This window comes from Lycorma delicatula, chromosome 8, assembly GCF_047948215.1.
Source record: "Lycorma delicatula isolate Av1 chromosome 8, ASM4794821v1, whole genome shotgun sequence".
NCBI lineage: Eukaryota > Metazoa > Arthropoda > Insecta > Hemiptera > Fulgoridae > Lycorma > Lycorma delicatula.
This window is the reverse complement of record NC_134462.1, coordinates 57323576-57395664: the sequence shown is the minus strand read 5'-3', so window position 1 is coordinate 57395664 and position 72089 is coordinate 57323576. Positions and strand designations below refer to the sequence as shown.

Sequence of the window (72089 nt, the reverse complement as noted above, 5' to 3'; positions counted from 1 at the left end):
GCAGGAGAGTAAAGTAAAGTATCAAATGGTGAGCAATTATACCTTTGGAGAAACTGCAGCATGAAATAAACATCAGTGCTCAGAGAATAATTTCCATATTTTTTCCTAGCAGTGGTTATCTCTACATCACTTTTTTAAATTTTTATTTCACTTATTTGCAGTCATTAGTTTGTTATTCAGATTATAACCAATTAAGAAGTATACAGTGATAATGATTTTATCTCCATTAACAAGCGTACAAGTTTATCATCATACATTAAAATGAGTATTTTATATTCATATAAACAATTTTTGCATTTGTAAACTTAGTTATACTTTTAGTTTATTGACATGTTTTATGACAATTGTAATTTAACTAACAACTGATATGCCAGATGGAAACCTACACTGCATTATACTTACTTTGTATTGTATATTTAATTCACATCAATTGGCATTTGTGAACATTTCTGTGTAAGTCGCCTTATTGAATGATACATTACAGTGCATTGAAATGTTATGGTGTTTCTGTAGCACAGAGTTTGGAAGTAAATGTTATCCTGCAACTTAATTCTCACAGCCTGCATTTAATCAAGTGAGATTCATAAACATGTCACCACAGTTGATGTGCTAGCTCTTTCTTCTATTTGGTAATGTAAGGTTTTACTGTATTTTTTTTAGTTTTATGGAGTTATTATTTTATCCCCAGAGTCTTGGGTTTATGATAATGTGTTAATTAAATAATTTGAAGTATCAGTGAAATAAAGCCAAGCATGCTTAGCTGTTAAATTAATATGCATTACTTTCTACTATATAGTAAAGAACTATAATTTATTGTATAAAACTTCAACTTTTTCATTGAATAAGAAATATTTGTTTGAATTTGCAATTGGGAAATACTTCCGTGGTCTTTATGGATTTTTCTCTTGTTTTAAAATCTTATTAAAATTTGAAAGATGTCGCTAATCAACAATGAAGCTTTTAATTTTGTTGATTAATCTCACTGTTTTGATTGCAGTACATTTTTCACATAAATATCCAAATTTCCACTGCAGGCTTAGAAAAATATTGCATGTACAAAGCCTGTGTCTTGGCTCTTCTTTGTTTTAAATCATTCCTGTTGTATGTCATGTCAACAGCACTGGCTTGTTAAAACTTTGAGTCCGAATGTTAAATAACTTTATTATTAATGGAATAAAAATTATAATTTATTACGGTAGATGAAATAAATTTTATTAGTTACATTCTGATATGAAATAATATTTCATTATAATCACATTAATTAATATTAATTGTATACTGAATAACAATTTTATGACAATATGTATATTATTATGGTCTTTCATATTTTATAGTTATATAAATTTGAATGTATCAATTGACCAATGTAAAAAAATAATCTAGACTCAAAATTTAATATATTTAGAATAGATAAATTAAGAAAAAACCAGTATTGTTCAGCCATGTTCTGTTTTACTTTTTGTATCTTAATTCATTTCATTCATTTATATCTAATTTTGTTTACGAATATACTTAATGGATTTTTCATTAATTGTCTTTGTTACATTAAACTCTTAATTATAATATTTAGTTTAATTTTTTTTAAGCATTTTTTACCATTTTTAAATGCTGACATTTACAAACTAAAATAAAACTATATTGTAAAACAGAGACAGTAAATCTTGATTTTTTTTCAGCAACAATAATCATGAAATTTTGCTAAAATATTATATTTGGTCTTCCTTTCCTGTAAAAACGCTATTTTCAGATTTCAAAAATATGTTTTATTTTTTTTAGTTTAGAATTAGATTTATTTCCATTACAATGGTATGTAGTTTAATGTAAAACTTTCTTTGAAAAAAAATATTATTATTAAGGAAAATGTATTTATAAAATTTATTAACCTTTAAATGCACCATTCGCTTTACTGTGCAAGTTTGTATATTTAATAAATTGCACTTTGTGATAACTATATATACAAATGAATCAAAGTAAAATCATGAACAAATGTAGTAATTAAAATCTTGTTTTATTAATGTTTGCTTTTGTGTTAGAAAGAAAACTATTTCAAATTAAGTAATTATGTATGAAGATACTATAACCAAATGATTGTATGTGATCTGATACAAGATAAAAGTTACTACTTAGAGAATATAAAAAGTCCTAAGTGGAATAGTTTCCCCATTACCTTCTTCACCGACAGTACACAAACCCCATCAAAATGCAGGTGATATTCATCCCTACAAATAATACTTAAATCTGTACAGATTCTCATAGTTTGAAACAGTTTTGCATTCTGTTCATTATATTTCTCAAGCAGTAATAAGCCCTCTTCTGATTTTTCACCCAAAAGAAAGTCAATCTCGGAGACATTATTACACTCGGAGAAAAATTGTAACTACTTACAATTATACAGGCAACTACAGGTTTATGAAAATCGAACTACCTGCTACTGCGATAACCAGTAGTATATACTGTTTCAGAAATAGTTCATATTTTTATATTTAAAAATTTTAATTCTGATTGCTCTTACTATTTTTAGGTATGTCTTACTACTGTTGTATGAATCTTTATAGCTTTTACATCTTTGTTTGTCATCTTAATGGTTTTAGGTGACTTGATGCAGGTCATAAGTCACACCCAAATATGACAGCCATCCTTATGACTAACGACCATCCCATTCCAAGCTTCTAGGGAAAGTAATCAGTGAAGCGAGTTCCTAATGCCTTGTTCACTGAGCCAATGTGTGGTTAAATATTAGAATGTCAAACTTACCAAAGTGCAGGTGATGAAGCAGACACTTTCATTCTGTTAAAAACAGAAACTGGATTTATATTGTATTCATTACTCTCAGAGAAAGTAACCCTCATTGGTACCTCTTGTTCCTCAGATGTTTTATATATGTCACATACTAAAGACCGAGTCAGAGATATAGTTTCTGTAGTGAAACAATTTTATGTATAATGCTTCAGCTCAGCAAGATCGAGACAGCTATTGAACTATATTTGGGCTAAAGGTTTTTTGTGACAAAATACGAATGAAAGTATGAGAGCTGTTTTTTTTTTTAAACTTTGATCGTGCATCTAAGTAAACATGAGGTAGGTGGGAGCCATGTCCGCATGTTGTGCAACTGCGATGACCCCACCACAACCTCTGCCATTGCATGATTCTGAGTCAAGCTACAGGCAAATGAATGTGGTTGCTACAGTTGATGCTTCTATCAAGGGTGAGTTGTGAAGTGCGATATGTTTTGTGCAAGCAGAAGGGTGTAGCGCTGCTGAAATCCATCACAGAATGAGCCTAGTGTATGGTGAAAACTTTGAGTGATGGTATTGTATAGGAATGGTGTAAGAAATTTAAAGAAGGGCGAATGGAGATCCATGATGAAGGTGGGCAAGTCTGTCACTACTGTATGCCTGGTTGAGTGTTTATAATTTTGTCCACGACAAACATAGGTTACAATATGTAAACTCTCTGCAGAAATAATATACAATTGTAACATACTGGAAACTGTATGCATGTTGAGTTCCAAAAATGTTGAGTGATGGATCACAAAATGCATCAGCCTTAATGTTTCTTATGCATTTTGATAATGAGGAAGATTTTTAAGGACTACCGTTACTGGCGATGAGACTTGGATCCAGTATGACAACCAAGAAACTAAGCAGTGGATGCACACTTCTTCTCCAAACAAGTTGAAAAAGTTCAAATAGACACTGAGCCAACAGGAAAACAATGGCTACAGTTTTTTGGGATCACAAAGATATCTTGTTGGTGAACTTTATGGAGCAGAGGACAACAATAACAAAGGAAGTTTATTGTGAATCTTTATATCACTTCCACAGAGTGATCCAGAACAAATGAAGATGCATGCTCTCGTTCCATTTAGTTTTGATCCAAATCAATGCATGACCGCACTGTGCCAACATGACGCCAAGACCTTCTCAAACAATTCAAGTGGAAAGTTTTCGACCAACCATTGTATAGTCCAGACCTAGCACCTAATGATTTCCACCCTCTTTTGAGAATTAAAGACATGGTTAGGCGAACAACACTTTACCACCAATGAAGAAGTTCAAGAGGCTATCAAGAAGTACCTTGCTTAACTGGCGGCAAACTTCTTTGAAGAGGGCAGTGGAAAGCTAGTGTCACAATATGACAAATGCTTTGGCGATTATGTAGAAAAATAAATTAGATCTACTCAACTTTTAGTAATAAAATCATTTTGTTATATCAATGTGTCTTTTTTTATATCCCATTGGAGGTTGAAAAAAACAGCCCTTGTATATTTGCACATTATACCTTGGGAGAGGAGTCACAAAACAGTTTAAAGTTCAGTTTGTTATTTTCATGTGCTACATAATCTGGAGATATGTGAGGGTTTAAAATGGCTAAGTTTATACTTAGGTGGTTCTCTGATTTCTGGAGGGAAAAAAGTTTTGTTTGAGCTGGCAACTCAAGATTGTAAAGTGTTTGAAGGATGAACATCTGCTGCCTGGAGTGGCCTTGAATTTATTTTTATTACAGCCAAATTTCTTTTGAGCCAAGTTTTTTTTAATTATAAAAAATATAGCATTTATTGCATATACATTTAACACTAATAAGTATTGAGAAAAACATTCTTTTGCATTCTATGAAAATATACATTTTTGAAGAAAAATGGTTATGTTTTTGTATACATGTGTGTTTATGGTAGACATGCTATGCATCCTAAAAAATTATTTAAATTACATGCAAAAGAACATATCCTTTCTTTACACATAGGTACAATTAAATGCACAATCTTAAAAAAATAAGCTGTTCATATTGTCAATACAGTTATAGAAATTCTAGTCAAAGAATTTGTAGCTTAATTAATTTGTCATGGTGATACAAGCTTAATTATTGCACTGACATGGTTATATTTTATTTTTGTATTACTTGATTCATCTCTCATTAATGTTTAATCATTATTCTCTATTTAAAAGGCCTTTCTGAAAAATAAAAATTATGATACAACAGCCAATTGATGTTCATGTTACACTGAAAAGTAACACAATGTGATTATACCAGAAGCTGAGGAGAGTTTAATAATCTGTTATTTAAAAAATTGTGTACACATTAAGAGGCTATTTTAACTAATAAGCATGTCTATCCAGAAAGTCCTACACATTTAAACAGATTAACAAAAAGTCGTGCTTAATTTTATTACTATTTGTATGTTGATGCAGAAGTTTAATACATAAAATAATACATAAATTTACATTTAAGCAGAATTCTACAATTATTTATTTACTTTTAATGTATTATTTTATCACATGTAATAATAAAAGCCTCTGAATACAAAGTAAAATACTAAGTATGGTAATAAAGGCACAGTTGTTTTAACACATCTGCAATGTACATTCTACATAATTAGGCTACATATATAATTGAATTGTTTATCAGTACGGTATGTATGCATGTACATTTTATTCTTTACAGTAGGTATTAAATTATTATTTCTTATATTAAGAATTTAATAGTACTTCATATTAATGAATTTCAAAGACATTAATACATTACAATCACATTATAAACTGTAGTTAGTATATACAAAAAAAGTATAATAAATTTTATTCATTTATAAACATTAATATCTTTTAAAAAAGATAATTTAACTCTGAAATTAACATTTTAGGATTAAAACAAAGATTAAAAAGATTTATTTATTTTAATAGTAAAAAAAATCATTAAACATATAATTATATATACTTCCTTTTCTATTAAAAAAAATGATACATATTACATTAAGTATTATTAAATGACAAATTTCATAATACATGTAATAATAAATAAAATACGATATAGTATCTTTATTAATGGGATCTATGATTATAAAAAAGTCAAAACTGTTTACTGCAGTATTCAATCATGGAATCATATTTATTTGTAGCACTCAAAGACAGTAACTTTCTATTGATACTTTTTCATCTACAGTTTTAAAAAGACAATAGAATAGTCTGAAAATATCAGAGAAAATGAGTTGGAAGCTTAATAACTAAAGAAAAAAAACTTTGATGGCATCTAGTAAAATACCCCCATATTTATGGTCATGATATAATAATACAAAAATAAAACTAAAGTAAGAAAGAGGATGGTCTTATTTTAACATAAGATAATGATGAAACAAGACCTATGCAGATAATAAAAAAAAAAAAAAAAAAAAAAAAAAAAAAGTAAAAAATCAAGTTCAGCCAAAAACTGTTGATTTTAAACTGGTAAATAAATGTTACTTCTCATTCTTTTTTTTCTGGTAACCTATAAAAATTTATTTTATTACTGATATTTGTTTTCAAAAAATTGGAAAACTATATAAATATCACTTATCTGACTATTTAATCTTACTTGACTTTATACCTTATGAAAAGTAAAAAAAAAAAGAAATTCTAAAAGTACATCCCATCAACAACCTAATAATTAATCTTTTTACATAGTTCTTTCCTGATTTAAGTGGTTTTATATCGATGATTCTTGACTAATTGGATATTAAAATTATAAAAAATAGTTTTTTGTTTTGATGTCTCAAGTGGGCAAATTAATCAATAATTAAAAGTGTCTACTGTTATAACAATGTGAATTTTGAAATTTAAAAATTCTTTACTAATCTACATCAACCATTTTTACAATGATCGTATGATTATTATGTAATAAATAAGTGGAAGAAGTAGCTGCTGTTTGTCAACCAGTTTTCACTAACAAGGCACCTGCAAATCATTTTCTTTGAAAGCTAGACATTATAGCACAAAATATTTAACACAAATATCAGGTCATCAGTAAAGTAATAATAACTGTCATTTTTATATAAAAAAATTATTACTTGGCATATTAGACTTAACATTTAAAAATAATCATTCATGAGTGAAGTAACTGTTACTTGAAAAACAGTTAATCAGAAAACCATCGATCAAAATAAACCAGTAATGAGAGAAGATGATGACAAAAAGTTGATTATATAGTTATGCATTTTTAGAATTTTTTCTGAGTGTAAAGTCAGGTTAGATTAACAAAATAATCAAAAAAGGATTCTTTATTCATTTTCTTTTTGAAGAAAAATTTCAATACAATGAAATGACATAGGTAATAGAAAAAATATAGATGCAGCTGAAATCAACCTTGATTTTTTACTTAATTATAAAGCAAATTATTACTTTGTTACATGACTAGTATTTATTCATAAAAAAGGAAGAATTTTACAAATAAATTTTAATAATTATGATTAAATCTTTTACTCGTTCTACAAGTAAAAAAAATTTATTTCAACAGAACAAAGACTGTACGATTTGTTTAAAAACAATTCCTCATTACTTAAAGGTAATTGATTTTAAACTTTTATATGAGGATAACTGATGATATCTTACTAATAACCTAAAGTAATAAATCCCTTTTCTTAAAGAATAACAGATATTCTTCTCTTTGATATATATTACTTTAAGATATTAATCTTTGGTATGACTATAAAAATGGATATACTCGCAAAGGGAAGCCAAGGAATATAAAGTTTAAGAACTGACTTTTTTGTACTTTCTTTCAACCTGAAATTCTCATAAAGGCTTAAAAGTTTTCATTTAAACAAAACTAGTTGCAGAATTTCATCAGACTGATGACAGCTTACCATCAGTACACATTCCAAAGATCAAATAGTCATTCCATTGTACAAATTGCACTACTTGATTGTCACAAGAATGAGGTTACTTAATATATTTATTTATTATCTACACTTAATAAATTTGTTTATTAATTTCATGCTCTGTTTAATAACAAATTAACAATGACATCAAGATATTGATCTATTAATACAAAATAAATCTAAATAATTAACATTTGTTGAAAGAAAATTAAAAATGAATTATACAACCACCATATACGGGGTGATCATGTGACAAGTTACCACATTTATTATTCAACAGCTATCAGTCCCTCATATTTTTGTTTACAAGCATGTACACCATTCTCGAGGGGAACCTTTTTAAAATTATTTTCAAAGGGGTGGAACCCACCCTCTCCACTTCACCTACCCCAATTCAAAAATCTTAAATGGCAATGGTAACATTTAATTATATTAATTGACAACCTGAAAAAAATAATTAATTTTGGTGAAAAGAAAATTAAAATCTGTCCATCCCTTCACTCGGTAGGTGTGAAAAACTATTTGGGATTGTTATTTTTTTAAATTTCAGTCCAACAAAAATAACTATAAAATTGTATGATATTACTTCTTAAACCATTTGAAATAATTATAATCTGTGGATTAAAACAATGAAAATTATTTTTTAAATTACAAACACAAAATATCATCCTTAAATGCTTTCTAAATTTTCAAGGGTTGAAAACTTATTTTTTTTAAATGAGAATGTAGCTTGTGACACTCATTGAAAGTTTATTCTTTATTGAAATATTTGTTTTTCTGATGAATTCACCTTCTTTCTAAATGGCTTTGTTAATAATCATAACTGCCGATAATGGAGTGATGTAAATACTCATGTTTTCAATGTTGGAAACACGCAGCATCCTGAAAAAATAAATGTTTAAGCTGGGATTTACGGTGATAACATAATCGGTCCAGTATTTATCGATGGGAATTTGAGAGGTGAAAAGTATTTGTAGTTATTCACTCACTAATAGTCCATGCCTTAAAAAATCAGTTAAGATGACAATCAAAAGATGTTACTTAATGAAAACATGCTTCAATTTCAGTAAGATCGAGCACCTGCTCACTATTCACTTCCAGTTCAACAATAATTGGACTGAATATCTTCTGGACATTGTATATGTAAAAGAGGAACAATTGAGTGGCTGGCAAGATCTGCTGATCTTACACCACTGGATGTTTTTTTTATGAGGTCATTTAAAATCAGTAATTTATAAAGGAATCTGTGCTAACATACAAGAGTTTTGAAATTAAAATTGTAAGAGCATGTAGGGATGTAACTAAAGAAACTTTAATAAAAATAAGATAACAGGAAAATGATTTAAAAATTGATAATTTTATTTTATTGAGGTAAAAAACGTCTTTCATTTATTATTTCTTAAGGACTCTTATTGTTAAAAACCTTTATAAAAAAATTAACTAATGAATGATTTAAGCTTTATTTTTTTATTAACAATTATTCATTCATGAATTAGTTTTTATCTAATCACTAAGTTTATCTGGTAATACATTTTTCAATATGTTGCCAGCAAAGATGTACCTTATTATTGGTTTTTGATATGTTTAACTGATGTTATAATGCTGTGTTTACTGGTTCCTTTTTTCAATGCTGGAGAAAGTTAAAACCCATATTTTTAACAACAGACAATTTCAGACTAATGTTTTGGGTCAGTAACACTGTATTCCAACATAACCTAAAAAAACTACATTCTTAATTATATCTTCAATACCAGTAAATCAATTTTTATTTTATTTGTACCAAATTACTTATCATTCAAAGGACCTTTCAATGAGTGTCACAAGTTACATCATCTCATTTAAAACCCTTGAAAATTTAGAAAACATTTAGGGTGAAATTTGTGATTGTAACTTAAAAAGTAATTTTCACAGTTTTAATCTACAAATTATGATTATTTCAATTGGTTTAAGAAGTAATATCATGTAATTTTATAGTTATTTTTGTTGGACTGAAATTAAAAAAAAAAGTACTATCTCAGGTGGTTTTTCACACCTACCGAGCAAAGGGGTGGGTGGATTTTAATCTTCTTTTCACCAAAATTCATTATTTTTCTCAGGTTGTCAATTAATGTAAATTATATGTTACCACTGCCATTTAAGATTTTTGAGTTTGGGTAGTGAAGCAGACATGGTGGGTTCCACCCCTTTGAAAGTAATTTTAAAAAGTTCCCCTGAGAATGGTGTACATGCCTGCAAACAGAAATATGATGGGACTGATACCTGTTGAATAATAGATGTGTTAAGTATTCTAATGATCACCTTATATAATTAAAGAAACATTCTTCAAAAAAAATAATTCTTAAAGTCAAGTTCTGATACAAAATTAAAACCTTATAAACTTATCATTTTTATAAATTCCAAATAATCTTAATATATATACACTCATTACAAAAGTAAATAGCCCTATTCACATTTTATTAAACTAAATTTATTATTACAAAATCTTCAAAGATTAAAATAATGCCAGAATTGTAAAGATGGTTTGTAATTTTTTTTACTTTTCAATAGGTAAACTTTGTCTAGCAAAAGATTTAAATCTTAAACAGAAATAATTGCAATTAAAGAATGAGATAGAATAAGGAAATTGTTTTTTAATTCTTTATACACATTTTCTTTTGTACTGAAAGTTGTTTTTAAAAAAAAGTTATAGAATCTTTAATTTCAGGGCTGAATTTATTAGCAGATACGTTCAGCAACTTGCTAATTTAAAAGAACACTTAAAACCAATCTAATATAGAGTAGAATATGCAATGTTATAATTCACACAATAACATTTTTTAATAATAACAGTTAACAATAAATTACAATAATTCACACCATATCCAAATCACAAGAAAAATCAAATTGCAAATTTTGGATTACACATTAAAACCTTAATCGAATGAATAATTTGTGCTTCACTGTAACATATATTGACAGCAATAGCTAATAATAATTACTGACACTAAGGACAGTTAATTCAATGTTTAAAAATAATTTCACAATTTAACTGAAATTAATTGATGAACCACTTTTTTTTAACTTTTGTTAGGTGATGAATCACTTTTTTTAAGTAAATAAATATATAATGAGATCAAATATAGAAGTCAGTAATTTTTAAGAAAACTACTTCAAATTCTTTTTTTTTTGACATTTTGTAGGTTTTTATACATGATGGTTGGCAATGAAAATTGTATTAACAATTAATACAATAATAAGTTTATTAAATGATAAAATCAAATTTAATAATGTATTGTTTTTACTCATAATGTTTTCAGGTGCTTTTGAGGTCATGTTCAGTGACTGATGCTAATGTTATTTCAAGCAATTTGTTTTATATTAACTTAAAATATGTGCTCGATTAACTCAAAAAATAAAATAAAAATAGACATAAGGTTAAGAACAGCAGTACCAGTCACTGATAGTTTAAATAGTGGACGTGAGTTTTGAAAACATTTCATTAAACTGATGTGGTGTTTTAAAGTTGATAGTTCAGAAACTGATGTTTTTGTACTTCTGGTGTGCAAGAGAAAATAATTTTTCATTAAAAACTTATAAAATGACACAATTTACATTACATCTCTTCATTAAGAACTGAACAAGTTAAACTTTTATTAAATGATATATTCAAACTTGATACATAAATGAAACAAGACTGATAAAATTAAAAAGCAGCATTCTTATTATAGTAAATAGCTTCAAAAAGAATAATTAATAATCTCTGAATACTATTAAACAAACAAAAAAAATTATTAATTTGATTATTATATAATCAATTATTATTAAACCACACATGCACTGTATGTTTGATTTTGTATGTAATTAATTTTCTTTTCATCATTGAAAAAATATATAAAAAAAGGTTATAAGCAAAACAAATTTAATATTTCAATTTTTTACTGAACATTTCCTGCATTTCTACAGTGTACTTGTAAGTAAAAAGTAATTTTACTGGCCAAGTAAATCAATAAATCAACCTTTACACTTACCAAATTGTAAATCTAAAAAAAGTAAACTTATATACAATGAATTTAATTAATAAAACAAATAATTTTTATGTTTGATTGCTATTACTCACATTTTATTGAATTATCATATATGTCTTTAAGTTAATAAAATTATCAAACATACAGTAATGTTACATATTATATGGGGTAGTGTTAGTGATTACAAAATTGTTTACTAGCTCCTGTTGGTATAAATTAGAACCATCAGGATAACTGTAGTAAGAAAAAGGTACCGACCATAGTAGCAGAATAAACAGACAAAAAGAAATGATGTAACATCTTCAAGGTAGGATATTCTCCTTTGGATAATTGCTTGGTAACATTCATTGCAAATTTCTATGCTATGAATGAATTTTGTTCATAAAATTAAAAAAAAAATTGGATTTATTTTTTTAATTTCAGAAAACTCTACTAATAAAAACTATTAATAAACTGAGTCAACTGGATGATAGGAGATAAAACAACCCCCCTTAACAATTATACTTGTTTCTTTAAGCTATAGATCTAGTAGGAGTACATCTAATAAAAAGTAAAAACTCTAAATAAATTTGCAATTTGTTCCCCACATCAAGTCAGAACAGCTGGATTAACAGCACTGATAGGTTACTGGGATATTGATAATCAAATTAATCATTATTTAAAAATATGTTCCTTAACTTCTTTTAAGATAATGAACATCTGTGACCTTATCTCTTCCACACTGGAAGAGCAGACTATCTATGAGTGAATGATGGAATGAATAGACAGGGAACATGAGATAAGAGAGCATTTTAAAAATAAACAATACAGATAAACTGAACATGGACTTGTATTATAATTACATTTAAAATGTACTGTTAATCATTGTAAATTCTGGTTTTTAGCAATAAAAAAAAATATATATATATAAAAAAACTTGTAATCCTAAAATACTAGTGATGAAAAATTATACACTACATCTTTTCCAATGTCAAGAAATGTTTTTTTTTTCCATAGATTACATAACTATATGACATTAAACTACTTTGTATTTAATAGTAAGAAAATGAAAAACTACCTTTACTTGTCATTGTGGAGGTCAGAAAGTGAGAATAGATGAAACAAATCACGACCATGGTAGCACTACACCATTTAAACTCAACAAGATAAACTCTAGCAGTGTTCTATTGGTGCTGCAGTCATTTTATTTCGTTTTTTGGCCAACCTTTATGTACTTTCTATTGTTTGAGTATGTGCTTCCACTTGTGGGTCAACAAAATTTTCTGAGTGACTAACTGTTTGGTATTTATAACCTGGGAGGTTTTGAATGTCACGGTACAAAAGCCACTCATCTAAAACAATCACCGATCCCAGCCAAATAGAATATGCTATGAGAGTCAGTAATGTTTCTGCACTTTCATCCTTCACAGCAACCAGAAAACATTCTTTGGTTTCATGACAGAAACTGCTGAGGTAGCACCTGGACGACATTATGTTTACGAAATGAGAACAAGCTCTCATAGATTTCAACTATTGTGATTACTAAAGGATTGTTTATAACATTGTGAGCGTAAACCTCATGCATACAGTTGCACCAATCAACTTTTGTGTTATGGTTAATCACTAGTTAGTCCTGGGAAAACTTGGTGGTTATTAGCTTCTTCGCCCGAGTAAATGAAAAACACAATTTTGTGGTATGGTAATCTAGACCTGACAAGGGAAATTTCCTGACATAACTGTTTGTATTCTGTACAATCATCCTGGGAGCACATCCACTGATCACACACATCCATAAGCAAAATCATTTCATGATCACAATGACATATGTGTGGAATTGTGCACAATATCACATTACTAAGAATGCAACAGCATTTTTTCATTTGCAACTTCATGGGATGAATAAAATTCATCGCTACTGAATGGAAATAATGACACAACTGACAGTACATACTTATAAAATTATTAATAGCCAACATACGATCCACACTTTTGGATGTACAAAACAAAGAACATTTATAACATACACATGATATATGACTCATTGTTATGTCTTGTCCTTGTCCTATGTCTTTGTCCTAAAACATTAATATTTAACATTTAAAAGAAGAAAAGAAAACATGATGAAAAAATATAATGAAAAATAATTTCTAGACGTTTAATGGAAAAGATCTCACTTTTTTAATAATTAATAATAACTGCAATTTTTAGAAAAATTGCAGTTAATGCAATTTTAAAAGCTTTTTTAAACAGAATTAACTGCAATATTAACTGTTTGTATCATTTTTTATTTTTATTCTGAGCAATCTTTCTCTGTTTTACTTAATAACTGTTTTTTTTTTTTTTTTTATGTATATAAAGTAACTGAGAAGAAGAGGCAACTAAGTTACTTTCTCATTGAAAAATGATATTCACTATAAAATCTGTCCCTGCAGTATACAGAAAATACATCACTTTTAGCACTGAGTATTAGCTACATCCTGCTGGGATTGGTATATTGAAGTTTAATAGTTGTCATACACCAAGTAACAACAACTTTATAAACTCATTTCAGATAGCAGAAATGTGATAAAATGGTTAGACTGATTTTAGTGATCAGGCAATTATTATTTAAAGGTTTATGTTGTAAGGATGGGAAAAGTAGTTGTATAATTATGACCACTAAAATATTTTTAGAAATTCTGATTTACTGAATTGCCATTAGCATTGCTGAAACATGTGTCTGCAAGTAAACAATAAAATCTTGGTGTATGATGTTTAATTTCTATAAAATAATTACCTATCATAACAATTTTAATGGAATTGTCTTAGACAATAGTTGTAAATTTAATTCTAAGTGATGCTTTTGGATTTTAAAAAGAACGATACTTTTTATAAAAATGGAATGTATATAAGGAAATTAAGAATGAAGAAGATCTGATGTAATGATACAATATTTCTTTTACAATATAAAATTTTCAGTTAGGAATGTTTAAATCTACATAATACTGAAAAACATTTAATTTAAGAAATCTTTTTGAAGATTTATTAGTGTTATTTTCACACAGTGTTATCACAAAAATAAAGTAGTAATTTTTCAAATAAAAAAAAAAAAATTAAATAGATCTTAAACATAAAAAACACATGAATGAAAAGTAGGATTTTTAATAAATACCTGTTACTGTAAGAGAGCAGCCAACTTTACAAAGGCTTAAATTAAAATTAAGGAAAAGGTTATTTATTAAATTCCTTTCTTTAAGTGATTTATAGTAATTTTACAGCAAACCTGAGATGATAATTTTATTTATCATCATTTATAAGTTATTTGAAATATTATTACAATAAACGAGTAATAAGTGTATAAGAGTAATAATGAGTATAAGTGTTGTACTAAAAGGTCACTGAAATAAGACAGCAAAGAGAAACATTCAAAAATCATTGTTATAAAATTAAATTTTATAACCAGATGTATATTTTGATTAAAAAAGGTTGTAGTAGGCAATAAAAAAACCCACACATAAATAAAAACAAAAACGTTAATTAACCGCTTTTCTTATTTAACTTTAAACTTTTATTCTTTCTAATTTTTTTTAACTTTTATTACCCACAGCTAAACTGTAAACACATATATTGTGTTCCCTGTAAAATAAGGACTAAATTATCTCTATATTTTACTAGGGAATGTATTTCTAAGACAACAAATATTTTTTATAGAAAAATTAAATTTTATGGAAACACATAGGAAAAAATATGATTCAACTGAAAATGCTTAAAACATTATCCAGTTACACAAGAAGAAAATATTGAAAGAATAAATAATTACTGACTTGTGATCTGCAAGTACAGATAAATAATTTTTATCAGTTACGATTTGGAAAAATAGATTTAATACAAACTCTTACATCACGTGAGTGGATATTGACAATAATGAATCATGTCAAGTAAAAACTGATGAAGAAATAATAGAGAATGTGATTCATGAAAATAAGGACGAGTTATTAGTGATGATAAAGATGAATACAACAGAAAGCAAACTATGCTCCTTCAGTCCAAGAAATGTTTGGTAGAACAGAAATCATGTAGTTTGAAACACAGAAGAAATATAAATTTGATCAAAATGTTAGACTTGATTCGATCAAATCATATTTTAAAAGTAAACTACGTAAAAAAAACTACACAAATAAAATTTTATCAAAACTAACTGATGTTACTGGATTTTAAAAGAAAGTACAGGAATTCCCTAATTTGTGCTCAACAAAAAATTTGAGGCCATTTCTTGAAATATGAGGTACCAAATTTGATTAGTGCACATCAAGTGAGAATCTTTTTTCTGAAACGTCTGTCGCTAAATCGAATTTTAGGAAATGTAATGTCTACATGATTACAGTACTGCAATAAATTTATTTATATATTTTTTAATTCTGTTATTATGACATCATCTACTTGTTATACGAGATGCGACAATAAAGTAATGAGACTGATTTTTCTTTGCAAGATGTGGCAACCCTGCAGCTTGCGTCTTCGACCTTTGTCTATAAGCTACTTCTAGTCCAAGTGGCACATTGATGCAACTGCTCAGTCGTGAGTTGTGCTGTAATAAGTGAACACGTGTTTGTGTCTCTCGTCACAGAAATGAAACCGCAAAATATTGTGCAACGGTATGCCATTTCTTTTTGCGTTAAATTGGGTGAAAACACAACGACAACTTATGGTAAGCTTCAGAAGGCTTTTGGAGAGGAGATTAAGTCAAGAGCTCAAGTTTTTCAGTGGCATAAAATTTTCAGTGAAGGCAGAACGAATGTTGAAGATGAAGACCACAGTGGACGACCATCAACCTCACGGACAGATGTCAACTTGACCAGGGTGCGTGAAATCGTACGATCTGATCGAAGATTATCCGTGAAAATGATTGCAGAAGAACTCAACATCAATCGAGAAACGGTTCGTCTAATATTAACTGAAGATCTTGGTATGAGAAAGATTTGGGCAAAAATGGTCCCTAAAAATCTCACACAACAACAGCGAGAAAAATGTGGCAGCCGATCTGTTAGAGCAAATGGAAATCAATCCAGATTTGTTGAGCCGTGTTATCACTGGTCTGAAGGTTGGTTTTTTCAATACGATCCAGAGACAAAACGCAAAAGTTCGCAATGGTGCTCAAAGGGATTATATTTGGACCTTTTTTCTTCACTTAAAGAAAATAATAATCAAGGGAATACTATAACATTTAACACTTTGAGATGCAAGGTGGTAATCATGAAATATCGGTCAATTTTAAACTATTACGCATAGTGAGGATACTCATGTTATACTACTTACTAATGACTTTTTTCACCGGTACATGGAAGTATGGCTCTTACTGGCTTGCACAATTTTAGTTCATTTGAACTAATCAGAGCCAAACCGACCATCCTATCAGCTGATATAAGACTACAATGCCATTCTTAAGATCTAACTTGTTGAGGATAAAATGTAGTGTTCGACTAAGTTTATTTCTTTTTTTTATGAGTGTTTTTGTTGCAGCTTTTGAAAAGAAGACTTCAATAAATGTAAGTATAAGTCTGAATTATTTTTATTCATACTATATTTTGAAATAATTAAATTTAAATATGAAGGTACTCTAAGAATACCAGTGTACTGTAGTGGAAGTTTGTCCTTACCTACACAAAATATACTTAGTCATAAAAAAATGTTTTATAATTTCTCTTAACTTTGTACAATATTTATCTTGGATTTTGTTATTATATAAATAACTAAAACTTTTTATTTTTATGTTTCAGATTTGAAAAATGAGTTTCTTGCAGCCTGATGAGATTAGCATCTTGCTAGGAAGAAATAGCATCTGACTTAGAGTTGGAAGATGGTCTTGAATCAGAATAAGAGGACAATAGTGGGGAATAACATAAAGAAATAACAGTATTTAATATTGGTGAAAATGTAATTGATTATACTTTCCAGATCCTCTTGATTGTGGTCCAGCAGTGGAGAATTTTGATGCTATTGAACTTGACTCAGTTTTGGAGATTATTAATGACCCTGTAGTTGAAGAACCTCAAAATGCTCCAGATCATCTGGTTGGTGAACTGAATGAACCAGTTTGAATTGATGATTTTGTGATAACAACAATTGTCAAGATATTGAAAATCCAACCCCTATTGAGATTTTTCAAAAATTATTCTCAAATGATCTAGTTGGTCATATTGTTTTTCAAATGACCTGTGTGCTACCCAGATTGGTAAACCACATAAGCCTACAGACTCAAGTGAAATTAAACTATTCATTGATATGAATATTATTACAGGATCAAGAAAGCATCAGCACATCATGATTATTGGTCTAGTTTCCCTGATTTGCATGACTCATAACTACTATGATGTCAGTGAATTGTTTTGGTTGATTACTTAATCACATGCACTTGAACAATAATGCTGTGCAACCAATTAGTGGAAATGAAAATTATGACAAAGTATAAAAAATAAGGCCAGTTGTAAATACTTTTATCAGAAACATTTAAAACCTGTTGTAACAATAACAAATGCTTGTATCAATAATAAAATTTAAAGCAGGAACTTACTAAAGCAGGTCAATAAAGATAAACAATAAAACGAGGTTATAAAGTGTGGATGCTTTATTTCGACAATGATTATAACTATAAATTTGATGTATACACTGGAAAGAAAGACAATGTTATAAGAAACTAGGTGCCGGTGTTGTGAAAAAGATGATGGAAGATCTTCATGGCAAACATCATGTATATTTTGACAATTACTTTTATAGTTATGAGCTTCAAATTATCTATATGAAAAACAAATATATTTATTTGGTACTATCCAGTTAAACAGGATGTTCCTGCCATTTTAAAAAAAGGATCGGGAATTACAAAAAGATGCACTTGATTATAGGTCAGTGATACTGGTGTGATGTTTATGAAATCAAGTTATAACAGAAGTGTCCTTATGTTGTCAAATTTCATAATGCTGACTGAACACTTGTAAGAAGAAAGAAACATCTGGAAATGGAAGAATGGTTGAAGTGCCTTGTCCTTTCGCTATCCAAGACTATAATAAGCATATGAATAACACTGATCTTTTCAATCAGTTGAAAAATATTAGGCGATTAACAGATGAAGTAAGAGGTGGTACCTATGTAGATTCTAGCACCTGAGTGATGCTTGCGTAATAAATGCCTCTTTAATGTGGAAAAAACTGAATATAGAAAAATTTACATTAAAAAATTTCAGGTGAAAATTTCATCAGATCTGGTATCACCTGGAGTACTACACTGGGCCACCTAGTCCACTCAATCACCAACAGCACCAGGAGTTACTAAAAAACATAAACCAACAGTTCCAGTTCAAATAAGAGTTCAAAGTGCAGCTCAGCTCATCAGCCTCAGAGAGGTACATATAAATGATTTCCAATGTGTAGCAGTAAAAGAAAGCAAGTCAGAGCTATGTGGATGTGTACAAATTTTAAGTCTTTGTTAGAAGTAACAGACAGCTGCATGAAAGCAGCTGCCAAAATGTTTTATCTGTATGTGCCAGTGATTTTTTCAAACTATTTCGTTGTTTGTTGTTTAGTTATTTTGTTGTTTGTTGGTAGTTTCAGTATTCCAGTCTGTGACATAATTGATGAAATTGTTACATTAGGAAGAGATCTTGGCTTTGAAGAAGTAGATTAGCAAAATGTTAGAGAATTATTGGAATTGAATTCAAAAGAAATAACCAACGATGATCTTGAAATTGAGTATCATCAGGCATATGAGGAATATGATGAAAAGGAAGCAGAAGAAACAGAAACCACACCGAAAGAAATATCAGTTAAAAAACTTGAATTGTTCAAAACAATTGAGATGCAAAAGAACCCATTTTAGATATTCATCCAAATGAAAGGAGAAGCACAAGTGTTTGCTGAGGGTTGTAAAAGCAAATTGATTATCACGATATCATGGAGGAGAGGAAAAATACTATCACTGTTCAATCAACTGAACAGCAGTAGCAAGTTCATTTTTAGCCAAGATAAGTTTTTTGTTAAAGAATAAATTCTTAATTTTTGTGTAATTTAAGTTTTTTTGTAAAAAACAAATATTTTATTTTTTTAAAAAAAGCAATTTTGTAAAAAAAAATAACTTTTTTGTGAAAAATAATTTTTAATTCTTACTGTACATTTTAAAATACCTACACACAAGGGTATTTCAATAATTAAACAGACAAACATTTTTAGTGAAGGAAATGTTTAATGCAGGTAACTGAAACTTTTGTTAACTATTAGTTGGTAACCTTGTGAAGAGTGTTAGTCAGCTGTTTGATTATATGTATGTAAACATATCCTCTAAAGTTACAGTTACGATGGTGTGTCCGCTCAAAGAAAATACTTTTGAAGAACAGTGTTTTGTGATCTGATTTTTACTTTTGGAAAGTGTACAACCATCAGAAATATTCTCTTGGATGAACAAACAATACAGCAGTAGTTGCTTGAACTGTGCAAAATTTTATGCATGGAAGAAAAAGATTAAAGTGGCCAGAAAAACGTGACCGACGAGCAGTGCTTCAGGCGTCCAGTAAAAGTATCAACCTAAGCGTTAGATTTCGTATTGATTCACTTATCCAAGAAGACTAATGACTTACAGTTGAACAAATTGCTGAATATTGTCAAGTAAGTGTTGACACGACTCATTCCAAAATTCAAAACAAACTAAGTGTTATAAGATTTGTGCAAGGTGGGTTCCCAGAGAGCTTACAATTCATCACAAAGTTGATAGAGATTCTGCATTTGCATCGAACTCAAAGATCGTTTCAATAACGGTGATGCATTTTTGGACAGGATTTTAACCTGTGAGGGAACTTTGATACATTATTTTGAGCCGGATTCCAAGTGTCAAAGCATGCAACAGAAACATCCCGCATTGCCTGTCTGAAAGAAATTCAAAATGCAACCATCGGCTGATAAGGTCATGTTAACCATCTTTTGCAGTGCCCAAGGTCTGATTTTTTGTGATTATTTGGAAGAGTAATGTACTATCAACAGTCTATACAAATCAGTCATGATTGAGAGCAAAGTCAAGCCCGCATTGAAGAGAAATGTCTGGGGTGGCAGAGGAAAGGCGTGCTTCTTCTTCAAGACAAAGCTCGATTTCATATGATGCAATTGACACTGGAAACTATTGGCAAAGTGGGTTGGGAGCTTCTACCTCATCCTCCTTTCAGCCCTGACCTTGCCCCTTCTGATTTTTATCTGTTTGGTCTGATGAAAAAGAAGCTTTGTATGGCATCAAGTTCACCTACAACGAAGAGGTAAAGAAAAAAGTACAGAACTTGCTTCAATATCAAGGTAAAGAATTCTTTACTGAGGGGGTAAGACTTTTAAAAAGATGGGGCAAGTGCAGAGAAGTAGGTGGGGATTACATGAAAAAATAAACAAAAAATTTGTATTTATTTAATAAACCATTTTTGCTGTAAAGCTATCTGATTGTTTAATTATTGGATGACCCTCATATACATATTCCTTAATGATTTAAAGTACCTGTAATGCAATGTAGATAACTTTGAGAAAGAAAAAAAAATGTGTTTATAATTTTGATATTTTCCAGGGTTCATTATATGTAATCCAATTGGTTTTTTTAGTTTGATTAATGTGGTTTTGATATATGCAGTATATATATGGTTTTGATATATGATACATTGTGAGGATTTATTAACCGCACTAATCAAGGATTCCTGTACATCTTTTACCCAATTTAAAATTTCATCTTGTCTTTGCTAGATTTATAAAACAAAACATGCCTTTTTTATACTAATCAGTTTATTATTGTTATTAATGAAATGCAATTCCAGTGTAGACTTTTAAAAAGAATATCGAATTCACATTGATCTAGTATAGTAAGAGGATGATCAAGTCTTATAACCCATTATTGTAAAAACTTTCAGTAAAAAAACATTTACAAGAAATTTATTCGTATAAAAGATAGTCTGTATTCATTACAAAATGAGAATGAATTTATACATCAGGCAAGACTACATTCAGTTATATGCTTGTAATACAGATCTTACAATCATACACCTTGTGCAATATAAATTGGGAGCACTGTAAATGTATTTTTATCTTTAATTCTTTTGTTTTATTGCATAAATATAGATAGAATCTTTTTTTAGTGTTTTGTAAATATTAATAACTTTTATTGATTTTTTCTGTTTTATTCTAATATTTTACTTTAGTTTTTATAACTTACAATGATTATTTAACAATTGAAATATACATTTAGTAATACATTTTCAGTTTTTATGAATGGTACTTAAGCTTTTCTCTTTGCTATTTTATAGTTATATTGTATGAACTTAATTTTTATTATAAGCTAAAGTTAATGATACAGAAAAAACCTTTACCAAGTATTTTATTATAAAATAAAATTTCTTATCAGATCCTTACTTACATCTGATCGAAACAAAGACCGGCAGAAAAAAATTGTTCCTAGATGAATATACATTAAATTATATATAATGAAAAATACTGTTAACCTAATATAGTCTAGTTCATGATGAGATTTGTACAACAACCAGTGTAAAGTACTGTTTTATACACTTTCAACATTATCATAAATAAAAAATACTTACATTTTACAACCATTGACTGTCATATTTGCATATATAAATATAAATTACACAAATATAAAGATAATTAAATACAGTATATGTTAATAATGAGTAACAATACAAATCTAGAAATAAAACTAATAGGTTGATAAAAAAATTTTTAAATATTAAAACAAAATAAGCGTTCAATTATATTTTATGAAAGTCATGTACTAAATTTTAATGTCAGCAGAACATATATATAATCATATATATACAATCTAATTTGAAACAAAAAATATGGTACAAAATCTGTTGTAATTTTTTTCACAAAACAAATAAATTATTTCACACCTTACAATCATATAACCAGTAGCTCATATGAAGTTTAATTTAAGTGCTCTGATAATTAACATTTGCTATCAATGTATATGCATAATTATATATATATAATTTACATAATTACATATATACATAATAAATCATACAAAACAAATGTTAAATTATTTCTTTTAAACATTTTTATGTACATATCACTTATTCAATGAAAGAAAATTAAAAAAATATATATTAAGATTAAATTCTCAGTAACAATTATGTACATAATTGCACCATCATAAAACACTGGTGAAGTTTTCTAATTGACAAACACAGTATAGTTACAGTACAATCAAGTATTGCATATATAGCAGACTCCCTGTTGGCTAACATCTATTCAACTGACCAGACCCTTATAAAATGGATTACCATTATATTATAATTATATAAACAAAATAAAGTTTTTTTTTTATTTCATAAATTATACAATTTGAATGGTATCACTGCTAGCTGTAATACGATCATGTATATCATTATAAAATTTAAAATCAACAAAATTTTGTTATAGTATTTTCTAATTTTTTATTTTAAAAGCTCTTTTTATAATAGATAATTTTATTTTTATAATAGCATTTTCAGTGCAATTACAGAACCCAATAATGTATCATTATTCATTAACTCTAGTTTTAGATAATTTAAAATTTTTTCTTAGTGATTTTCATTAAATAAAATAAATTAAGGTGAATTAACTTAAAGCTTTAACTTAAGGTAAATTTGAAACAACAACAAATATCGAAAAGAGAATTAATAAAAGAGTAGTGAAGGTAATTAATCATTAAGTTATCCTAACTTAGAGTCAAGATATAAAAAAAAACCTTGATTTAGAAATTTTAGAAGAGGCATTGTAGATATGCTTCTGTCACAACAAACAATAAGAAATTTTTATCTGTGAATCAATATTAAAGAAAGTTATAATTTCACTAGGAAAAAAGGCAAGAATAGTAATAGTTATAGTGAATACACTTAAGCAAGATGAGAAAGCAGCACTTCACTTCAAAAACAAAGAACAGGATAGAGATAATACATGATTTCATTTAGATGCTGAAGCTGAAAAGAATTATTCAGGTAAGAAGAAGCTAGGAACTGCATAGTGATCTAAGGGATGGGCAGGGAGTTGATTTATTAGATATGCATGATGAATATCAGAGTGGGTATGTAATTATAAGCTGTTAGAAAATTAAGTTATGGATGATGAAATAACTATTGGAAGCTGCAGTTAAATCAGAAGAGTAGAGAAAAGGTGGAACTAAAACAACATTTAGAGGCAAAATTGTTTTTAAAATCATGTTACGTGTAACAGCAGACTAAATGAACAAGCTATGGTATCCTGCAATAAAAAATTGAGAATACTTAATTAAAAAGGAGAATATTTCAGTGACAAATCAAACAACTAATAATTAAAAAAAAATTTTTTATATGTTTTCTGCTGTCAATTTTTCATTACATCGGCATACAATTAGGACAAGTGTAAGTTTAAGTTAATAATAAGTAATGAGAGCAACACATTACTGCTGTGGAAGTAGGTTGAGGAAGACTGTTACATGAGAAATAGGTTTGCAGTAAAACTGTTACTGACTTGTTTTTAACCTTGTAAGAGAAATTTGTACTACATACCATAACCATGCTTATCTCTGTGTTTAAAGAAGTGTAAATACAGCTGTCATATAGGCTGTTTAACACTCATATCTCAAGTGTATTTTACTACACCAGTACTCTCTCTGATCAATGTTTTCACAATTTTTCAGACCTTCCCACTTCTTTCAAATATTCTTTCTCATGTATATGCAGAACCCCAGTGCAGGAAAATTATTCTAAATAGTCAGTTATTTGGTTACTAGCGTGTTAGTTATTTTAAATGCAACTGGCTATATAAACAACTAATGTATAGTATTATTGTTATTATTTTTTTTAATTATTACAACTCAAGGATGGACAGCTGTAAAATTTAACTTATCTATGCACAGAATTAATTTACTAGAACTGAATTAAAATTTTCCCAGATTTTTTAAAATGCAGTTTAAATTAATTAATAATGTTAGACTATTGCAGTCATTTGATTAATTTCCTGAATACTAATTATTACAGTTATTCCAAAGAATAGGGTTTACTGGAGTGTCATAGTGGAATGTATCAAAGATAGTGTCATAGTGGAAATGATGAAAGCAAAGGATGAATTGGGTTTATGACTATGCACCAGATCTGTAAATATGTATGGTTAAACAGTAAAATGTGGGTCTACAGAAGAATGCTACATTGACGAATGAAGAATGTGTTACATTGACGAAATAAGGGTGAACAACTCTATTATAAACAAGCTGAATATACAGAGAAGATTGTAGTATGCTTCCAACCCATCTTACCTTTTTCAGCCATATAATGTGTACACCCAGTGAAAATCTTGAATAGCTAGGTGTACAGGGAAAAATCAAGGGCAGCAGGTCATGTTGTTTCAGCATCAAAAAGATGGCTGGACCAAATTGAATATGCAACTGGAAAAATGTTAGGCACATTGATTTGAATGGCAGAGAGCTGTGGCAGGAAATTGTCAGCAGATATGAATTAGATCACCAGCTCTAAGGCATGAGAAGAAGGATAACTGATGATGATGAACATAGTCTACTGTATATTCATTTCATCATACTATAATATCATACAAATTTTAATTTACACTGATCATCTGCTAACACAAATTACTGATATTTGATCATGAAGACTTTAATTATTTTATTTTTTAATCTAAAATTAATTAATGAGGTAAAGATTTTTTCAAACTCACCAAGTGGATATCAAATCAAGGAGATTAAAAAAAATTTTCCAAAACATTTTTCATGAAATAAATACATAATGTTATTTTCCAAAACAATGCTATATGCTAAGAACATTTATAAAACTTAACATTTGAAATATTTAATGAATAAGAAAATTATACATCAAAACCTAATTTAAAGTACCATTTTGTGGCAGACAGTAGCATCTCAGCCTTTCATCCAGAAGATCCCAGGTTCAAATGCTGGTCAATTTTAAATTTGTTATACTATAAAAATTTTAAATTCCTATACTGAAGCTTTAAGCTAATGTCATAAATTAGTCAAAAAAAAGTTTTATTATTTAAAAAAAATATATATTAATTTGAAACCAGGACTATAAAAGAAGAAAACCATACATAAAAAAAAGAAAAAAAACTGAGATATGAGCGACAATGGATTTACGCAATTTTTTTTCTTAATGTGTATATGCAATCTGTTCAACTAATGAACAAAAAGCAAACCCTCCCCCCCATGGTCCAATAAGATGAATCAGACCGACCATTCCTGAGACATGTAGTTAATTTGAACCCCACCGGTAAGTACACCGGTATCCACTGTTTATTATTCAAATCCATATAAAAGCAACTAGCTTTTACTAGGAATTGAACCTCAGAACCTTTGACTTTGAAAATCAGCAGTTAAACATCTGATTTGTGATGACAATTGACCACAAGACCAGCATGGAGGGCTAATATGCAAATTAGAAAAAAAAAAATTATGTAACATTTGTGTATTCCCTACAATTATTATATCCAAAAATAATACAGTTTTCATTCTCTTCTTCTTTCAAAATAAAAATATTTATCTTTTCAACTGATATATTGAAACAATTTCTTTAATACTGACCGAAGATGTGGAGGGCTATCTTTTTCTTAATTTGAACATCTTACTTGTTTTCTTTTGCAGCACTGTCAAAACTATAAAATATACAGGTGAATAAAGTAAAATCTAAATAAACTAACAAAAAAATAACAATAAAAATCTTAACTCAAAATTCAAAACAATTTAAAATAAATGAATAATAAATACACAATAAAGAAAATAACATAAAATAAATCTACTCATGGAAAAAACAGAATGTTTTTATATTATAATATAAAATAAATACATTCTTTAAACAATAAAAAAAAAAAAATAACGATAATAAAAATTCAATAAATATTCTAATTAAAATATGTACTTATATTAAAAAGTGACTTCAAAATTAGATCACAGTCTCAAATTTATAATTACAACAAAAATTAGGGTAACTTACCAATCTACCTGTCATTTATAGATTAATATTACAAGTAGAATAAATAAATTATAAATTTAATTATTATAAATTATTTCATTAATTATAAATAGCTAAGTTATTTTTCTAAATCCTAATTAGTCTGACATGGTAGAAACTGTCATATGTTTTTAATTTTTTAAACATGTTAAAACAAATATTCTTACTAAAAATAATTAGCAGACAAAATAATTAAAAATAATAAAACAATTATTCTACAGGTTATTTAATTAGATAAAATAAAAAAACAATAAAAACATTAAAAAACAATAAAAAACATTAGTTTGAATAAAATCTCAATAAATAATGAAAATAATTGGTAACATTCAGTTATCATTAATCCTGTAGTTTTGAGGAGAAAAGATCTTCCATAAAGAGATTATGATAATCTATTATGATATCATCTATAGTAGTAAAGGAAAATATCTCTTAAAAGAAACTTGTAATGAAGAGAAACAATTTAGTTTTTACCAAATTTGCTACCTAAACAGAAATATTTTATAATAAATAAAAATGAAATATTTGACAACTATCGCACATTTATTTTTTTAATACACTGAGTGAAATTAAATGACTGAATAATCTAAAAATGAAGTAACTATTATGAAATAATAAACAATGTATGTAGTATTAGGATAGTTAATAACCCTTAAAGGAAAGATTACACTCTTGTACAATTAAGTACTAGTTAAAAAATCAACAAGCACTTTCAAATAGATTTATATTGAATGAAAAAAAAAATTCTTTGTCCCATAATAAATGCAACAGTTTATTGGTAAAACTGGGAAAATGACACAAATATAAGGAATGAAAGTAAAACACTGCCATATACAGATCACGCACTAGATTGATAAATAAGAAATATGGTAAACAGGGATCATTTAAAAATTAAAAAACTAATTAAATCACTTATATTTTATACTAAAGCAATGAAACTAATAAATTATTTTCAATGTGTAGTTTGTAATCTGAACTGATTATGCACTTATTTTTACTAGTAATGAGATATTTTTCTGTAAATCATTTCTAATAAAAGACAGAAAATTAGTATACATTCATTTGCTTTAATAAAGTAATATAATTAAAATGTATATTTAAGCTTGAAAATAAATAAATAAATCTCAATATGATAAAACCATCTGATTTTTACAGTAAAGGAAATTTAAAACTGTGAAAGATTTTGTTGAAAAGCCAATAAATGTTTATATCAGCAGGAAAATATTACTAGCATGAAACTGAAATCATAAAAGCTGTGTAGCTCCAGTATGTGATGGTAAATCATTTGGGAAGTTTAGTGAATCCACTACTGAATAATGAACACTAAAATGTTGAATCCTTTTTGATGATCTCAAAGTGCTTCAATGTTTCAATTTATTTTACAAAATAAGTTTGAAACAAACTAAAATGTCAAATAATCAAATAAATGTAGGGTTATTATTAATCAAAATACTATCCAAATGTTTAGCAGTATTACATCTACCTGTAAAGCACAGTGCAATGTTTTGTTCGCACTTAACTATAATAAATTTATTAAAACATATATGTTTATGTGTATTTGAATACATTTATGTATACTTCCAGTTATACCTCGCTATTGAAATTCTTAAAAATTTGTTTTCATTAATTATTATTATTTGTGGTTGATTAGTAAAAAAGTTAGTTGCAAACATAAAAATACTACAATCTTTGTGAAATAATAGTGTTAAAAAGAAAGTTTAATATCATGACAGTTTAGTAATTAAACAGTATTCAATGGCCAAATATTAGTCATTTTAACAGCTGTTACATATTAAGGCTATTTAACTACAACACATATAATTTTAATTTTCATATGTATTAATTAATATATTTTTTATAATAGATTTATTTAATGCGATGAAACATTTGCTTATATTAAATGACTTTTTTTCATTAAATATTATTAAATGTCATAATTTACATTCTTTGAAATTTTTTTTATTCTTTACATATTTTGGGGTAAGGCTAATTCACATTTTTCATGATTTATGTATATCACAATGTTCTGAAGAACGCATCAAGATGATAAAAACGAGATATCACTAAACATGTACCAGAATACTCTGGGTAAGTAAAGACCATTTAGCTTTAAAAAATTAAGAATACATTTTATTTGTTCAATTTTATATATTTTTTTAACATATATATCTCAATCTATTTTTCCACATAACTTCTTTCTACATTTAAGCATTTATCAAATCTGTTCAAGGATATTAAAATCATGCTGTAGTAGTTATCCACTGCCAGTCCATTTAAACGAACACTGACTACAAAGAATAAGAGACATTTGGAAAAATAATAAGAGACTTGTTAAGAATTGCTCGACTGTGTTACAAGATTTTGTTGTTAACTTCCTGCTTCCAGCACTCTCGGACAAGTGATGGCATTCCCAGTCGATCCTTGTCGTGGATGTCTTTTTAATTCATTATTAAATTTTCCACACCCCTTTCTCACATCCCTATACTTACTAACATATACCTATACATCTGCTTTAATCGATCAACAATATTAGTAGGCCTCATTTTCTGAGCAATAAGAATTGAATAAAAATCTGTACTTCATATTTGGCAAGATTTCATGCTGTTGATTGATTTTAACAATATATAAGATTCACAAAAATACATATTAAGGCACATGATCCTTGGAACACTAGGAAAATAGATTAGGAGGACAGACAAGATTAAAATTGAGAAAAAAAGAATTAACTGAGGAGCAACTAAATATAAATGGTCTTTGCTTGCTGGATTAATCTTTTATATTTACTGTGTTACAAGAAAAAATGTAAACTGTAAAAATGTATGTTAAACTGTACGTATGTATATTTATACAGTATGGTATGTATAAATATGTATGGAATATGTGTATACAAAACATAGTGTTATCCCTCATAGTTTCCCTCAATCACAGAAAATAACCTTAATGTAGACAGTGATCAATTTAAAAATACATTATGTTATTATATGAATTTGTTTTCATGATTTAAACTAAGATGAACATTGAACTTGAATGAAAAAAGTTTTGTGTGAGGATTGGTATATGTATGGAAAAATTGTTAGCTGAGATCTCATCCCACTCAAGTGGTTCAACAAAATTCAACAAGCACCACGTCGTGTTTAAACAATTTAATGTAGTACTATCATAAATAGTACAAAAAATCTTTTCATCAAGTAGTATTTCACTCCAATCTCTTTTATTCAATACACAAATAAATTTTCTGAAAAATTCTCCATGGTAGCACCAAAAAAAAAGGTATTTAGAAACTGGTGAAACGGTTTTCACAATATGAATTGATTTTATAATTAAAGATTAAAAACCGATCAGAAAATTATAAATTTTAACAGAAACATATTCTTGCTAACAGATTAATTTTAGATAAGTTTTTTTATTCTGAAGCGATTCAGTTCACCTTGATGAATATGCAACAGCAAAAAAATTCAGAATGGTTGAAAAAAAAGTAGGTATATATGTTGTGGTAGAAACTTGGACTGATATTTATTGAGTAAACTAAATTCTGAAATCCTACAAAGAAATCTGGTATGCAATTCATTTTTCTGTACAAGATGAGAAGGGACTCTAGTTAGAACAAGGTAATGCCATCTGCCATATACTCCTTGACGGTTTGATTTCCTTCATGAGCATTTCAGAAACATGCTAATTTTTAGGGGTCTGTGGACACCATGGTCTTCTAACCTACAGAGTATGAATTTATTTTTATGGGAGCTTTTTAAAGAAAAAGTTTTACCAGAACAATCCTCCACTCTAAAGGCAAAACAATTGTAATATGCACAGTTAAATTTGGAATGTTGAGAAGAGTATTTATTCTGGTCAATAGTAAATTATATGAATAAATGCTGTATAGAAGAAAATGTAAACTACTTTCAACCATTGATGTAGCTTAAGGTTCAGTAAGTATAAAGTCAATGTAACTCAGAATAAAATGAAACAAGATGATTTATTGAGAAAAATTTAAATTTCCAAAAAAATATTGACTACAGGCAGACCACTGTTAAGGAAATAATAATGTAAATAGATTACATTATCTTTCCTGAATTCTTATAGAATCTACTTCATAACTAAGATCGAACAAAAATATTTCTTTGAATAGCCATAAAAATAATTTGGTTAAAATAGGAGTAGAGAAATTAGTTCCAAAAATCTTTTCTATTTCTTTTTTTTTTAAATTTATTGTCCAATACAAATTGTCCTGTTTTAAATCTTGCTTTATTTGTATGTGCTAGAACTTAATTTAATTTCTTGTGTCCACATAACATTTTCATTAGAAAATTACTAATTTTTTGGATATAAAATGCTATTAATCCTTAATATATACAATTAGTAATTGCTAAAACGAACATCCACCACCGAGGAACGAGTATTCCGAGAAATAACCATAAATCTAATACTGGAAGACAATTTTGGTGTTTCATTTTTGATTTAACATTTTTGTATATTTTCATACTTTATTAAGATACGATTATATAAATGATCACAGATAATTTTTTTCTTGTTTTCATGTGGAAGACATCAGCCATTTTATTTACTGTCTTAAAAGTAGTAAATTGATAAAAATATGTACGTGTTCTCTTAACTTTTAACAGCTTAAGCAAATACATTTTTATCCTTCACAACTTTAGTAAATTTATTTTTTTAAATTTAAAATTTAAGAATAAAACACAGAAATAATTATTAAAAACTAAGCAAATTACAGTAAAAATTGTAATGTGAGAAAACACTGTAATATTCTACTATAGATGAATATGGAAGGAATTTAATTAACTTAAAAGTTTCCTGTCTTACAAAAATTCTTTGTTTACTATCATAAAAAAAAAAATCAATGAAATGGTGTCCTTCAGCAAAGAATATGTATATTATATTTTTGAATATTAACTAGTTTTTTAATGATAAAATATAAATTATTATATTTTCATTTATAATATTTTCCATTATAAGAAGCTTTTAGAAATGAACAGTTGCTCATATTTCAATACATATTTATATATATAAACTTATATATACATCAAGTTTATTTTTAGAAATACAATAAACAAATATTGTAAACATTAATGTGGATTATAATATTCTACTTTATTTTTTGAAACAGTATATTATTTTGTCTGCTAATATAAGTAAAACTGAATAATTAAATATATTAATACTTTTTTTTTACTATCTGTCCCGACTATTTAATACACTGAATAGAACCTCAGTTGATGAATCTTCATGTCCGGTTTCATCATCACTGCTTGTACTTCCTTCCAGTAAAAATCGAGCAGTTACTTCATCAAGAAAAGGTTTATCAGCAGCTGCTGCTGAAACTCTAGCTTTGTGTATTATATGAAATAATATGCCTCCAAGACATAATAGTAGTCCAATAAAATTTAACATTGACATCTGATCACCCTTGAATAATACAGCTAGAATTAGTATACATACTTCCTGAAAAAAACAAAATAAAGTGGTTTTGAAATACTTAAAAATTTTAATTGATGAGATGACATCCTGAATCTGTAGGGAAAGACATCCACCACGTGACAGTTTCGGTCGCCATGCCACCCCTTCATACCTAGCCCTTATCGGCTTTACAGAGGCCATCTTTTCAAAATCTAGGCAAAAGGCATCTCTCAGCCTTGTTCTTGCCTCACTGATGCAAATGCCATATGTGATGTGATATTCCCAACGGTGTACTACTACCCGAAGGTAAAAGAAAAACATCCCAAAGGTAAAAGAAGTGAGTTAAACATGTAAACATTTAGCAACTTCAAAACAAAGAAGAAGGCGGAAAAGCCCAGGTGACACCCTAAATCCCTTCGGCAATTCTTTCTTTTGCTAAACAGTGTATGAAATTCTCAACTATTATCCATCAAATTAATTCCATAAAACCAAAACATGTGACTAGTATGCTCCATATTGTTAAAAGTAGTAATTTCAAACTGCACAAGAATTTGTTAGTAAAGGTCTACGTTAGTCAGAATTTGCTATGTTAAAAAAATGACAATGTACTCTGTAAGCCACTATAATAAATATCTGTAGGTTTTAAAGATAAAAATTCCTTTTTTAATCACCCATTATAATAGATCGATCTCAAAATATCACAAGAAAAAATACGCTATTCTAAGTTTAAGAATAATATGAAAAATAAAATTTAAATAAATTCATTTCAATAAATAATATTCTAAATATTATAATAAAACATACCTTAAAAATTCCAGCAATTGATAACGTTAAACTAGATGTATTGACAACAACTAGATATTCTGCTATTTCCATTCCAAATGCAATTAATGAACCACCACCAACTGCTAGCCATTTATCAACTCCAATGTCATCCCAGTTCTTTATTATATATGATCCTTAAAAAGTAAACAAGAAATTTACTATTATAAATCTGATGCCAGTAATGATTGAAGATTTTCTCTTTAAATTATCAGTCAAAATAATTAGCTAATACATACATGGAGTGCTGTTTTTTCTTGGAAAATCAGCTTCTTTGTAGACAAACTTTGTATTTTCAGATAAGAGTAAGTCATTAAATACAACTTAACATATATTTTTTTAAATGCTTTTACTAAAAAAAACATAAATAGCAGCAGACTTGTTTTGTAATCCATTTCATCCATAACCAATATTGAACATCTATATGTTTTAATATATATTTAATCCATAATAACATAGTAAACAAATCATTATTTGTAAATATCCGTTGTCATTGTAAAATCAAATTTTCTAAAACATATTTAATAGATGATCAACCATTCTTTTGGACAAAGTATGTAGTACAGTAAAACTTGTTCTTAATATTACTGATTTTAACTATTTCCTACAAGCAACATTTTTTTAATATCCTGTCGTAAGACTGCAAGAACAATGTTAAAATTTTACACATGTAATGTCGTTCCATGCATATAATATTACTTTTAACACAATAGCAAAACGCCATTCTACTATTTTTCATAACTTTTTTATGGCCACAGTAAAATTTTTCATTCCTAGGAAAAAGAACAGAGTACTGAAAAAGTAAAATACCCGATTAAACTTCTGCATGATAGTTTGGCAGATGGTAGACATGTGGTCAGGCAAAGGTATACGCTGCACAACTAATAATCATAATGTTTATGCTGTTTGTTTTTCATGTTTATTACTATTTAAGTTTAGATAGTCAGTTAGTAGAGTGCGAGGAAGAAGAGATCCCAGAGAACGTATATTTCTGGTGCCTGCGTTTCATGTAGGATGACTTGGAAATGTTAAGACACACTGGGTCGTGACTGTATGTTCAAGCTGAATGAAACACAAGGGTTCCTGTTGGAAGGTGAGGAGAGCTGGAAAGCTGTGGAAGATTTCACTAGGAAGGTGATGGCAAAACTATATGCTGCAAAGGAGTCTCGTAAGAGAAGGAGATAGAGGGTGCTGGGTCGGACAGGCTCATGGCTGAGTGCCTTGGGGATCTACTGAGCATCTGGAGATCGTCTTGGTGCAACGAATCCGTGAGCACTCCATTCATGGTGCCCAATAGCATCTCTCACTGTTACATTGAAGAAAGATAGTCTCCATTTGGTAAGTGCTGTGTTTTGACAGTATTGTTGGGTGTTTCTCGTAGCTTTATTGCGTTTCATGAGCTTTGTCTATGTGTGTGTGTGTGTTTTGGTTGTGAATCTTTCTGGCTTAATTTGTTGTCTGTGTATGACCTCTGAGTTTTGTTTTGTGGTGAGTGTGTGTTTGTTTGGGTGTTCCCTGTGTTGCTTGCAGTGAACGATTGTGTGTGTGGGGGCATTTCCCTTTCCTGAAGTAATATCACATAAGCAGTTGCCAGCTTAGATGAAGTCCTACGCAAGAACTATCGCATGAAAATAAACAAGAACAAAACAAAAGTAATGAAATGTAGTAGAAATAACAAAGATGGACCACTGAATGTGAAAATAGGAGGAGAAAAGATTATGGAGGTAGAAGAATTTTGTTATTTGGGAAGTAGAATTACTAAAGATGGACGAAGCAGGAGCGATATAAAATGCCGAATAGCACAAGCTAAACGAGCCTTCAGTAAGAAATATAAGTTGTTTACATCAAAAATTAATTTAAATGTCAGGAAAAGATTTTTGAAAGTGTATGTTTGGAGTGTCGCTTTATATGGAAGTGAAACTTGGACAATCGGAGTATCTGAGAAGAAAAGGTTAGAAGCTTTTGAAATGTGGTGCTATAGGAGAATGTTAAAAATCAGATGGGTGGATAAAGTGACAAATGAGGAGGTATTGCGGCAAATAGATGAAGAAAGAAGCATTTGGAAAAATATAGTTAAAAGAAGAGACAGACTTATAGGCCACATACTAAGGCATCCTGGAATAGTCGCTTTAATTTTGGAAGGACAGGTAGAAGGGAAAAATTGTGTAGGCAGGCCACGTTTGGAATATGTAAAACAAATTGTTAGGGATGTAGGATGTAGAGGGTATACTGAAATGAAACGACTAGCACTAGATAGGGAATCTTGGAGAGCTGCATCAAACCAGTCAAATGACTGAAGACAAAAAAAAAAAAAAGTTGCCAGCTAACCACTCCACATGGAATGGTTAGCCAGGGATGGAGGAACATTTGTCAGTAGTGCACAGGAGCACATATGCACTTAATAACATCTTGCAGAACCTGTTAACGAGCTCGACACTAGCTTGGTACCCGTAAATGGAGTTCCTCTACCTCAAGTCAGTCATATGTACATATATTTTGTAAATGTTATCTGTGGTGTAAGTGATCTTTTTAGAGCAAGGAAAATATGAAAATAATATTTCTGTTGCAATATTATTTCATGATTTCTGAACTTATAAACTGACCTTGCAATTATATTTATAAATAGTGTAGGTGCTTTAAAAACAAAATTTCCATTGAATGTTGTATGATGCCGAATGGCCTTAAATTATTACATAGTTGCTAGTATAAAATAATAATAATGTAAAATAATAAAGTCCAAAATCATATAATTAAATCATCATTGTAAATTCCTTTTCTTGTCTATACAAACCAAAAGTATATCTTTAAAATGTTTATAAGCTAATTTTTTATAGATTGTAGTTTGATCAGTAATGTATACCATACTTTACTGAATATTAAGAAAAGTATTCCTAAATTCCAATGAGTGAACATTATTTACAATAATAACATGTAGCTTTATATGCCCAACAATTTCTGAAACATGTCATTCTAGATAAAAAGAAGGTTAAAGGAGGAAAAAATTATCATGTCCAATGTATTGTATACTTAATTGAAATGCAAACTAATTTTAGTTTGGGTTAGCAATTTGTTGGTAATTTTTTAATTCCATCTAGGGCTTAGTTAATTAACTTGTCAAGGAAAAACTGTTGTCACGAGATTATTCCAACCTTGTAAGAAATCAAACTATATTAATTTATGATCAACTTTTTTAATTAGTGGTTTTCATAGTTTTTTAATTACAAAATGAAATGCTGAATCAATGTGTCATTTTGGTAATTAAGTATTTTTCTTAATTATTACATAGCATCTGACACCACTAACAAGGTTTCAGTTCAAAGAAGACAAACAATTTTTCCTCGCTTAATAAAGTTAACAATAAAAAAAATTAAAAATAAGATGATGGCATGCAGATACTATACATAGATTAACTTCTTCTTCTTAATTTACTTAATTACTTGTGCTAAGAAACATGGATGATCTGTTTTGACTTACAAAGTCAAATTTGCTGATCTTTACTTAAAAGGTTTATATCATGAGATTTTTTAAATGGCAGCGACAAGCTAACTGGAGGGGTGCTCAGCAATCATCCAAGCAACCCCATACTCTTGTAATAGCAAATCCAATAACCTAATGTTGCCTCTTAACAAGAATAATTGAATATAAAATTAATTTTGGTGAGCACTGAAAAAACTGATTTTCTATATATGTTAGGCTTACAACGTAATTAAAATAATTATAAATTAAATTTAAAAAAAGGTTGTATACACTGAGTCTGGCAGAATGATCTGATGATTTTGGAGGGACAATAAAAAAATATATTTCATAGTATTAAAAAGTTAATGTATAAAACTAAAAAGCAATTTTATTTAGTTCTACTTACAATATTCCAAAATTACTTGAAAATTGTCGTCCAAATGTTTCCAGTTTTCCTCACACACTCATTTTACCTCTTTCTAATAATTTCATCACTTGTGAAACTGCTGCCATTTCACACTGAATAACTTCCTTGAGTTCTGCAATTGAATGCAGTCGACCATAGTAGACTTTATATTTAAAATAGCCTCAAAGGAAAAAATCACAAATGGCTAGTTCAGGTGAATGCGTTGGCCAGGGAATGTTACCATGTAGCGAAACCAAATATCCTGCAAAGATTTCTCTAAGAACATCCATGAAAATTCTTATCATATGGGTGGTGGCACCATCTTGTTAGAACCAAATTCCATCACCATGCACATTCAGTTTCTGTAGCAGAAGGTCGCGCAACATTGTTACATACCAGTGAGCTGTTATTGTTACTCTATGATTCGATTCCTCAAAAAAAATATGGGCCTATTATGCCAAATTTTGTGAAATTGCACACCACACTGCATTACATTAACTGTGAAGTGGTTGCTAGTGAAGTTCTTGTGGGTTATTGGCAGCTCAGTTGGGGTGATTTTATTTACTGACACATCCAGAGAGGTGAAAATGTGCCTAGTCACTTGAAAGAATAATAGTGTCATGGTGGACATTTTCAAGGAAGAACTCGCATGCTGCATTACAAGACCCTCGAGTCATTTACACTGAGTTCCTGCACTAACATCATCTTATAGGGATGGAACTGTAGGTCGTCAAGGAGAATTCTTCTAACAATTCAATCAGAAATGCCTAGTACAGTATAGTAATCAGTAATGCTGTTAAACATCATGAAGACTGTGTTGTAACTAACCTTACTGCATCAATATTTTCAGGTGTTCTCACATGCATTTTCATCCAGTTGATTTTATTTAAGGAGACGATGTGTTTTGAAAGTTTTAAGTGCAGTAATATTGCATTCCTACTGCGAACAGACATGTTTTGATTTAAATCAAAATGTCTGTGAAATAAACACTGTGTAGCGATAAGGGAATCATTATTTTTAAAATAGTCATCAATCACAAATGCACGATGTTAATCTGACTAACTAAAAGAAGATGGCAACTAAAAGAATACTATCTATAAGATAATATTTTTTATTCATTAATACATTCTTGTTACAACTAAATATTTATTTTCCACTTCTCAGATTTTGACACTATGATATGTAATTATGTAGAACTTCCTTTACCATTACAATATTACATAAAGATAAACATTAAAAACATAAATGAAATATACTACATATTTTACAAATTACAAATACAAAAGCTTATTATTAATTAAAACAAAGAATAAAATAAAATGAATTTAATTTACCTTCACGTACTAAGGCAAATGGAAGAATCGTTAGTAACATCCAAGGTTGAACATAGTATAACATATCTACTGGATTTTTTAGTCCAAGGTCAGAACGCTGCATTATTACTTGTGCCAACGTCCAACGCAAACCACTAAAATAATAATAACAAAAAATAGATACGTAACTAATATGCTTAAAAACTACTATATATAATACATAAACTACAGACTTCAATACTGTAAATTTAGTTCCAAAATTTACTTAACCTTTTTTTGTTGTTGAATAAAATACTTAATTGGGCATAATGTTTAGGATCGGACTTTTTAAATTTTCTCCAAAATAACAATTTAGATTGAATAAAACAACAAGTCAGATCAAGCCTCCATGATATGTGCCTGGATACATCCAGAACAAATAGGAGAAATTTGTCCAGTAAACTGAATCTAAAAAAACTTCAGAACTTCATCTATCACCAAGTCATACCCCCACTATCACCTCACTAGATCACATTTAAAGTTGTAACTCAGGACTTAGTTCCACCACAGGCAAATTTCACCTGCCTGAGAAGAAATTAGATATCTCAATGGAATTACATGTAATGAATCAAGTATTCAAGCATCTTAGGGAAAAAGAATCATTACTGGGACATTTCTCCCTCAAAATTCACAATTTTTTTTCCACAATATAGTAACTATAAAATACCATGCAGCCCCTCTACAGTAAATTCCACTGGCACACAATTTTTTTATATTGTTATATAGAAGTTTAAAAAATTTCTAAAATAAATATTTAAAAATGTGTTCATACTTTTCAAATGTGCATTTCATTTGAAACATTTTGAATATATTCAAATACCATAGATTTGTGTTGTGTTACACTTAACAGGAGGAAAAAAAACAATATTTTTACTTTTTCAAGCGTCACTTTACATTAAAAACAAGCATATTTTCAGTAACTATTAGCATGCTACTTAGAAAGTTTGGAATAAAATTATATATAAAGACCAGATTATATACATTTGCATATTAAGCCCATTCTCACCAGTTATAGCATATTTTCCTTAAAATCTATTGATGATGCATATTTTTGCTATATTTACAATATTTTTCAGTAGGGTACCTAGTTAATAAATGAAATCTTACGTAGTGGCCAGCCAAATCTATTAGCCGCACAACTCTTGGAGCAGATTTAGCAGCCGCGCATCTATTGTTTTGGTAGGATAATATTATTATGAGGCCAAGTAAAACACAGACTCATGTGAGACAAGGACGGATGATACCATTCTGCGTTTTGCATGCCTACTGCAGCACTCCTACCACTAGGCAATTAAATTATGCATGTTATTGTTGATGCGCTCATTGTATCAGTTTAGTTTTTTATTTATTTGTGCAAAGTTTAATGTGTACCATATCTCCTGAAAAAAAGGTATCTCTTCATGGATGACTATTCTTTAACATTTACATATGACAGAAATGTTTTATATTGTCGAGAAAAATAGTTTCTACACAAAAAGTTTCAAACAGACCAGCATATTAAGACAGTCTTCTTATCGAAGGATTGCGAAAAAGACCCACAACAACTTATAACAACGGCAAGTAGCAGTGTTTTCACTTCCAAAGGTAAACAAAAAGACCACTTTTGCTTACAAGTAATATTCCTCTTCACAAACTTACAAATCCTACCTTCAAAGATTTCCTGCGAAAATATTGCTTGAATCAAGATATACCAGATGAATCAACATTGCATAAAAATTACATACCAACAATTTATCTACATGTTCTGGAAGAAATATGCAAAGATCTCAAGGATAGCATTATTTGGATTTCAGCTGACAAAACTATTGACAGCTGTGGCTGTTACATTGCGAATTTAATTATCGGTGCATTAAAACTAAAGCCTTCTTCTTCCTATTTGGTGGCCTGCAAAGACCTTTAAAATACAAATAATTCTATGAACATCAGATTTGTAAATGAAGATCATTTGTGAATGATTAAAAAAATATCTCCTGAATCTTCTGCAGATGAAAGAGTGTTTTTGTTTCTCTCAGATACTGCTCCCTATATGATCAAGGCAGCCAAAAGCCCTCCTAGTATTTTATCCCAATTTGATTCATGTGACGTGCTTTGCTCACAGAGTACATCGACTCGCTGAAGAAGTAGGACCCAAGTTTGGAAATGTAAATTAACTGTTTTCAACAAAGAAAGTGTTCCTTAAGGCATCTGCTTGCAATAAGGCCTATAAAGAAGAACTGCCAAATGTGCCTTTACCTCCCGATTCAGTGGCAACTTGATGGGGAACATGGATTGAAGCTGTACTGTTTTACAATGAACATTTTAAGGCCATCAAAGGTGTAGTAAATGACTTTGATAGTGTAGAGGGTATGGCAGTTTGTCAATCCAAGGAAGCATTTAACGACTCCAGTATAAAAAAAACCATAGCTGTGATTAGAACTCATTTTTCCCACATACCTGTGACTATTAAAAGGCTTGAAACTCAACGTTTGGCATTGACTGAATCTATCAGTTAACAATTAAAATCTGCCAAACGAACTCCGCGTTGCAGAAGTATTCCTGTGTAAACTTAAAGAAAAATTTGAAAACATTTTGAACAATAACCCAGGCTTGGAACCTTTGTGTCAAATTGATAGTTTTATTAATGGGACGGATGAACTTTTGCCAGAAACAATAAGTGCTAACATAGCACCCAAATTCAAGTACTGCCCAGTTACCTTAGTGGATGTGGAACAATCCTTTTCCAATTATAAATATATTTTGAGTGATCAAAGACACAACCTTACTAACATTTGGAACAGTACCTGATTGTTTACGTTTACCAAAGTAAAAAAAAAGTTAAATAATTGTTAATTATCGAATTTATTGGTATCTTATTAACTACTTACTAATTGTATGCTGATTCTGAAATTAAAAAATACTAAAAATTACTATCTTTTTTTATTATTTAAAGTTGCATGTTTTGACACTTTTCATGCACATTTTAAGCATATTTCAAGCTTTTATACTGCATATAATCCAGTCTCTAATGATATATGATATGCTATATGTTATGTTATTTTTATTATGATTTTTTTTAATACAATATGTTCAGGAAGTAACATCACATAAGAAGAAATAGTGATCATTCACTGGGTTAATTAACAACAATTCAAAATATTAGATAACTCATTTCATGGTTCACTCATATAGCTTACTTCTGGTAACAAAATGACATTAAAAAGGAAATGAAAAGAAATATTTTTTTAATATCACTACAATTAATTTAATATAATTTAATTAATGTGATCATTAAATCTCAAAATAAAGATTTCATCAAAGAATTAGAAGCTAATAATTTAAGCAGCATGATTTAATTTCAATGATAATGACAAGTCTCATTATAGCTTGGTGGTTTATAATGTCAAAAATAATAAGTGGTTTTAGTTAAATTAAAATTAAATATTTATCAGCAAGGAAGTGGCTTATGTGCGCGTGTGTGAGTATGTATATATATATATATATATATAAAAAACAAATAATTAAGAGCTCTTGACTTTACTGTATAAGTGATAAACAATAATATAATTTATGTAAATAAAAATAATTACCTTATAAATGAAGCAAACAGAACTAATAAAAATCCAAGTAAATCAAAATTTACTGCTTTATAGGTAAACATGAGAAGACCGCCAGAGATCATTGCAACAATTACAATAAGAAAGCACGACTGTAAAAAAAAAATAACAAAATAAAGAACCATTATTACTTATTAAAATAAGCAGTTATTTTATCTTTCTCTTCAAAACATGTAAAGGTTCATGTTACCTCTTAAGGAGAAACTATATCCTTTATATTTTAAAGGAGAATTACTAAAGACTACTGCAGGGTTGAAGACTATAGGCAGGTCTTTGATCTCGCTGAGACAAGTGCCAACTCATTGTCTTCTTGTGGCGGCACTGTTAGTACCTGGTCACTTTTGTGTCCGGTGAACCAGAATGAGCAGCTACACTGGGCTCAGAGTTGTATGAATTAGGATTGCTGATCTCTTGAAGTAGCAGTTTTTAACATCAGGGGTCTGAAATCCATGTAATACTGTGAACCTTATCTTCCACTTACTCCGTTGGCCTAGCAGTAACTCTAAAGTTCAGTGCAAAATTGTGCCTACAGAGGAGAGATGCAACCTCCTCCAAAAACAGATTAAGGGGTGTGCAAGCCATGTATTTTTGACCATGGCCAATGATGCATGGCGATTTTTGTGCCTGTCTGTAGGGAAGAGTGACCTCCTCATGGAGGCCTGTGGCTGTAATGGCCACCTATGGTGTGTGTCTCGCGCCAGTGTTGGTAATGTTGACTTTGATGTTTGGTGTCAGTGTGTGGCATGGGCTGGTGTCCATGGGACAAACAACTTGTCGATCCTGTTGGCCAAATCGGCAGTGGCCCTCAGCCTTTCTTTGCTGTGGGCTAACCTTCTGCCCAGGTCCACTGTCTGGACAGCAGCGGGTCAGCTGAGTTTCAGCCTTTGGGGAGACCCTAAGGAATATCCCAGATGCAATTGTGTTGCAGCCCATCCTGTCCACAGGGCATCTAGGGACCTCGGTCCATAACAGGGGTTCAATGGATATGTGGGTTGCCAGCCTCACAGCCTCTCTCTATGTTGGCCCAAAGGATTTAGGAAAACTTAAAAAAATAACAAGAGTTTATAAATAAGAACAGAAGAAAATAGTGTAAATATCCTGAACTGAAAAAAATAGTGTTAATACATTTAAAACAGAAAAATGAAAAATTGAAGAAAATTTTAAACATGTTTTTAATAACTCTTTAGTCACACTTGTGATGACCTTCAGTGACTGGTGCTGTTGTTGTCACTATGATATTAGCTAATGTTGTTGTTGCAGATATTTGTGGTGATGTATTTAAAATGGGGTCGAATGATTGTTTCACTTAAGCCATGTCTGTTGACTTAGTATATCACTATGTGTTTATATATTTCATAATGTTTGAGTGTGTTAAGCTGTTCTTTTTTCATGTATTTGCAAAATACCAAGTTCTTGCCAATGTTGGTGTATTTATATCTAAGAGATGATAACAAAATATCAATCTCATTCTGCTACATACTGTTTTGAAAAATTCATTGCATCTGTAGAAAATTGCATTCTGTTTGATCAATTAGAACGTTGACAGACAAATCAGTTTATTTATCCCAAGACCTTATATAAGGACTGCATTTGGTGATTGTGTTATAACACAATATTCAAATAATAAACAAATTCCTTCTGGAATAAACTTCAGTTATTGATGATACAAATCAAACAGAATGTAGACTGAACCAAGTTTAAAATGTACATTAAAAATCTCTCTATGACAACATAAAATCAACATTTATCAATCACAACATAATGTTACAAATCTACAAACACTGGTACTGGTAATAACCTATATTCTACATACACATCAACACTAGAACATTATGAAATAGGTAAACACATAACAATGATATTGTACATTTTTGATCACATTTTAAAAACGGTCTACCTTAAAAAAAAAAAACAAAAAAAAACAGTATTGATGTCAGGGAAGTACAGCAGCATCAGTCAGTTGAAATTTAAAAGAGGAAATGAAACCATTCTGAATTCTGAACATTAATTATCTAAAAAAAAATACATTTATCAAATTTAATTCCTTTATAATTTTACATTTTTTGGTTAAAATAATTTTTCATTGCGGACCATCATGGATGAGAACTTAACAAAAATGTTAGCTTTTTTTTTAAATCATACAATATTATGAGAACACATCATACATAATATTGTAAAAAGGGATTCTTTTCATATGGACTGGAGTAAAAGATAAGAAAACCTATATGTTTTAACAATGAAAAACATTACTTCTTACATAAGTAATAGAGAAAAACAAATTATATATGATAATAAATTATACTAGATTAATAAAACTGATCATGCAATAAAAATATTGTACAGCAATAAATATTGTACAGTAATTTTTTAGAATATTAAGAAATATAATGTTGTAAAAAAAATTTCTTAAAAATAAAAACTGAAGTCCAAAAATATGTTATTTTAGTATATTACACATTAAATTGATTTGAAATTGTAGTAAGACATTTTAATGTATACTTTCACCTTAACTGTTGTCAACAGATGATTTGTATAGTGTGGAAAACATAATATTACTGTTTACTGTAAACTTTTGTTTCAATATTTTCTTTGTTTACTTTTACTGTTATATGTAAATAAAATGTACTGTTATCAATTTCCACTATAAATTTCAATTTATTCAATGTTATTAAATACTTGTCTTTTAAATAAAATTGAACAAGACCACAGCTTTTTACAAAGTAATTAATTTTTAACAATAAACCTACGCAGTTGAAGTTAGGAACAAAGATATACCAGTACATAGGAATAAGTGATTGCAAACTACCTTACAGAAAACATCTAAATAAAGAAAAATTAACCAGAATCTAAACATTTTACACACAAACAAGAGTAACTGCATGTGCAAATAGATCTCTCAGCTGTGTACAGACAACTGTATTGTGTCACTTATAACTAAAATCTGTTTATTTAATCTTATGTTTTCTACTTTATAATTTATTTCTTGTCCAACTTTGAATTTCAAGGAAGAATGATGGGTTTACATACTTGGTTTAACTGCCTTTGTGTTTAACTGGATACAGCTCAGTATAATTGATATGGCACCTGTCTCCGGAGGAAGTTGCACTTCTCCTCTACAAGCACAATTTTGCACTGAACTTTAGAGTTACTGCTAGGCCAACGGCGTAAGTGATAGATAAGGTTCACAGTATTTCATGGATTTCACACCCCTGATGTTAAAAACTGCTACTTCCAGAGATCAGGAACCCTAATTCATACAATTTTGGACCCAATGTAGCCACTCATTCTGGTTCACTGGACTCATAAGCGACCAGTTACTAACAGTGCCGCCATGAGAAGGCAATGAGTTGGCACTTTGTGAGATCAAAGACCTGCCTATGGTCTTCAACCCTTCAATAGTCTTTAGTAATTTTCCTTTAAAATATAAAGGATATAGTTTCTCCTTAAGAGGTAACAAGAGGTTAACATGTTACCTTAACATGAACCTTTACATTTTTGAATCTTCCATAATTTTTAAATTGTTGAATTCAATTTTGTTGGGTCTTTGAAAAGATGGATGGGAATAAAATTCCTTACAACAGTTTCACAAATGAACCTCAGGAGTGTAGGAAATTTAGTATCAAGGAATGTTAAAATTTCATAGCTAAAGCCACTTTTGAATAAACAGATGTACGCACATCAAATAGTTAAACGACACAGAGCTACAGTCTCACATTTTACTTTGTTTTGTAGAGAATGTTCTGGAAGCTTTCATTCCCAGATCCTGCTGGTATAAACAAATTTAGTAAGGACTAAAGATTTATTGTTTTAGTTTACTCATTAGAAACTGCCGTAATTTTATTCAATCTCTTTTATTAAAATATAATATTAAAAATATTAATCAATGAAATGACTGTAGAATTTTGAATTAATTTATTTGCTACAAACAGTTGCTTTGTAATGCAACAAACACACAGTGAAACTATTTTATTAAATTGTATGCTAAACACAAATTATTAATCTTTTTAAATATTGTCTAACATTAATGATTATAGCCTTATAATAAAGCTTTAAAATTGTTACTTTATAATTTAATATACATATAAATTATTTTATATTGAGACTAAAATGATGAAGTTTATTTTCTATTACTCATGTTTAAAAAATAAGATTTATTTTTTCTTACTATAACATAATTAATATTTTTATATCCTGGGATAATTTCCTATTGAAATTTATATATAAATAAATATATAATAATTTATAATATTTTTTTAAACATATCTCTTATCTTTAAATCTAACGTAATGATAAATATATCTATTATTCTGATCGGAATATAATAATAGATTATTATAATACAATTCACATCAATGTAAGATAAATTATAAATATAAAAATAATGTAATTATGGTTCATATTAACTAGTTCAATACAAATACATGAAATAATGTTAAAGTAATTACATTTGCATTATGTGAGAATGTAATTTCATTAAATATAAAAAAATGTTCTACAAAATAATATTCATAAATCAGAAACTGCTATTGAAAATTATTTTAAGCACATATTTATATACATGTTAAACACGATGCATGCAAATATTTTTTTTTTTAAAATTAGTATTATTTAAAAATTTATCAATAGAACAGTATTTTTTCTATAAAAGAAAATCTTTTTATTTCATTTTAAATAGATTGGTGGGAAGATTTTGCAAATGGTTTGATAATTTATTAAAAATAGCAATGGTTTGGTGAATACAGTAAATACAAACATTTTGTAAATAAATATTGTTATTATCTTTAACAGATGATTAACTGACTACATAAGCTTTATCCTTGTACATGGTACAGAAACTTTGCAGCATATAAAAAATGTCTTTTGCAGCTATATAAAATTTAAAACTGCACTAATACAGAACCAACTCAAACTTAAATTAGATTTTTTTTATTAGGTCCTTTAAAATTTTGTTTCATTTCTGTCTCATATTAGTAATTTTAGTTCACCCACCCTACTAGCAACCAAAAGCAGGGAGTTGATCTCCTTGCACCATGGTTTTTGTATAAAAAATTGTTTTTCTACATGAACTGGCTACAACTCCTATACTATCTACCCTTCAATGGTTACATAGTATCATCACAAAGGGAGAAAAGGATCATATGTAAAAAATTACACATGTTGTGTTCAAGTGTAGGTATATTTCTAATGTAATATCTGTCAATGACCATCCTCTTACAAACTGTTAGTTCATTTATCAATTTTATTTCTGTACATAAAATTTATATTACAATACTATTTATTATAATAATTAGATGACTCAGTGATGTTCCAGTTTAATTTCAATAATCCTTTTCTGGTCATGCTTATTTATGGAGGTTTTGGTAACTAGCCATGTTTTATTAAAATGAGATCAGTAGTATTATTATTTTTCTTCAAATTATATTATCAGAAAAAATTGTTTACACACTATATTTTAAGAGTAATCTTTGTTCAGTGTATCAATATATATTTAGTTTTTAATTTTTGACTGATAAATGATGGATTTTCAATTAAGTAAGCTCCTTTTATAACCATTAGTTTTTTATATTCCCTTTTAAATAGTTATAATTTTGTGTTATTTTCTTCTATTTATTTTTTCATGCTTCCAAGTAATTCTTTTACATTAAATATTCCAAAGTGTATTCTTTTGTGTTTTTTTTTATTCAGGGAATAATCTTTTAAGATGTTATGCACTAAAATTAATTTTTTAAATCTATGTTAAACAAGTGAAGGCAATAAAAAAAAAAGCTGACAACACAGTTGTAGGACTTTCCTGTCACATGGCTTTTTTCTGATGCACGGCTTACACAAACAACTTAATTAAAAATATTTATCATTTTACTTAAATATAATATTTCTTGTTTATTTAATTCAATGATTCTAACTGAAATGCACGCATATACTGTATTTCAATCGTGTGGGTGCGGCGATACTACTGGCCACTTTAAATACTTTTTTACATTTTAAATCTTGTTCATTCATTTAATTCTACTGCTCACCTGTGATTTTACATCATAGCAGATGATTACAGCAGTATGTAAGTCAGTGCTACACTAACGCACCTTGTGGTGAGAGGAGGGTAGTAATGATGTAGTATACCCACTTAGCCACTAGTTTATTTAGAGCATTGTTTGAGGTATGGGTGTGGTTTTGCAAAAAAATTGTTTAAAATATTATTTTTTAATTAACAAATGTACCTAACAAAAATAAAACCTAAATTTGGTGAAATCTCGAAATACTGAGGTGACCCTGCCTCCTTGACCTTTTAAGTTGGAAAATTTAATGACACCCATGCCCCATACATAGAAGTTATCTGACCAAAGTTGGTCAAAGGTGATTTAGAGTGCAACACCAAACACTCACATGTACATATGAATATCTGGAAAATTTCCATCTGGTTTTTGGGTTCCTTAGGTGTCAAAATGTAAAGATTTGGTGAAAACAGGATCTTTAAACAACTGAGTCCTCTAAAGCTATCTCTGCTGTAACGCTAGATGGGAAAGTAAAATTATATTTTTAATACTCCTTCATGAGAATTCCTTAAATATCCATTTTATAGAATAAATATAGCAGTTTAAACCTATGTATCTTTTCATTCAAAATTCAGTACATAAATAAATATAACAAACCTTCTTCTCAAGCTTGAACATTAAAGAGAAGCACAAGATGAAGATTATAGTAGAAGACTTTGTCATAGTGTATCTGTAATAAAAACAAGTAAAATAAGTAGTATATTAATACTACAACTGCTTAAGAGTACATTTATACACATCAAACATCATTCATATAAACAACATTCATATATAGTCTTACTCTCCTTCCAGAAGAGGCAGTTTCTATATTGGTTTCCAAACCAAAAAAACAAAGTATCAAAGATCACATTGAAAACTAACAAAAACACACCGTTAGCAAAGAAGTATAAAAATTAAACTGTAGTGACAATAGGCCTACTGCAAACTGGATGGAAACCAGGCAAAGTATATAAATATTTACAAAAAAAAAATCTTTGCAAATCACCAGAAAAAGTAGGACACACATACAAAGATGTTAACCTCAACAGCAACATTTTATTTTAAGCAAACCACATATAAGTCATGAATCCAATATATCCAAATAAGGAATAACATGAAATCAAATTAAATTTGTCAATAAAATTTATCTTTAAAAAAAATAAAAAAAGATTAAAAAGTAATACTTTCTTAAATTTTTAAATATATGTCTTTTCAAAAGTCAGCACCACATTAAAAAAACAAGTAACTCACTAGCCCTAATCTGATACTAACTTCAAAAAGTTAAAATTGAAAGATGTTTAAAAGTAGTATTTTTTAGTTTTCAAATACATTTTATAAGGTTGATTTTAATTTATAATTTTTAATTTTAAAATAAGCATATAAAACAGCACTGTCTACAAGAATTACTACAACTTGAATCTCGATACAAATAAGAAAAGGAGCAAATAGATAAAAACAAATTTCAAGCATGAACTACAGCACTTTGAAATGCAGGAATATGTATTAATTATTTATTGTATCTTGATAAAGATAAAAAAAAAGAAACGTAGAAACCACTGCTGAATAAATTTCCATAACCTACAATAAATTCTCCATAGTATAAGTTAGACTCTCAAACAGTATGACATTTTTTTTTACTCATAATTTTTGAACTAATTTTCTTTAATATTTCCCTAAAAATAATCTAATATCAAAATAATATAATGTTATATATTATTGAGCTATAATAATCCAATATTAAGCAATGATGGTGTAAAAAATAAAAAGCCGCAAACTACATGTAGGCAACATAACTTTTTTCTTTCATTTCAGTAACTGAAAATAAACTTACAGCATGATGACCAGGATAAATCTCTTCACAAATTAAAAAAAAAAAAAATTGAAATCAGTTAGTTTGATGATTATAAAGTGTGCATACATTTAAAAATAAAAAGTAAAATTAAAACCTTCATTTTTTTTAGTTGAATTGAAAAATACAAGTTTGCTTAAAGCAAACAAACAACTAGTAATCACAAACTAAAGGGGTTTGTGATAAGAGCAAACTAAGAGCAATGATAATAGCTCTGACAAAGGAACATAAAAAAATTCTGTTATCCCGCACTTCATTGTAGTTAGACGTCACTTTTGAATTATTAGACTTTTCAAAGAAAGTGCAGTATTACTTTCAGTCACAAGATGGTACGGGTGGGAGGGGGGATGAAATTGAATTTGCTTTACATTTTGTAGTATGAGGAGTAGGAAAATATCATTTCATTAACTTAAAATGTAATTTATTTATATATAAACCTATGTATAAAGTTTGTGGCTCGAAAATTTCCAAAACTATTCGAATTTCATTGAAATTTAGATATGCTGTAGTAATGTATTTAAAGTTGTGCATGTGGAAGTTTGATTGGTTGAGTCATTCTTAAGTTACACTCAATTTAAGGTTGGCAACAGGCAATTTGAGGTTATGTTGGCTTTGTATGATGTAGTTTTCATACACACTTATGCAGCGAGTTACAGTGGTGAGCAAGCTTGGACTTGAGGATTATATGTAGGGTCTACTCATTATTTTTAACTATTTCATCAATTTACAGTTATAATAATTTAATTTTCTTATAAACAGAAAATATATTTCAATATTAAATAAATAAAAAATTATATCTCTTTTAGTTTTCTCATTTAATTTATGTTTTGTATATTTCTTGTGCAAAAATATTATACAAAAAATAATTAAAAGCCAGTCTTCTTGTGCAGAACTGTGCAAGAATTTTGTTTTTTATTTTAAAAATGTCACTATATTTTAATGCTAATAAAATCAATAATTTTTTAAATTGTAATGAAATTTTTTTTTGAGCAGATTAATAAAATCTTAAAATAAAAACACACAATCACCTTGCTGTAAATTCACTCAGTAATATAATCATTCACACATATAAATAAACAAAAAAAAATTACACATAAGAGACTGGTACTAAAATGTTACACACATATAAAATAAAATAACACAAAAATCAACATTTAGATAAATGACAAATAAGCAAAAGTACTTTTCCTTCTACGTAAAAATAATTTTTTTATTTCTTGACGACTGACTTATAAAAGTAACAATTTTAATTTAAATATAATTATACATATAATATATGAATTTTGAATTAACATCTTATAAGAAATCCCCGATGATGGAATAGCAACTTCGGAAATACTTGGAAATATACTTGAAAAACTTTGGCAAGTGGAACTTTAATCTATAGAATTGTATTAATGATGCCAAATGCTTAAAAAATAAATAACGTTTACTCAAGCACAAATTTTATTATAGCCTATTACTGAAGATAATTCATTGCACAATTACTATTGTGTATTTACAGGGCATGGCAGTAAAGCAGAACAATAAATTCTCTTTAATTTCTGTTATCTACTATACACATAGTAGATACTATGTGTCTACTATAGTGTATGTGTACTATGGGTATCTACAGATAAATTTTGTGAATGTGTATCTGCTGTACTGTAATACAGTGTAGTAGCTGTAGTGTGTTATGTTGTTTACTTGTATGTACTGTATTGTGGTCATGTTATAACTGGATAATTTGGTCATAATGTTATTGTGTTACAATGACTAAGATATTACTAATACAAAATGTAAACAAGTAAATCTTGTGACAATGGACAAAAATTAGAAGCAAGTAAAAAATTAAACGAATTAATCACCTACAAATTTGGCGTCCAAGAAACAACAGTCGCATTGGAAATTGAAAATGGAACAAAAAAGAAATTGAAGAATACTGATCAAAAGTGTTTGAAAAGTTTTTAAATAAACGATCTACACTGAAGAAGCCTGTCCAGGATGTTTCAGACGATGCAGTTTCCTTGTGGTTCAGGCAACAGAGAACCTTTGAAGTACCAGTACCTGGCCCTATTTTACACAAAAAAGGCTACTGAACTTAACAAAAAATTGAATGGTCAATCTATTTTCTACCAGTAAAGGCTGGCTGGAGAAATTTAGAAATCGGCACAGCATAAGATAACTAGCCGTATCAGGAGAAAAATTATCTGGTGATACTGACAACGCTGCTGAAAACTTTTCTGCTCTTATTCAGTCAGGAAATCTGCGGCCAGGACACATATATAATGCTGAGTAGACAGGATTAAACTTTAGAATGCTGACATTGAAAACACTAGCATCAACGGAAGAAGCTTCTGCACCCAGCTTTAAAATTAGTAAAGAGAGAATAACTATTCTTGTCTGCAGTAACACTAATGGTGACGACAAAGTACCTCTTCTTGTGTTCGGAAAAGCTGCTAAATCTAGGGGATTAAAAGTTTTAAAATTAGATTCATCCCCTGTTAAGTATGCTAACTAAAAATCGGTGTGGATGAGTGCAGACTTTTTGAGAGTTGGTTTAACCACAGTTTCGTCCCGCATGTGAAAAATTATCAACAAATAAAGAAATTACCAGAAAAAACAGTTCTGCTGTTGGACAATGCGCCCTGCCATCCATCTGAAAAGGTTCTAATTTTGGGGAATATTAAGACATTTTTTTTCCCAAATGTGACACCAATTTGTCAACCTATGGATAAATATCAGGGTATCACAGCAGCAATAAAAAAACATTTTTAATGAAAGATGTTATCTAATATTCTAACATCAGAGCTTCAAGTACACCCGCATTAAAGGCATTGATCATAAAACATGCAATTTACATATTGGCAAGATCATGGAATTCAATAATTTAAACAACAATCATTAAATCATTTACAAAAATATGGCCCAAAATTTGACAGGTTACTAATGAGAAAATTGTGTATACTATGGCATCAAATGATAAGTTTTGTGCTTTATTAGATAATATAACAGGATGTGAAAATGAAAAAGAAAATGAAGTGCAAAACTGATTAGAATTGGATTCAAGGGAACCAACATTTAAAATTTTTGTTGATGACAAGATTGTGAAAGTTGTGACAAAAGAAGTTAATGAAATCTGCAGTGATGATGACAAACCAATTTATGAGAATGAAAAAGTTAGCCATAACAAAGGGACTGTATTTCTCACAAAAGTTCTCCAATATTTAGAACAATGAAATGATGTTCCTTTTCTTGACTTAATGGTGGAACAAAACTGGTGTGATCGCACTACTGTGAACTGTTACTCAGTTAAGACAAAAGAAGGTGACAAACTTTTTCATTAAAAAATCAAGTTTATGTGAGTCGGTGTAAGATTGATTAGCGATTATTGATTTTATTATAATAAATATAGTAAAATAAAATAACATTGTTATAATCACTTTTAATTTATGGCTTATTCTGCTACCAATTTGATATTAATATGGTTTATTGCCCAAATTCAAGAAACAAAACTTAAGCTCTCTGTTAACTGCAGATTCTGTTATCCAAGCTGGTAACACCCCCAATTATCTTGGCTAAGAGAGACCCTACTAATATATATTAAGTATACGTTATATGTATGTGTGTGTTGGAAGAAAGCCATAAAATTAAAACAACAATAATGAAAACAAAAAAACTGTCCAGCATTATAATTTCACATAAAAATATAATCAAATTTAACTTATTATTTTTACATCACAGTAATAATGAAGTTTAAACCTCTATTAACATATCTTTTATAAAATTAATTGAAATACTTACAAAGAGATCATGATGTGACCTAAGCCCAAATTAGAGAATGCAATATCTAAAGCACTACAAACACCAACTGGGACAATTCTTGTGACCTCATTCTTAAATGATATAAATGATACAGTTCTATTATTTAAAAAAATATTCATTATATTTCTTATCACAATACATAAAATCCATTTTATAGTAAAATGACATATAACCATTGTAAGTGGATAAACGAAAATCTGAAACAAAACATAAAAATAGAAAGTAACATTTAAGTAACAAAGATTTTTTAATAAAAGTACTTCTGCCCATATAAGCCTGCACATAGGCCAGAATTGTTAGCTATAAAAACTTACTTAAACCTTAAAATAACATTAAATCTAATTAAAATAGTAGAAATATTTATAAAATAAAAAATTGTTCTTTTTAAGTAATTCTTTATAAATAGAACACGGAAAATAATACATCAAAGTTATAGCAAGAAACAACATATTTATAATAAAATGATCTTCACAACTTTCAAGGCAGCAGTCAAAATGCATCATATTAAATAATTTTAAGTTAAACAGAAATGGAATTAGTAAACGTGACAATGATGAAAACTTTCATATATTCAAAAAGTTAAAATTCAACCTGAGGTTTCAATATATATCTGTAGCCCTTTTGTAAGTGGTTTATTAGTTTATTTGCTCTAAGTATTGTTTTTTTAATCATACCTTACATATATTAAATATGATAATTGGAAGTTGTGTCTTTAATATAAATTATTGATCTCCATAAAACTGCATTTTATGTTAGAGAATATTTTAGACTGTAGTGAAAGAAATAGCTCAAAAAACTAATAATGTTTACTTATAACACAAAATGAGAAATTTTTTACACATACTATGAGAATGTTCATTCTTAAAAAAAAAATCTGCTGTATGATATTGTGATGCGTTTGTTATAAAGAAACAGGCCCTGAACTTCTTTCCTGAAAATGTTGGTTGATATATGTCAAAATTATTATTTTGCAATCAGAAATGTTTTGATTTTGTTCGGTATATTATGTAATATCTTGAAGCACAACTTCATATAATTCTAAAAAAAAACTTAAAACTGAGTAACTTTTTTATACTGGCTTGTTAAAAACAATTAACTGGTGTAATTACCTAACTACATGTTAAGTATAAACCCTGAAATGTATTTTCAGGGCTTAAAAGAATTACAAGGTAATTAAAAGAAAAAGTATATATGCAATTAATTATTTAGTAAAAAAAAAATAAATAAAAAATATTAGTATAAAATGCAGTATGCAAATTACAGTAAAATGTAATACATGGGTATACTACTAATCAACAAATGGCTCTAATAAACTGTAACCTGAAAAATACATCAATCTTTATCAGGTTTTGTGTAGTATAAAACAAATTATGTAATCAGCAGTTTGGGAAAGGAAAAGATTTTTGTTTCAACTTTTTATATTACTCAATGTTTGCATGTCTTGTTTCCTATTTACAAGAAACTAAGGTACTTACGTATTAACGCCCCCGCAGCTACAGCTTTATTTAAAAACAAAGTAGTCAATCGGATTTAGGTGGAAAACCACCAATGGGCCGAAACAGATTCAAAACAGAATATAAATGGTTATTTATATTTATTTATTTTATAAATATAATTTAACCAAACTTAACCTACGCTCGCTTTGCTCGCTAACCTTGACTAATTAACACCATAATTTTTTGAGTATTTAATAAATTCAGTAATTATTGCAATTTGATTATTTAAATAATAAATAATTGTAATTACTAGTTAAGTTTGGTTAAATTATATTTATAAAATAAATATTTATTTATTTATGTTAAACTCTATATCGGCCCATTTTCCACCGAAATCCGACTGGCTACTTTGTTTTTAAATAAAGCTGTAGCTGCGGTGGCGTTAACACGTAAGTACCGAAACTAACTATGAGACACCTTCCTATTAACAAGAAAAATACCTTTAGTATCACAAGAAAGAAAATTAGGAATACTTACTGTTGTTACATTCTCAGTTCTGATATTACAATAATTTCACAAATTAGATTTTACTACATGGCTGTTTTCTACATGGGCGTAAAAGATTATTCATATGCTAATACTACAAACTTCAGTTTCAGAATAATTACCTATAAATTTACTTCTCATGCATAACATTACAACACCTCTAAGTTGCTCAAATTTTATACTGTTATTATCTACAGTGGCCACAAAGTCCCTTTCTGTGATATAACATATAGGTTAGTAATACTGTACTTATCAGGTGAATGTACAGGTTAATAAACTACTTTCATTTTTCAACAAACTGCCAGATTTGGTAGAAATTGAGGTTATTTTCATGTGTCCAGGGAAAATTTAGATTTGTGTAGTGTTAAATTAAAATGGTAGACACAAGCAAGTATTCAATTGAAGAAAGACTTTTTCCTAATGTTTGGGATCATGAGTATACAAATGCAAATGAAAACTACGAAAACATGAGACAGATCTGTTCAGTGTTTTGATAAGGAAGTACAATCTGGACTCTCTGAAAGTGAGGAAAAAAACACTGGCTCAGTCCCTGATTTGAAATGGTCTTTACATCCTTCCTGTCTACTGAATAGCTCTATTATTGAGGAATCCTGTTCACAAACTCCTTTAAAGTCAACTAGAAAAAATTTTCAGTGCTAACTATTCCCCATTCAGCACTTCAGAAATAAAAAAGATGATCTTGGATTTAAACCCTTTAAGTTTCTTCATGTTAATAAGCTTCCTGTTCAGGACACAGCATTAAGGAAAACTTATTGCAGCTCTCTTCTAAGGTGTTTCCCTGATGTACAATCCAGAAGATTGACAAACCGGTCTTCTTTTCCGAGTATGCCATTTAGCTATGTAATAGAGCTCAGAACACATATTTTTGGTATATAAAGAAAAACCCAACTTTTACTTTTAAAGATGTGGGCAGTGACATCTTAAACATATCAGTGATGGGTCCAAACACTTTTAAAGAAGTGATAACACCATATCATACCTTAACATGCTTAAAGATTACTTTATTCTCAAATTTGTTTGGTCGGTATGAAATTAATTGTCATTGTACAGCAAGATGCTGCTCCAGCTCATTGTACTCAGTGAAAGAGACTTTCCAAATGAACATTTTGAAGGGTGGTGACATTTTGAAATTCAGTGACTGTCTAGAATTACCAAATTCTGACAACTCCCTATGACGGATATCAAACAAAAATATAATGAAAAATAATCTAATTTGACTTCTTTAAATAGAAAGGGGCTTTGAGACCAAGGTGTATACAGTGCATCAACATAAACTTGCAGAAATTTTACATCCTCTAGATTACAATAATATTATTCAATTAATTTTAAAAAATTCAGCTTTTTAACAGAACTCTGAATCAACAGAACCTTACATCACAACTAAGATACAATCATAAGCACAGGTAAGAAAACAAGAAACATATTTAGACTTTTAGGTTAAGTTGAGGTTTTATAATATAATAAATTAAATTAATACCTCTATGCACCATTTTTGATAAAATGTTAAGCCAATTGATGCTACTAAGTAAAACACAATCACTGAAGAACTCCATAAACTATTCCAAAGCCATTTGCTATCAGAAAATGTCTCTTCCTTATGGAAAGAATTCTGCTGAAGTAATAATTTAGCCATTCTTTTAAAATATGTACGAACAATACATTTCACACTTCACAAGCATAACTGTTTCTGTAATTTTCTCTTTTTACTGTAACTGTAAGTTTCATTGAAAACGATATTTACGTTGAATCAACAAACCGACACATCATTCAAAATCAGCCACAATTATCACTGACAACATTCAACATAACAGTAGATTAGTAAACAGTATCGCCAACCAACACATTACAGTTAAGGTTGCATTTCATTTTAAAACTTTAATCCAGCAATATTGTAAGTACTTTATTCTGTACAGAAAATTTCAAAACAAGATTAACTGGAGTTTTTTTAAAATAGTCAATCATTATGTAGAATTTATATAATTATGTTGTGAAACTCAACATTCAATGTTGAGCATAAAGAAGTGAAATTAGAAAAGAGTTTTTAGTTTTCGACATAACTTATTGTTTATAAAAGAAAATGTTTCATCATTGAAGAAATTTCATATTTTCGTTAACATACCATTTATGGAAGAAACTATTGAGTTGGCCATAAATGGTAATAATAAAGAAATTAGAACACGTTCCAAGGTTACATGTGTTTTCAATTTTGACTATAATTTTAAAATGATTGGTTAAATCAGAAAATTAATTAGTATAATGAAAAATAAAATCTCAAAATTTTCATTCCCTAGTTCTAGAAAGGTATTATTCGGATATTTAAGCAATGATTTAGAATGATTTATTCAAAATTAATTTCCCGCCGTCTCCATTCCTAAATCTTTTTGTAGGGAAGAACCAGGTGAATGAATTTTTTAATTCTCTTTTACATTAATCAGATTCACTGATTGATATTGTAGTTTGGAACGCTGAATTTTAGAATTTATAAAATCGTCTGTGTTAATTTCAGATAAAACATGCTGCCCCATTAAGGCGTGGTGACAATTAATTTAACGTGAAGTAGTGGGGGTTTTGAGTTCAGTAGTTTCACTTGACAGCTGTGTCAGACAGAATTCTTCTTTCATTACTCATAGTTGTTGGTATTGTCTATTGTAAGTAATTACTGTATGTTTTTTTTTAAATTTTTTATTTTACTTTTTATTTATTTATTTATTTTTTTATTATTAAACTAGAACAATGAAATATTTAAATAAATTTAATAACAATATTGTAAAATAACTTAGTCATTTCAATCAGCTTTTGATATCCTATATTAGGTTAATGTCTGATGATTTTATTATTAAAGTACATTTTGCGGAAAGTTACAAGAGTATAGGTTCCTTATTACTGTCTTTAATTAATTTAAAATTATTTTATTAGTAAAATAGTTAATTTTTGTGCCAATTTATTATTAATTTCGACACTTTCTGGGTTTATTGGGCAAATGTGGTTAATCATTTAGCCTTTTAATTATGGATCATGATCAGTTAAGTGTAGGGTTAGTGGTTTTATTCTGAGTATCGGTTTTAATAGATATCATTTAAATTATTTTTTTAATGGATTTTTGCTTGTAAAAAAAAAATTAAATTGGGCTATTATTTGTGTACATTTCATTAGTAAGATAAGGATTCTTATTTTAATTACCAGTTTACCTTTAATTTCAGGACCAAAATGTCTTCAAGGAAAACAGCAGGACGCCGTGCTACAACAAAGAAGCGTGCACAGCGTGCTACTTCTAATGTCTTTGCTATGTTCGATCAAGCTCAGATACAAGAATTTAAAGAGGCATTTAATATGATAGATCAAAATAGAGATGGATTTGTGGATAAAGAAGACCTTCATGATATGCTGGCATCTTTAGGTAAAGATTTACTTAGAACTGTTCTAAGAAACTGATATTCTTATTCAATTGTAATTAAAGTTGTGTATTTAGTATTAAAATTACTTATGCTATATTTAAGTAGTTATAATAAATTTACTGATGTAAAGGCCATAATGATATTTCATGGCAGAGCCATAAACTGTAATCTCATGAGGTAGTAATGATGTTTCTCTAAGACAAGTAGTGTGATCAAGACTTGATTGATCTCAAGGCAGAATAATATAATTGTTATATAATAATTTCAGTGAAAGTTTCACAAAGAGATTATTCATGAGATTTTCTTGATTAATGGATCATGAGACCAAGCCAGGCACAGTGTTATCAATTGAAAACATTTTAATAGATGTATCTGCTTCACTATTTGCTGACTGCATTGAAGCATTAGTTTTGATGATTATGCAAATAAGTATAAGATTAATATAGAGAAAGTTGTAGAAAAAGCTGCTTACACTTTTTTTTGTCTTTGTATAATCATTAATGTTGTCACTACACATTAATGGATTATGGTCATTTAACCTAGATTACATAAACCTGGTCAACCCCTTTTATGAATATGCATCACAATTCAATTATAAAATCTGATTTGTTAGAATAATAATTGTAATTATTATTCCAATGTGTATTTTTATTTACATATTAGATACATATGGAACTAATATTAGAAATAAAAATAAATTTCAATAACTATCTTTGTTTTTAGAAATAAAGACATTGATGTAACTATGCTGTTGTCTTGACATCATTATCCCTAAAATATTTAAGATTTTCACCATTGAAATGACAACACAATTAGATCAATGTATATATATATATATATATACACTGCTTTTTCAAAAGGCTAAATAAACAAATTAGAGAGCTATTGTTTGCTGCATTTTTTATTTATTTATTACTGGCTCATTACCTATTAATCCTATTATTTAGGGAATGTCACTGTCAAATTAAGTACATGTTTACTATTAATTACTTGCTTAAAGAGAGTGTAAAGCATTTGAAAATAAATTAAGAAAAAAAGTACATAGAAATAATCTTAGTTAAAAGTTATATTACATATACCTTTATTTGTGTGAACAATATTTTTTTCTGAATAAACCAGCAATGGTTTTATCCAACCTCCTCACTCTGATCTTCTGAATTAAAAATGAATTAATAAGTTGTGTAGCTAATGAAAATTTAATTACTCATTAGATCAGTTCTATATATACAGTAGCAGTTGACAATTTTTATTGAATTAAGGATGCTGATGTGACTGATAACCTCAGGGTGTCTGTCATATACTAAAACAGCACAGGTGATAATAATTATGTACACATCTTTTATACATTATAATAAATGTGCATCTATTATAATGTAACCTGTTGTAAAAGTGTTACTGCTGGTTGCACAGTTTTAGTAAAACTATAATTTATTATAAAACTTATTATTAGTACTACTATTTGAAAATTTCCTAAATGTTGATGTTTTCTCCAACCAAACATACCTGTAGTATGTAATCAATATAAATAAATAGGAAACTTTTAATAATATATGTTAATTTAACAGTCTGTTGCTGTTGTACAACATGTTTATGATTTATATTTGTCTTTAACATCCTCTGGTTTTAACTCATATTTTGTACTCTACTATTTTATTGTACCTTTATTTTCAGGAATTCATTTTTTCCCCCTTCGCCACCTGCCATTTCATAACAGCTATTTTGGTGATATTAAATCATTCATTCTCATTTTATGCTGCTTTACCTGAAACTAATTCACTATTCAACAAAATTTAGCCTTTGATAAATTGATTTAATGGAGTATTTCATAGAAAAATGTTTGTGCCAATTTCAGATGTGTTAACCTTAATTTTCTAGATGGCGTGTTTTTTTTTGTAATATGCATTAATAGAATTGTATACTTTTTGAAAATTAGTATAATACAATTTTTTTTCTGCATCATATGTATATCCATTTAATGGGATTCATATCCCGATTAATTCTCTGACTATATTTAAATTTCCATTCATCTACTTGATGTACCTTGTGGGAAGCATTCACTGTGTTTTATGGCATGAACTGCATTTTTCTAGCATTCATAGCATAAACTGCTGATGCATTAATGCTCGAGGACACCTCTATTTGGTGGTAGGTCGCATGACTGTCTTGTCTCAAACATGTTTTTGTACTGCATCAATGTTTCCCGCAGTTATAGATGGTCAGATCAACCTGACCTCAGAGCTTCCTCAAGGCCAAAATTTCCTGTTTCAAACAGTACCTAAATATTGTTGTACAATGAGGTCAGCCTTCTCCAAACACAGGAAACACTGATCAACATTAACCCACGTGCAAAAATTGTCCGATATTCAGTTTTCAATCATGATGACTTCACTATCACAGCTAAAAAGTAAATTACACTGAACAGTGACTAGAATGCAGGACCTATTTAAACAATTACTTACTTGTAACGGGCTATGAGAGCTGTTCCGTCATATTGAAAAACTTCCAAGTGCCCTTTGTGTATGTAGTATGAAAGTGTTTCTTAATGGCATTGTTGATAAACTAAAGCAGCTAAATTAATCACTCATTATTGTATGATGTCATTACCATGAATGAAAGGGACTAATCATGGGGCTTCTTTTCTTTTTGCCAAGATTATTTTCCTTTAAAATCAGTAGAAAGAATTCATTGGCTTTCACATTATTTCATGATCATTAAAAGAGGGATGTGTTATATAAAAATAAATTGTATTAAAAGAGCTTCCAAAATTTTGTTTAATTTTATTTTATTTTAAATTTTACTTTTTATTTGGGTTCAGAGTAACTTATCCTACATTCTCTTGTTCACTATTTTGTTTTTTCAAAACAAATTATTTTTTACAAAATGGTACTCCATTATATTAATGATATTCATACTCCACAAAAAAATGTTTTAACATTTTAGTGACTTTCTACTTAGTAATTTTACTCTATTTCCATTGTAGAAGTTCTGTTTGGCTAAAACCGAACCTTTAATCTGAAATTTTTTATCTTTTCATACTCTTACATCGGCATTGAGAACACTTTACTAAGTAAACTAATATTATTTAAGAAGTATATATGATACTTCTTAAAGCAGCCAAAACGACTATCTGACGTTGGCTGTTATGTTATAATTACAATATGTTATAATTGACTATCTGACGTTGGCTGTTTTATGTTATAATTAATTAATAAGTAACTCGCTATTATATTATGGTATATGAAGGAGAGTTTATATTACTTTAATGATAAGGCATGTTATGCTGATATTTAATATGCAATCTTTTTATTTAACTGCTGAAGATGAAGTACTTTGAAAGCGCTTAGGTAAGAATTCTTGCCATTTTTTGACTATTTGGTGGTTTTGATATTATATTTAATTATTTGATATATATATATATATATATATATATATATATATATATATATATATATATATATATAAAAGATCTGAGCATTTATTTAATTTTAGTGGGCATAAAATATTGTTATATTTTAAGGAAAACAGAATATCATAAGCAGCAATAATATTTTGAAACATTTAAAAATTTGAACATTTTGTTAAGCATTGATTTTAAGTGTCTTGTGTTGATGCCAGAATCAAATCTGTTGTTTTACATTATTCTGTAAGAGTTTGTGTTGAGTGACAAACCAGCATGGCACAAATATTTTTTTGTTTGAAGGTGTTATTTCTGATTGTTTCATAATTTGTTGTGGTGTGTAACTTTTACAAAATTAAAAATGTTATGCAATGTTTGAGAAATAGATTGTGTAGAAACATTTATATATCACAATTTATTGACAATAGTGTTTAAAAATAAATAACCTGATGAAATGTGTGGTATGTGTCTTCAACATTTTAAAAATAAACTTCTCTATGTAAATTAAGAAATAGTAAAAAAGTAAGATGACAGTTAGTGTGTACTAGAAATATTCAGTCCCTTAAACAATTAATTCAGTTTCTAAAAATTTATATTCAGTTCTCTGCTGTTCATGTAAGCCATTGTTTAATTCAAAAGTTATAATGTAGCAGTTGTAAAAAGATATCTTTTTTCTTTTCAGAAATTATAATGTTATAATTATAGTACTTGTACAGTCTGTCTTATAATAATAAAAAGAAAAATTCTATATCTGTCATAATTACAAATGATGGTGCTATGATTTTACTTATAGTATTTTTTATTATGAGAAAAAAATTTACTCTTCTTTTGGTAATTTTTTCCTTAAAGCAATTTGTAGACCCAATTTCATATGATAGTACATCTTGTTTAGTTTCAGTTTTACAATAATTTCTGATGGTGACATAAATTCCACTGTTAAATGTTCATAGTATGCAAGACATTCAAATCTAGTTAAAATTTCTTTGACAGATTTGAATTAGAACATTTGTTGACCAGTGATATTTTCACAAACGTTTTGGATAATATATTCCTTTTATCCCCTCCCTAGATTTTTTATTTTCATTTTTTTTTTTAATTTTGCTTAGGTTCAAAAATAATCAAATAGTTTTAAATAATTTTGTTCACATATACAGTGATTGTATCTTACTTATTTCTCAATAATGGTATAACCTACAATCATGAAATTTGTCAGAATAGCTTGTGCGTTTGTGGTTGATAGAATAACAAGGGAATTGTACTTGAAACTTTTTATTTATGTATACATGGTATTTTGTTAAAAGAATATATCTCATAAACACATTGGAAAACAGTGCCATTGAAATTATTTTAAAAAAGGAACTTTTTTTTAAAAAAGTTAGCAAATGAATTATTTCTTCACCTGATATAAAAGAAAGGATTATGTAATAAGTTCAGTTTTTTTTTTTTTTACATATATCTTGATGTTGTAGATCATAGTGTATTTATACACATATTAATAGCTTCATGTTTAATTGCAAAATATGCTATATAATTACAGGAAAGAACCCTACTGATGATTATCTTGATGGAATGATGAATGAAGCCCCCGGGCCAATTAATTTTACTATGTTCTTAACTTTATTCGGTGAGCGTCTCCAAGGTACAGATCCAGAGGATGTAATCAAAAATGCATTTGGTTGTTTTGATGAAGAAAATACTGGATATTTAAATGAGGAAAGATTACGTGAATTGCTTGTTTCTATGGGTGATAGATTTACCGATGAAGATGTCAGTTTATTTTAAATTAATCCTACATTTTATTTGTATTAACATTGATTAAAATTTATGTTGAATTTTTTTAAACATTTCAGTATATTTGTAAGAACTGAATTTTTTACTGGTTATGGTGTAATGTTTAAACCGACATTCACATCATCTGTTTTTTTGCCTGATTTTTTTATTTTATCACTTTATTTAATAAATAAATTACTAATTTCAGTTATGCAGTTTGAAAATTGATTCATTTGTAATCATGCATAGGCTCATGAAGTGAATTCCTTAAATGGATAAAAAAAATCAGTTGATTTCCTGAAAATTAAAATTTCCAAGGGAGGCATTCACTGAGTAGTTCTTTTTAAGTTATTTTGGTTATTTATAGGAGTAGGTAACTAACCTACAGATGACATAACTCACATGTAGAGGTCATGAAACTACCTGGAGGTAGATCAGACAAAGTAATCTTTTAAAGAATAATTTCATTTAAAAATTATCTGGATTTATCGTATAAAAAAATTATTGTATTGTTTGGCTCTCAGGAATAAATTAGTGATTTTTCAGACTTTTCTTTTATTAAATAATAATTTGTTATTCAAATTAAGTTTTATATAAAAAGTTAGTTGTGCTTTTACTTCTAGATTATTTTTAATGATTATAAAAATAACAAGAAAAATGATAGTATTGAACATTTTTATATTAACTTTTTGAATAGTAAGTCTGTTTTTCTTGACCCTGTTTATTCAACTGATTTCATGCAAATATTTGTATATGATATACTACTGACCCTTCCAATGCGGTTGTCCAAGATTTCATTTGACCACTTATCCTTTTCTTTTTGTTTCCTTTTCTTTTGTGTACTTCCCACATAAGTGCTGTTTCTTTTTTATTATTGTTAATTATTTCCTTATTCCTCATTTTCTTTATCAGTCCATCCTTCTCTGAATCAACATCTCAAAAGTCTCAATCCAGTCCCTCTTTTCCTCATTGTTCAAGCTTCACTTCCACTCATATAGTAGCATTTGACTAATCTCTTCCTTAACTCTAAATCCAAACTTGTACCACACATTAATTTCTTCTTCTTACTGAAAACGTTTTTTGCCATTGGTTTCTTAACTTATTATCATTGTGCCTTCTGTTTCTCTGTCTCCATTGTATCCAAATATCTGTAATTTTTTACTTTTCTATTCTTGTACTTGTCCTTACCATTAAATCCTCTTTGTTGTTTATTTTCATTACTCTTCTTTTTTCTTTATTTATTTCCAATCTATACTCTTTCATTCCTTCCTCCAAGTGCATGTGTCATCGGCTAGGTTTACGATATCAGCAAACCTTAACACATTTTATTTTCCATCCTCCTATATTTATTCCTTCTTCTCTTCTAATGTATTCCTTATTAAAAAATGTTAATGCAGGAATATTCTTTTATTCATAGAAGCAAATTTATAAGTTTCTGTAATCTGGAATGATGCTTTTTATTGAGAAGGATGTTTGTAAATAATGTAGAATGTGGGTCATGAAACCTTGATTAATGTTTTATTTATTTTTTAGGTTGATGAAATGTATCGAGAAGCTCCAATCAAAAATGGAATGTTTGATTATATTGAATTTACAAGAATTTTAAAACATGGTGCTAAGGATAAAGATGAACAATAGCAATAATTTATTTTCTTGCATTACGATTATGAATATGATTGTTAAAATATTAATGTAATTATATTCATTTATTATGACGTTTAATTGTTGCATTTATATATTATTTAAAAGATCTTACATATAACTAAAATTTTAGTGAAATGGTATCTTAATGAATTTTAATTTTTTTTTCAAACAAACCTAAAAGTTACCAGTTTTTTCAAACACAAAATACTTTTTATTTTAAATTATATAATTATATTTTCTTTTGCAAATTGTACGATGTTTTAATTTAAAAAAGTCATTCCAATTCTTTTTCCTTATTTTTCTTTGAATATTATACTCTTTATTATTTTAGCATTTGCATTGCACGTTTCATACACATGATTATTCTTAATACTAATGGTTTTTTGTGTTTATTTTGATTAACAGCTTAAATTTGTTGCTTTTTATGAACTTATCATATAATATTTTATACATTGTCTATATTAATGATAAATAAAATAAATAATTATATAGTTGTTTTTTATAAATTAAAGTTATGTTTTGTTGTAAATAAATGCCTTGGATGAGATTTCCTTTTTTAACGCTTCGAATGATGAAGTTTATATTGTATATCAAAAATTTCCTTGTGACCTATATATATTTTTTCAATAAGAACTGTTACATTTTAAAAATCTATTGGAAAATTATGGTTAATAACAATGGTGATTTGTGTAAATTTTTGTTTTTGCTATATATACGTATATATATTTTATAATGATATAAATTAACAGTATATTTGAATATTTAAATTGATTCTAGCATGATGAAATGTATTTATATACTACTTAGTAAGAGTAGAGAAACAATGGAAAATACAGTAATATTTTAAAATGTGCTGTTACATTTCAGCTTTGTATCTGCAGCTTATTTTATCAATAATGAGGAATCTATTTATTATAATAGTCTCCTTATTTGTCTAATGGTTTCGTCCTGGCAAAATGCTGTTTGAATTTGTGATTAAGTGGAGAAGCATGGTTAAAACAATTATTTTGGGCTTATATACTATAATATATATGAATAAATATTATATATTTATGTAAACATACATTATTTGATTTAAGAACAAGGCTCACCTGAACCTTTTACTCACCAGATTTGATGCCCTGTAATTTAAAGATTTTTTTTTTGTAATAGAAAAAATCAGAAAAAATCTTTAATCACTACTTCTTTCTGTGATAGAGGAATATTAAAGGTATTCATTTCAGGGGTGATGAACTGAATCAAGAGAAGACTGCCATCTTTCTTCACTGATGGACTGAGAAAACTAGTTCACCGTGGGAGAAATGTGTGACGAAAAGGTTATGTAGCAAACAATGTAGACTTTTATGCCATATTTATTTTATTTGAGAATTGAGTGGCTGCAAGTAATTAGATAAGAGAGTACAATATTCTCCAAGCTGGAGAATCTTAATTTGTAAAGTATAATTACCAAAGATGAACCAAATAAGTTAGACAGCAAAAGCTTTAGCTTTCATGTAAAATGAATTTGCTTAATTCTTCATTTTGTATGTAAAATGATGAATTAGAAATTCTTGAAAATATTTGGGTGGATTGTAGTTCCTACTGTGGAACACGTACAATAGGAAAAAGAGCTTTTGTATGTTGGAAAGTAGGTGGCACTGATATAAAGAGATCTTAAGATAAACAGGAAAGGAGACAAAAAGGCAGAATTTTATATAGGTACATTAGGTTGGTGATTATCATTAGCACATCCACTATAAAATTGAACCTTAGAGAAACAGATATTGCATTATTTAAAACTAAGGGGGATCTAATTAATATGTTAAAATGAATATTTTATAAAACAGTGACTAAGAAAATGCAATGTATTGTCTGAGTACCTAAATGTTTGTTATTTAGACAATAGATTGTTTGCGAATCAAAGAAACAAATAATTGCAATGTTTCATTCTCTAAGGTAGTATTTTTATAGTCTTACAGTTATTCCTAAAATCTAAATATCACAAGTCAGATGAAATCATTTTGTACACTTTAACTTTGATACAATAAAACCGGAAAAAAACTATTTTGTATGTTATCTAGTACTGCTGCAAGACATTTTATTTGTAGATTTTGACACAAGATTTAAATCCTTTGTTAATATTACTGAAAAAAGATTATCTTTTTATGACTACACAGGATCACTTCCAATCAGTCTATTATCCAAGTCTTTTTAATGGGACTGTTTGGGCCTTGCAGTCCTCCCAGTACTTTTTCATATATTCAGTCTTGGTGCTCCTTTCTAGTATTGAAAATGTTCATGTTGTGAGTGTGAAGCGAGTGATTTTATTCTTTATTTTGTTGTTTAATTTTATTTTATCTGAAGTGTCTTCTGGTGTAAGACCATTTTCCTTCAGATCCTGTTTCTCTGATTCATCTGCATCCTGTCTGTGTTTTTCGAGTCGAAATAGTACTGTATTAGGTGTTTCAGAATTTTAATCTTGCATCCTCACAATATGTCTGAAGAATCTTAATCTTTTCTTGGGCATGATATCTGTGATGGATTCTAACTCTGTACATGACTTTGTTGGGCATAATCCACCACTGACCATCTTTCTGGTACTTTTTTATGCAAGTTCTTCAAATTCTTATTTCGGTTTTCTGGATTTCATCTGTCTTTGATTGTTCAGGTGAAAGAGTGTTTCTGCTGCTAAGTGACTTATGGTTTTATAACTGTGTTGTAGTGTCTTATTTTTGCAATTATAAATAGGTATTTTTTATTAAGAGGCTAATTTTTGAGCTTTAGCTAGCTATTTCTAGAGCGCAGTTGAATAATAGCGGTGAGAGCCCATCTCCTTGACGCAGTCAGTCTTAATCTCAAATGGTTCTGAGAGCACACCTCCGAATTTTATCTTTGACTTAGTGTTTGTGAGGGTCAGTTTTATCTGTTTATTAATTTGGTATGAAGTCTGAGGTTTCTTAGAATTTTTAGTAGAGATTATCTGTGGATGCAGTCATAAGCTTTCTTGAAATCTACAATGGTTATCACCATGTCTCTGTTTCTTCTTCTCTGTTGTAATCTATTATTCTCTTGATATTCATGATTTGGGGACAACTACTTCAGGATCTGAAACTTCCCTGGTATTCTAGTTCTTCCTTGAGTTGTGAACCAATCCTGTTGAGGATGATTCTTGAAAGAATTTTGTGTGTTGTGTCTAGGAGTGAGATTCCCCTGTAATTGTTAGGGTCTGTTTGTCCCCCTTTTTGTGTAGCAGATGAATGCAGGCTGTCTGGTAGTTTTTTGTTCCAGATGTTGGTCAATTTTTGCTGATCTTCCTCCATGTTTCCAGATTTCTTCAAAAGTCTGATCTCCTGCTGTGCATGGTAATTATTCTAATTAAAAGCAATAAAATCTAAGATGCAAAAATTTTTTAAGCAGAAACTAATACTACTTGATTGTTCAACTTCTCATAACAATATAAAAAAAAAAAGTTAAAATACATCATGTCAAGGTTGTGGTGTAAAATCAATCTTTATTTTTTAAAGTCACATTGTGAAAGAAAAACTGGTCTTCTAAATTTTATGGTAAATAGTTAAAATTGTTTAATTGTAAATTAAAAAAAATGGTTTAGTTATTTATTAAACATAAATATGCTGAGATACATGTAGACATTAAGGCACGGTGGTTATTAAGGCATATGTCTGCTATTTATTAATGGTAATTACTTTCATAAAAGAATACACAGTAACATATGATTGATATTTTAACATATTAAAGTACGAGGAAGTAAGGTACACCGATAGATTTAAAGAATATGAGGGCTATCATTAAACAGAGAATTTAAACGAAAGGACTATTGTTGGTATGCAGATCATTTAAAGTTTTAGTGTACTTTAGCTGTGTACCAGTTATATTTCTTACAGCCTGTATTAATAGCAAATATAATTTGTTTTTATGTAATAAGAGATTCACTATGAATTCATGTTCTTCCATTAAGTTATATTTCTTTTATTAATTTATTATAAATTCCACTAAATATTTGTTACCGAAAATTTTATGATTCCAGAATATGTTAAATGCAAGTGATAATAAAATTTTTTCACAGTCTCTATGTCATTGAACTTTTGGAGAACTGTAGATAACATTTTTTTAAGGATTCATGGATTCATTATTAAAAAAGTTTAAAAAAGTATGATGCTTGCTTCAACAGTATTTATGTTTAATATATAAGCAATTTAATATTTAGAAACTCATTTTATTTATTAGGTCAAATCAATAAAAACTACATGAAGAACTGTAAAATTACTATTAACTGTTAAAACAAGCACAATATTTTACATAATTTTGGTGTAACAGTTATAATAAAATGCATTTACCAGGGATCTATTTTAAATTGTTGGTAGATTTACCATGAATTTAAAATAGATTTAGGAAAAAGAAATTAAAGATTTGTTCTTTGTTAAAATAAACTGGTGAAGGTATTTATAGCAGTTGTAATATTTCATTGCCAGGATAACATAAATATGCATCAAAAGAAAAAGAACAATAAAGTGAAGCCTTTTAATAGAAGCCCACTGGGCTGGTCTATTGATTAACTCAGTGGCACAAATCAGCTGATTTTGAACTTGAGAGTTCTAAGGTTCAAATTCTAGTAATAGTACAGGCAATTTGTCATCAAAATAGGCTGTATTTGAAAATCCTTACCTACCGACTGATCTTTTGTCAATGCGTTAGGGGTGATGAGGGAAGCTAACTCCAGATTTTTAACATCCTCCCTCATAGATTTTTGAAAAACTAAAAATTTTTGAAATGCGTTTTTCTCTGGAATGTATGGATTTTAGAGAAAAGTTTTACAAACCAAAAATGTAGAGGACATTCTCCTATACAATTAATGTCTTTGAAGTTATGCCGTATAATTTGAAATTGAAATACTAGGTGGCGCTGAAGTTGTAAAAAACGTGTTTTTTCACCGGAAAAAATTGTTTTTCGTCTGTATTGCATTTGGAAAATTTGTTAATCTCAAAAAAAAAACAGACAACTTATATTCAAACAATTTTCTTGTACGACTTAGCATTCCAGAGTTATAGCGGTACAATGGCAACGCAGCGGTCCTATTGTTACTGTAGCCGGGGAGATCGGCATTGTTCAACAACTAGACCGGTTTCGAACATGTGCCGAATTCACAGGTCAATAATCTTAATAGTAACATTTTCACAAGCTACAGCTCCAAAACGGTAAGTCGAACAAGAAAATTGTTTAATTAAAAGTTGTCTGTTTTTTGAGATTAACAACTTTTCCAAATGCAATACAGACGAAAAACAATTTTTTCCGGTGAAAAATCACGTTTTTTACAACTTTAGCGCCACCTAGTATTTCAATTTCAAATTATACGGCATAACTTCAAAGACATTAATTGTATAGGAGAATGTCCTCTACATTTTTGGTTTGTAAAACTTTGAGTTTTTCAAAAATCTATGAGAGGGAGGATGTTAAAAATCTGGAGTTAAGCTTCCCTCATCACCCCTAACATACGGAAAAAACATCAATCGATAGGTAAGGATTTTCAAATAAAAATACAAATTGACTGTACTATAAAGGCAACTTTTGCTTTTATATGGATTTGAATACTAGATTGTAGATACCAGTGTTTTTTTGGTGGTTGGGCTTCAATTAAGCACACATCTCAGGAACGATCGACGTGAGGGTGTGCAATACTATACTTCATTTAGTCATACAGATCATCCTCTGAAGTAAAACAATCTAATAGGAAGTGGTGGACATAAATACAAAATATAAACTGTAATATGCTAAATGTGCACTAACCATAAAACAACTCGATACCCTTAAACTTAATGAAATTTACTAACTCATCAAATTTGACAAAAACAATATGAAATGAATAAATATTAAATTTTTTAATGTTTCCTAATCTTTTAAAACAAGCTCTTTTTGTTGATTAACATAATCAGCAAAACTATTACATCGATAAGGAAAGAACCGCAAATTTTTTTATAAATTTTATTATTGATTTGCAATAGATAAGAAGTTTATAGAATTAATTTATTGACTTATTTTCAAATTAAAAATAGATTAAAATTTTATTTTTTAAAAGAAATACAAACTAAAAACTCGAAATAGTTTCTATTTTCACATTCACGGGTGAATATATCACTGGGTAATACATAATCGATATCAGTCGAACTGGAATGTGGTTGTCATGAACTAATCGATGCCAGCTGGAACTCGATTGTTCATTTGCTCACACGTGAGTGTTGGGGTTAAGTTTGCTGAAGTTATTTGTGCGTTGTTTATAGAACTTATGTGGAATGGGAAAAACACGATCTAAAGATGAGATTAAAAAGTTGCAATGCCCTAATCACATTAGAAATAAAACCATTCGGAAGAATGTTGTCAGTCAGGAAAGACGAGAAAAAAAGAAGGTATGTAACATTTCAAGAACAATTTTTTTTTAACACTCAAATCATTGTGTAGCGTAAGTCATATTCTACTTACGTTCGATTGGCAAAAGGAAAAAAAAATTGTTTTTATTGGTGGTATTTTACTGTACATTTGTGTTTGATAAATATCAAG

The 72089-nt window shown here is 28.7% G+C and overlaps 3 protein-coding genes across 4 annotated transcripts in view; 2 read left to right on the top strand and 1 right to left on the bottom strand.

Moving 5' to 3' along the window:
- Positions 1-31476: 31476 nt before the first annotated feature.
- Positions 31477-57112, bottom strand: LOC142329324 (solute carrier family 35 member C2-like). Its single transcript, XM_075373807.1, has 7 exons — positions 56812-57112; positions 53311-53528; positions 48297-48369; positions 41623-41741; positions 38039-38172; positions 32825-32979; positions 31477-32065 (listed from the first exon to the last, which is right to left on the bottom strand). Exons 1-7 carry the CDS (start codon positions 56965-56967, stop codon positions 31796-31798), a joined length of 1125 nt encoding a protein of 374 aa, XP_075229922.1. The 5' UTR covers positions 56968-57112; the 3' UTR covers positions 31477-31795.
- Positions 57113-57828: 716 nt separating this feature from the next.
- sqh (Myosin regulatory light chain sqh) lies at positions 57829-65791 on the top strand. Its single transcript, XM_075372950.1, has 4 exons — positions 57829-57982; positions 58535-58731; positions 63664-63893; positions 65430-65791. The coding sequence occupies exons 2-4, from the start codon at positions 58542-58544 to the stop codon at positions 65532-65534; spliced, it is 525 nt and encodes a 174-aa protein (XP_075229065.1). The 5' UTR covers positions 57829-57982; positions 58535-58541; the 3' UTR covers positions 65535-65791.
- A 5945-nt stretch (positions 65792-71736) lies between these two features.
- The window catches only part of LOC142329043 (putative ribosome production factor 1), a 16984-nt gene continuing 16631 nt past the window's right edge, over positions 71737-72089 (top strand). Inside the window, exon 1 of one of the 2 annotated variants that reach the window (XM_075373303.1) lies at positions 71737-71938. In XM_075373303.1, coding sequence (XP_075229418.1) covers positions 71825-71938 — 114 coding nt within the window. In that variant the 5' untranslated portion in view covers positions 71737-71824. The remainder of the gene's footprint in view (positions 71939-72089) is intronic. The other variant, XM_075373304.1, reaches the window with a different exon arrangement.

What these genes read in the sequence shown, in the direction of transcription:
- sqh (XM_075372950.1), top strand. Translation starts at nt 58,542, where the DNA reads ATGTCTTCAAGGAAAACAGCAGGACGCCGTGCTACAACAAAGAAGCGT. An exon ending in TGATATGCTGGCATCTTTAG is followed by an intron (nt 58,732 to 63,663) that starts GTAAAGATTTAC and finishes ATATAATTACAG; the next exon opens with GAAAGAACCCTACTGATGAT. An exon ending in ATAGATTTACCGATGAAGAT is followed by an intron (nt 63,894 to 65,429) that starts GTCAGTTTATTT and finishes TTTATTTTTTAG; the next exon opens with GTTGATGAAATGTATCGAGA.
- LOC142329324 (XM_075373807.1), bottom strand. Translation starts at nt 56,967, where the DNA reads ATGGCTAAATTATTACTTCAGCAGAATTCTTTCCATAAGGAAGAGACA. An exon ending in GGTCACATCATGATCTCTTT is followed by an intron (nt 48,370 to 53,310) that starts GTAAGTATTTCA and finishes TTTTTATTACAG; the next exon opens with ATACACTATGACAAAGTCTT. An exon ending in ATTTGCCTTAGTACGTGAAG is followed by an intron (nt 32,980 to 38,038) that starts GTAAATTAAATT and finishes TTACTTTTTAAG; the next exon opens with GATCATATATAATAAAGAAC.